This window comes from Bombina bombina, chromosome 2, assembly GCF_027579735.1.
Source record: "Bombina bombina isolate aBomBom1 chromosome 2, aBomBom1.pri, whole genome shotgun sequence".
In the NCBI taxonomy this organism is placed as follows: domain Eukaryota; kingdom Metazoa; phylum Chordata; class Amphibia; order Anura; family Bombinatoridae; genus Bombina; species Bombina bombina.
In genome coordinates, this window is record NC_069500.1 from 290,342,694 (window position 1) to 290,414,782 (window position 72,089).

Consider the following 72,089-nt stretch of genomic DNA (forward strand, 5'->3'; position numbering starts at 1 on the left):
TATGAAACTTTGTTCTCAGGTCTTGGAACGTTTTTATAGTGTGCAACAGTGGATCCAGAGCATCCCCCACCCTACCTAGTCCCCTCTCCTTCCATAGAATAAAAGGTGCGTGTTCATCCCCTGCTGGGAAATTTGCATTCCCTGATATAGGAATGAATTTTGGAGAAGGTTGTAAGTGCCCCAACCGTATATGAGCTTGCGACCAAACCGTAAGGGGATCTCTATATAGAAAGTTGTTTTTTTATATGTTTTGGGAGGTCTTTCAAGGGACAATACGGAAGATAAGCCAAAGCATATGGCGCTGTAACAGACTCCTCTAAAGATTTGTCATAAAAGTGTCTTGTATCTAATTGCCAGTCCATTACTATTCGCAGTAAAGCTGCCCAGTTGTAAAGCCAAATATTTGGAAGACCTAGTCCCCCATCTAAATAAGAGAGTTGGAGTTTTTGAGCTGCTATTCTCGATTTTTGCCCTCACCAAATAAACTGTCTAATAGCCCTCTCCATTCTCCTGATATCTCCTTTGGTCAGTAAGAAAGCTAGCATTAACATGGGATATAGGAGCTTTGGCCGGAGGGACATTTTAAAAATATTGATACGACCAGTGAGGCCAGAGGGGAGGCCTTTCCACCTGGTAAGTTGGGAGCATATTGAAGTGCACTGAGTTTCAATGTTAAGTTTATACAATGTATGGGGGTTTTTGTTCAAATTTATACCTAGATAGGAAAGTGAGTTGGGCACCGTGAGTTGGGCACCTCCACAAAGGGGTAGGTTGTATCATCAGAGCTATTTTTATGTAACCATAGCATTTATGACATAGAATTATTAGTCTTGTAGCCTGAAATTTTACCAAACACTTCCAGAGTGTCCATGATTATAGGAATATGTATTTTTGGGGAGTCTACAAACAAGAGCATGTCATCCGCGTATAAGGCCAATCTATGCGCGTTATTATTAATATTCACACCCGGAAAAGCCTGCTTCAGTTTCACCGCCAGGGGCTCTATAGCTAAATAAAAAATCAATGGGGATAAGGGACATCCCTGCCTGGTGCCCCTTTCCAGGGCAAAATCTGGTGAGAAACTACCATTGACTAATAAGCGGGCAATGGGGGATGAGTATAATTTACGCAAGGCTTGTAAATAGGGACCCTGGAAATTGAAGCGCTCTAAAGCGTTGAAAAGGTAGGGCCATGCCACTCGATCGAAAGCCTTTTCCGCATCGAGGGACAAAAGAAAAGCCTCCGATTTTTCGTCTACTGGATTAGTGTTCCCCCTCTCCCAGTAATGGTTTATAACCTGAAGTACTCTTCTGAGATTTGTTACAGAGGTTCGTTTATGCACAAAGCCTGTTTGATAAGAGTGAAGAAGAGAGGGCAATATGGTTTTTAATCTGTTTGCTAGGATTTTTGTGAATGCTTTATAATCCGCATTGAGGAGTGAAATTGGACGGTAAGACTCTGGAAGTGAGTGGTCCTTACCTGGTTTGGGGAGCAAAGTTATATGTGCAGAAGAAAAAGTATTAGAGGGCAAAATATCATCCCGCAGAAGACCATCATAAAGCCTACCTAGTATGGGTGACATTGGGGCAATAATATCCGATAAAATTCTATTGGGAGACCATCAGGTCCTGCTACCTTACCCAGTGCTAGTGATTTTATTGTGTGCTGAGTCTCTTCTAATGAGATGGGCGCATTGAGTGATTCCAACTGGTCCCCACTCAGCTGGGGGAGTGCTATCGTACTCCAAAACTACCCTGTATGACATTTGTATTTATTTTCTCATCATATACATTTTTTATCCTTTTATAACATCAGCACACTTTTTTATCCCTTCATTGGGATACGTTCATTCTGTTTGGTATACAGGTTTCTAAAATATGATGCAAAACATTGCGCCACCTCTGATGTTGTTTTATATGTACAAACCTTGTATTGTAAAGCAGCTGCCTCCCTCCTTGTCTCTTTTCTATTCACTAATGAGGCTAACAGTCTACCTGACCTATTCCCAAATCTATTAAATTTACTCACAGTTTTTAAGAGTCCAGATGCAGCTTTTTGTTTTAAGAAGGCTTCCAGTTCCTCTTTGATTAAGAGAACTGCATCATATGCTTCTCTAGACTTATTTAAACTATATGCTTGGTAAGACTTCTCAAGATCTTTCTGTAGCCGTTGTATTTTTTTTAAAATTTATGTTTCAGGTTTGCCACATATGAGATAATATGTCCTGTAAGGACTGCTTTAGCAGTATCCCAGAATAGTTGGGGTGTCTCTAAATGTTGTTGGTTATCTGTAAAGAAGTCGTTCCAGCAGTGGACTAGATATTTTTGAAAAGCCTCAGAGTGTAACAGGTAGGATGGGAATTGGAGTGTGTTTCTATTTGGTCTCGGTCTATGAAGCTGCAGTGTCAGCCCTACCGGAGCATGATCTGATAGTAAGATTGTATGTATTTTCTCCTGACTAACACAAGGAATCAAAGAGTCCGATACCAAAAACATGTCAATCCTGGAAAGTAAACCCGCAGTTTTGAATAGACAAGTAAAATCCCTTTCCATTGGATGTCTCCTTCTCCAAATGTCGCACACTTCTAGATCTATCTGTAATTTTTTAAATACTTTGTGTTCGAATTTACCTTTGTATCTTAGGAGCCTAGAATTAATACACTTGGGCTGTAGCCAAGACCTATCCAACTGAGGGTTTGGAGCCAGATTAAAATCTCCACCAATTATAAAATGAAAACTTACAAATTGAGTTAAAGCTTGTATTAACCTATCCTTAACCTTTGTTGTTGGGTGCATAAATATTACAAAGTATGTATATCGTGTTCTGCAGTTTAATTTTTACAATAAGAAACCTACCCTCATCATCCTTACAAGTTTGAAGAATATCTACTGTATGCCTTTTCCCAAATAAAATATCCAGCCCCCTACTAGAGCTTGTGTAAGATAAATATGATAGCGATCCCATCCATGTTCTTTTTAATTTATCATGTTCTACATCTGTCAAGTGCGTTTCCTGTAAGAACGCAATGTCTGAGTCCAGTCTCCTCAGATGAGACAATATCGAACTTCTTTTCACTGGGGAATTAATGCCCCCAACATTCCAAGAGGTTAGTTTAAGTGACAATTGTTATACCAGTGAGAGATAGAGCGACACAGCGGTGAAAAAAAAAAAGGGAACCCCTCCCCTCTCTCCCCACACCCCCGGCAGAGTCCTACTCCAGTAAGTCAGAATCCCATATATTCTGCAGTTGCTCACAAAAGCATGGATTTCATCTAGAAAGAAAGATTTGTTTCGCACACAGAGATATAACCCACTAGGACAAAAAAGACATTTCTCAGCAGTTACTGAACATATATTAGTTATATAGCTACCTAATAATAACATTCCATGAGACATCCAATAAACTTTCAAGGCAAGGCTAACACAAAACACTACATAAGTATAGACCAGGACTAAGTGAGTGTTTCTGTTCCAACCTGTGTGCCCATAAGAGTATTTTTGTGGCTTGTTATTAGTATGTCCTCTAGTAGCGTATGTCAAAGGTAAAGCCTCAGGAGTGTTCCCTACATATAAACTATAGTATGGTAGTTTCTGTCCTATTAAGTCGCTGGGCGTATAAAACAACTCCAAGACAGACGGATCACCTAAGGTAACTGAGCTGTGTAGTGTGTCCCAGCGTATGGCCACAAAGAAAAAGAAAATTACCAGGTATGTGATGCAACTATATATTAATTTAATTTCCCTAACTAATATCTCACTACTTATTGCAGGTTCATAGTTAGTTAGTCTTGGGGTCATAGAGCCTGTAACCCTGTATGAATATGTATGTGTGTTTCCGTATGTCGGTGTTATTACTCTAAACATCATATTATTAAGCAACAGGTACATGTTCAACATTTGTTTTGAAATATGCAATAACACTTGAGGCATATCCAAACTAAGAACAATAATAAAAACAAAAAGAGAAATTAAAATTAGAGCCAAAACATTATCTTGAGCAGACGATAGTGTAGTAACAGTTAGTGATGTGAATTCACTAAGGTGAGAGTCACAATTTATCAACTGTCTGCTGAACAATTGCTTGCAAAATGAGGTTAAGTTGGCCCGAGTCTCATTAGAATCATTGACAAAACATCTACCCTTCCCCATGGGCTGGCAATCTCTGCTTTCAACCCGTATGATCAGATCAAGCCAGAGTATCTCCAATGTTGTCAGCCATTGTAAAACCCAAATTACAATAAAGTGCATAGCCATAAGCATTTACTATCAAAGACATAATTACGTGTTGGCCAGAGCAGGTGTCCTTCAGCCAGGCCCCTGTTGTTTCTCCGATGCTAGATGCAGGAAATAATAAGGCCACTTGTCGTCCTTGCTGATAGAGACGTGAGCATATAGGGGTGAAATCTTTGCGTTGTTTAGAAACTTCAGAGGAGAAGTCCTGAAATAGCAGAAGTTTGCTGCCCTCATAAATTACTTCTTTCTGTAATCTGTATGCTCTAAGAATCCTCAGCTTCTCTTGAAAATTAAGGCACTTGAAGATGACTTGTCTCGGTTTTGTGCTACTGGTATCCAGATCACGTTCAGGGCCTACTCTGTGCGCCCTCTCTACATCTATGGGCAGGATATCTTGAGGGATACCAAAAAGTTTCGGGAATATTAGGGAGGTGAATGCCAGCAGATCCTTGCCTTTGACTTTTTCAGGAAGGCCTAGTATGCGCAAATTGTTGCGGCGGCTGCGGTTTTCAAGATGCTCCACTCACTCCTGCAGGATCTTATTATGGCGTAGTAATTGTTGTAATGTGTTACCATCCTCCGTCTGTCTTTCCTCCACCTCTAATATCCTGTTTTCTGGGGTAGTAAGGCGAGCCGAGTATTGCCTTACCTCGCTTGTCAGCGTGTCTAGGCCAGCCTGTAGAGTCTCCATCTTGGGCAGAAAAAAAGATTTTAAGTCCTTCATAAGCTGATTCTGATCTGTGCTTGAATTGGCATTTTCCTCAGAGTGTGGAGAAATTTCTGCGAGAACTTCAATTTGATGCTTTGATTTCTTGTCACCAGCCTTATTTTTATAACTCATACTGTGTGTTTGAGGATGTGCAATCTTTTGAAAATATTTTTCCACTTTCATGGATGTATGGTCAGAGATAAAAACTAATGTGAAAAGTCAATATGATGCTGCAGTTTTCCTGGGTAACTGTTGCTTTTATGTGTTTATTATCTTTTGGCAAAGAGCACAGATAAGCATGTCCATCTCGTCATACAAGGGCGGCACAAGATAGGTTACTGTTTGTGTACTCAGGTGTTGTGAATATGGTAATAAAAAAAATAGCTATACCAGCTATGATATTTCAAATGTCTCCCTTGGCTATTAGAAAGATTATTTTGAAGCAAGCCAGGATCAGGGCCTCCCCTCTCTTCCTGTCCCCACTCTCTCCCACAGAATCACTCTCAGTGGCGGGTAAATTACACAGAGTTGGGCAGTTAGTCCAGAAATATACCGTAGAGATCTTTATAAAAACAGCTGCGTAGTAAGGATTATACCTCAGTGCAGGGGGAAGGCTGGATGAAATATTGCAGATCTATCTCTAGCGGTTTAAACCCCTTACACGTGGGGGAAGTTTTAGCCTCAGGCCTGTATACTCACGGTCCCTAGATGAGCGTTTTCAATCTCTGAGAAACTCAGCCAGATGCGGCCCCAATGCGGTCCCAATTCACACTTCTTTCCGCCGTTATGTGCCAGGCCCTCTTACTCTGGCAAGATGGCGCCGGCAGAATAGCGCAGATAGTTACTTGTGAAATCCAGAGGCAAGGGCCGATGATAGTGCCCTTCACACCAAGATGAGCAGTCAGCTTGTTGTGGGAGAACAGCGTCCAACAAGCTCGTTATGTGGGGAGCAGATGGGGTCGTTTTTAACAACTTAAATTGCCTTAATTTTAGGGAGCTCTTTACGGCACCTTCATCCACTAGTCCCGCCTACCGGAAGTCAGGTAAGCATAATTTAAGTTTTTTGAAAGCCCAAGAAGAAGAAACAGCTAAACTAATTATAGTTATTATTAGAGTAGTAGCAGTAGCTTTCTGACGTACGTACAACACCCAAATTGTGTAACAAACGTTCTTTGGAAGGAGGAGGATTAGGACACAGAGATGGAACACCAATTTCCTGATTGATATTTCTATTAGAAACAACCTTAGGAAGGAAACCTAACTTAGTACGAAGAACCGCCTAACAACTTAATGTCTATGAAATGCAACGGCTCAAACTGAGCCAGCTGTAAATCTTTAAGAACAAGGTTAAGGCTCCAAGGAGGAGCAACAGACTTAAAGACAGGCCTGATTTTGACCAAGGCCTGACAAAAAGATTGCACATCTGGCACATCCGCCAAACGTTTATGTAGTAAAACAGATAAAGCAGAAATCTGACCCTTCAGGATACTGACAATCCCTTCTCCAGGCCTTCCTGAAGAAAATATAAAATTCTAGGAATTTTAATTCTACTCCAAGAGTAGCCCTTGGATTCACACCAATAAAGATATTTACACCATATCTTATGGTAAATCTTTTTAGTAACAGGCTTGTGATCCTGAATCATGGTCTCAATGACCAACTCAAAAAAACCACGCATAGACATAATTAAGCACTCAATCTCCAAGCACTCAGCTTCAGAGAAACGAGATTTGGATGAAGGAAGGGACCCTGAATCAGGAGGTCCTTCCACAGAGGTAGTCTCCAAGGTGGGAGAGATGACATCTCCACTAGGTCTGCAAAACAGATCCTGCAAGACCACACAGGGGCTATTAGAATCACTGACACCCTCTCCTGTTGATTGGTATAAGCCACAGAGCTTTTGTTGTCTGACTGGAACCTGATAAACTGGGCTGAGGACAACTGAGGCCAAGCCAATAGAGCATTGTAAATCACCCTCAACTCCAGGATGTTGATGGGAAGAGCAGACTCCTCCCGAGTCCAAAAGCCCTGAGCTTTTAACGAGTTCCAGACTGTTCCCCAGCCCAGCAGGATGGCATCCATGGTTATGATCACCCAGGAAGGTCTCCAAAAGCATGTGCCCTGTGACAGATGTTCCTGAGAAATCCACCATGGAAGAGAGTCCCTTGATGACTGATCTAACTCTATTCTCTGAGATAGATCCTCATGGTCGCCATTCCATTGTCTGAGCATGCACAACTGGAGGTCTCTTAAATGGAATTGAGCAAAAGGAATGATGTCTATGGAAGCCACCATCAGACCGATTACCTCTATACATTGAGCCACTGAAGGATGAGCAGAAGCCTGAAGAGAGAGGCAAGAGGACATGATTTTGTTTTTCCTGACCTGTCAGAAAAATTTTCATCAATAGAGAATCTATTATGGTCCCTAAGAACACTACTCTTGTATCGGGGGAAAGGGAGCTTCTTTCCAGATTCACATTCCATCTGTGGAAACAAAGAAAAGACAACAATATCTCTGTGTGAGATTTTGCTAGTTGAAAAGATGGTGCCTGAACCAATATGTCGTCCAGGTAGGTTGCCACAGCAATTCCACGAGAATGGATCACAGCCAAAAGAGCCCCCAGGACCTTTGAAAATTTTTTGGGAACCATGGCTAGACCAAATGGAAGGGCCACGAACTGGAAATGTTTGTCCAGAAAGGCATATCTCAGGAATCTGTGATGGTCCCTGTGAATAGGAACATGAAGGTATATGGTTGTCATGAAGTCTCATGAAGTGACCCTCTTGTACTAAAGGAAGAATGGAGCGTATAGTCTCCATCTTGAAGGATGGAACTTTGAGAAACTTGTTTAGACACTTCAAGTCTAAAATGGAACGGAAAGTTCCCTCTTTTTTGGGAAACAAAAATATGTTGGAGTAGAACCCGAGACCCTGTTCCTACACTGGAACTGGAACTATCACTCCCAGGAAAGATGAAAGATGTTGTATACATTTCAAGAACAGCTCTCTCTTTATCTGGTCTGCAGATAATCTTGAGAGAAGGAATCTGCCTCTGGGAGGAAAAGTCTTGAATTTCAATTTGTAACACTGGGATACTATGTCCACAGTCCAGGGATCTGGGACATCTTGTATCCAGGCTTGAGAGAACTGAGAAAGTCTGCCCCCCTCCTGATCTGATCCCGGATTGGAGACAAACACTGCACTGATTTGGAATCAGCTGCGGGTTTCTTTGATTGTTTCCCCTTGTTCAAAAACTGATTGGGTTTCCAAGAAGACTTGGATTGTTCCTGCTTGGAAGAAGGGGAAGGCTTTTCTCTGAAGTTACGAAAGGAACAAAAATTACTCTGACGTCCTTTAGGCCTATTCTTCTTATCTTGAGGTAGAAAAGACCCTTTTCCCCCTGTAATATCAGAGATAATTTCTGCCAAACCGGGTTCAAACAAGGTTTTCCCCTTGTAAGGAATCGCCAGAAGCTTGACTTTAGAGAAAACGTCCGCAGACCAGGATTTCAACCATAACGCCCTGCAGACTAGGACAGCAAAACTAGAAGTTTTAGCTCCTAGTCTAACAACCTGTAAAATGGCATCTGCAATAAAGGAATTGGCCAACTTAAGAGCTTTAAAGGGACACTGAACCCAATTTTTTTTATTTCATGATTCAGATAGAGCATGACATTTTAAGCAACTTTCTAATTTACTTCTATTATCAAATTTTCTTCATTCTCTTGGTATCTTTATTTGAAATGCAAGAATGTAAGTTTAGATACCGGCCCATTTTTGGTGAACAACCTGGGTTGTTCTTGCTGATTGGTGGATAAATTTATCCAATAAAAAAGTGCTGTCCAGAGTTCTGAGCCAAAAAAAGCTTAGATGCCTTCTTTTTCAAATAAAGATAGCAAGAGAACGAAGAAAATTGATAATAGGAGTAAATTTGAAAGTTGCTTAAAATTGCATGATCTATCTAATTACAAAAGAAAAAAATTGGGTTTAATCCTATCTTGAATTTCATCCAAGGAAGTCTCTACTTGAGAATCAGACAAGGCGTCAAACCAATAAGATGCGGCACTAGTCACAGTGGCAATACACATCGCAGGTTGACATTGGAGACCTTGATGAACATAAATCTTTTTTAAATAAGCCTCCATCTTCTTGTCCATTGGATCCTTAAAAGAGCAGCTATCCTCAATAGGAATAGTGGTTCTCTTAGCCAGAGTGGAAATGGCACCTTCAACTTTGGGTACAGTATAGTCTTAAATAGAGTCCTCGACAGAAAACATTTTCTTAAAAAAGGGAGTCGGGGAAAAAGACACCCCTGGTTTCTCCCATTACTGTGAGATACTCTCCCTAGCACGGTCCGGCACAGGAAAAACCTCTGAAGTGGAAGGTTCATCAAAGAAACTATTACGTTTACTAGATTTCTTAGGAGTGACAACGACGGGTATCAGAGCTAAAATCTCCTTTAACAATACATAAAGGTGTTCAAGCTTAAATCTGAAGGATACCACCTCAGTCTCAGAAGAAGGAATTATACTGTCCGAATCTGAGATTTCACCCTCAGAAAGTCCCCGATATATCTTCCTCATCAGACTTATGAGAAAGGGCAACTTGGGAAGCAGAGTTGGGGACAGACACCTTATTTTCTGAATTTCTAGATTTCCTCTTGTGTTTTCCCTGTAATCTGGGAATTGCAGCTAATTCCGCAGATACCACTGAAGATACCTGAGCAGCAATTTCTGCTTTTAAAAAAACTCCACTAGGAGTTATAGAGGAACCGCAGGGTAGTGCATGTGACGCCATTGAGGCTTGGGACGAAACAGGAGAAAGCTGAGGTATTATTTGAACAGCATCATCATGAGAGACATTAGGCTAAACAATGTTACCTTTATTTTGCAAGGTTTTCTTGACACATGAAGAACAAAATTGCATAGGAACTGCATCTAAACATAATAAGCATGAATTCATGAGAGCAGACTCTTGCTCCATATCAGACATGTTGTGAAACAGTAAATAAACATGTACAAATAAGTTTAAAAGATTTTAATCAATTAAAATAAGCCAAGTAAAAAATACACTTTACATTTTATCCCAAATTAGGATCGTTCCCCAGCTAAACTTGTGAGAAAAGTTAAGAAAAAACATTTAATAAACATCAAATAAACTTCTAAAACACCCTTCAGGCAACCCCACACCTCAATTACTGAGGTGCCTTACCGCTACCAATTAAGACCGGTACCTCAGAAACGTTATTAAGTAAAGCCGGTCATGTGACTGCAACTGCCAAGCTCAAATTACTGCTGGGAGACAGAGAGGCACTAAAAATAGCTTCCTGGTTCACTGAGTACCAGAAATATTCATATTTTCAAACCAGACAGTTTAAAATGTTACATCAGTTTATTTTAAAGCAAAGGGGAAATGAATTAGCTGCTGAAATAGAAAATGCAGCCTTACTTTCAGTTTAAACTTGTATTGCTTTATTAAGTAAATGTGTCAGAAAATAAAGCCTAATAAAAACATTTTACCCTTTTCTTTTTAAAAGAGTTTAAATATTAGTGTCACACATGCTACAGTGCCTGCTTCATGCTCCAGTGTAACCCATACAACAGGATTATCTATGTCCCAATAAAAAAGCAGTGTCTTTTAATTTAAGTGCATGATCTGCCTAACTGGAAGAAAAAGCACTTACCTGCTCCGCTGTCCGGCATGTAGACAGTTACAAGGTATGAGAAGACACAGCTCTTCACAGAGACCTTTGAAAAAAGAAAGAACAGAGTAGCCAACTCTGGCTTTCTAAACTAGGGCAGCGATTGTTAGAAAAACTCGGTAAGTACCTCTTTACAAGTTCCTAACAGCTTTAAAGCCACCACTACCTGGCTGCAAGGAATGACGTAGAATACGGCTATACCCCAAGACTTGTTTGTAGGTGAAATCAAAATTCTTCTTCAGACACCTAAACTTGACCTCCTCCATGCACCGAAGGCAAAGAGAATGACTGGGGGTTGTGGTTAAGGGAGTGATACTTAACAGTTTAACTGTGGTGCTCTTTGCCTCCTCCTGCTGACCTGGAGTGATATTTGCAACAGTAATTACTCAAGCAGTAGACTCACCATATCTTAGGAAAGAAACAATGGCTACTACTCTATACTCCTCTACCTTGACCTCTCTGCTGCCTTTGACACTGTTGACCATTCCATCATCCTACGGACTCTCAGCTCTCTTGGGCTCTGTGATACTGCCCTCTCCTGGATTCACTCTTATCTCTCTAACAGATCCTTCTCTGTCTCTTTTGCTGGTGACTCCTCCTCTCCATTTCCTCTGTCTGTTGGAGTACCTCAATGCTCTGTCCTGGGTCCTCTACTCTTCTCTGTTTACACTTCTTCACTGAGTAAATTTATCAATAGCTATGGCTTCAACTATCACCTCTATGCTGATGATACCCAGATCTACCTATCCACCCCTGCACTCTCTCCTTCTGTCAATTCTCAGATCAGCAACTGCTTATCTGAATTTCCTCCTGGATAGCCTCTCACCACCTAAATATAAACATGTCCAAGACCAAACTACTTCTACCCCCCCCCTCTCTGACTATACTCCAGTTTCTAATTTTTCTCACTGTTGGCGGCACAACTATCTCCCCATCACCCCAAGTCCGCTGCCTTGGAGTCACACTTGACTCAAATCTGCCCTTCATTCCCCACATCCAATTGCTCTCTTCATCCTGCCGCAACCACCTACGCAATATTTCCAAAATTCGTCTATTTCTGAGCCCTGAAACTACTAAACAGCTAATCCACTCCCTGGTAATTTCCAGACTTGACTACTGTAATAACCTACTAACTGGCATCCCTCTCTCCTGCCTCTCCCTATAAAGCCCTCACAAATGCTGCCCCACCCTACCTGTCCTCACTCATAAACAAATATATGACCTGCTCCTTGCCTCCAACACCATCACCTCCTCCAATGCTAGACTACAGGACTTTTCTTGTGCAGCAGCAACTAGACATGTGCGATTCGGTTCAGTTCGATTCGGAAATTCAGAAAATTCGGCAAATTAAAATAGTGCCGAATCTACCAAAAAAAAATAATTTCGGATTTATTCGGATTTATTCGGTAGATTTGGATGGCCATGGATTACACTAGTATTGTACAGTATATTAGGTTATATCACTCTGCTATGGGTTACACCTAATGTACAGTACATAATACTAGTCTAATCCCACCTAACACTTACCGAAATTCCGAATTTCCGAACCGAATCGAACCGAATCCAGCCGAATTTATTCGAATCCGAATGAATCCGAAACAAATCCGAACCGAATTTATTCAAATCCGAATGAATCCGAAACAAATCTGAACCGAATCGATTCAAATGTTTCCGAATTCGAATTGCTCCGAAACAAAATTCGAAAAAATCCGAATCGATCCAAACCTAATTTTTTCGCCATGCACATGTCTAGCAGCAACCCTCTGGAACGCACTTCCTCAAGCCATCAGACTTTCCCCTAACCTGTCCTCCTTTAAACACTCCCTAAAGACCTCTTTGTTTAGGGAAGCTTATCACATGACTCAGTAACAAATGAATTTCACTTACCTAACAGCTGCCCTCATCTATCTCCTCACTAATGTCATTCTGACCTTTGCAGCCCCACCTTCTGTTTCCCATCCTCCTACCCATCTAGATTGTAAGTTCCCATGGGAATAGGGACCTCAATTCCCCCTGTATTTGACTGTAAAATTTTGTCTTGTATTGTTTCTCCGTTGTACTTTTACCTTTGTACCCATGGGCAGCGCTGTGGTATCTGTTGACGCTTTATAAATAAAGAATAATAACTAGAATCTTGGTCTGTTTACATGATTTCTATTTCCAGGCTTTATATCTTTTTCCTTACTGGGTGTTTTTTTTATTTCTGGCTTGTTTTTCTATTATTTATATGGTGTCTGGGGGTTAAGTAGTTGTTTTTTCCTCAGGACTAGAGAATATTTGGAGTTCAGATTTCCCTTTCATCAGAATAGGGCTCAGAAATATTTTTCCTCCACCCAGTATCAGAATTCCTCTGGTTTCATCTTGGCATAATAGTATAATATTTGTGTTGCTTCAGTGTCTTTAACATTAATCTCTCTGCTTGCGAGACTACAAAGCTATTTACCAGATCTATTTATATGCTCTGGAGAATGCTGTCAGGGTCTGTTACCAATATTTTTCTGGAAAAGCATCAGCAGTTTTATTATCCTCTCCCCCTTCCAAGTCTTGTAGATTCAGTCCTTGATCTAGAACAGGGCTCGACAATCCTAAATATTCTTACTGGCTCCTAAATTTTAAACAGATTTGGCGACCCCTGATCTAGAGGCTCTGGTAGGGGGTTTTAAAAAGTTATTCCTTTTTCAGAAAGGAATCACAAAGACAAATGCGCCTCCTAGTGTAATACAGTTGGAGCAAGTGGAATAATAGACAACAACATTATAATGAACATGTTAATACCATCCCAAAAAACCCTCATGGTTATCAACAATATACATCACCTGTACCTACCCAGAATGGTCATCAACAATATACATCACCTGTACCTACCCAGAATAGATTTGAGATATTACAATCATATAACAGGGAACCTGACATGCAAGAGAGAAATAATAGACAGTTCAACTCCCCACACCCTTTGGAAGGGCCGTCTGTGTTGGCTAATTATGTGGAACACAACACACATCATCAAGGTTTTTTAGACGAACCCCCTCTGAAACTAGCGCCACTTTGGAGGAAAGATGCTCAGCATCAACCCCAAAGGCCCAACCAAGGGGTAAAAAGAGCACACGGCCAAGAGGGAGAAGAGGTAGAGGGGACTCCGCAAAAAAAGCAAAATTGGAGAAATTAAGTAAAGGCATATTTAATCTATTTAGTCATATATTGGATAATGATGAAATTAGAATCCTCGGGAAGGGACTATCATTCTGTCCCTCAAATTCTTATAATACCTTTAACTTATTTGTGGATATTAATAGATTCACACGTAAATTATCCTTACAGAAATACTTTGCGAAAACAATATTGAGAAACAAAGGTATTGAGGGTACACCTATTCTAACCGACTCAATGGCCGAGAGACACCCCCAATTGGTAGTTCATAATGATATAGACCACATAGTAGATCACCTCTATGATGGCTATATACATTCAGATAAATGTCCCCCTTCCTCCTTTATGCCACCTCGAGAGGAAGGTTCTTTTATAGATTTATTTCAGAATCTAGTATTAGAAGATTTAGCCCGCATTCCCAAGCATATTTTAGGTGACTCCAACATATGGCCTAATGAAAGAAGAGCCCTCCTGAATCTGTCCACTAATGATTCAATAGTTATACATCAGGCGGATAAGGGAGGGGGTATTGTCATACAGGATTATCAAGACTACATTAGAGAAGCAGATAGAATCATTAAAGATGTTCAGTACTATAGGCCTTTAGCTCAGGACCCCACATTGGTTTTCACTAAGAAATTAAATTCCATCATTCAATTTGGGTTTGAAGAAGGTATTCTATCTTTAAAAGAAAAACAATATTTAAGACCTAAAAATCCCAATATTCCGTATTTTTACCACCTCCCCAAAATACATAAGAATTTACAAACACCTCCAGGTAGGCCCATAATAGGGGGCATGGATAGTATTACAGACCATCTCTCAGCCTATGTAGATTTCTACTTGCAGAAATATGTGAAATAAATATTTATGGATTATATTCTAATATATCACACAAAATAAGAGTTAAATATGTATCTGATTATTTAAATGAAGATATTTATATGCCTCCAATACAGAAAGAATATATTTTGGCGCTAATTGACTTTATATTGAAACATAACTATTTTAAATATTTGGATAGCCATTATATACAGATTAAGGGCACTGCCATGGGGACCAGGTTCGCCCCCAGCTTCGCCAATTTAATCATGGGACGTTTTGAAGATTTATACATTTATTGTAGAAGCTGGGAGCAGAACCTGGTCTTCTATCGCAGATACATAGATTACCTTATCATTATATGGGGTGGGTCCATAGATTCAGCCAGAGACTTTGCCCATAAATTAAAAACCAACTATTTTGGTCTCACTTTCACTCATAAAATACACCCAGAAGAGATTGAATTCCTAGATAAAGTTCTCACTTGGAATGTGAATAATTCGGTTCAATCAAAAACCTTCTTCAAATCAGTGGATAGTAACAATTTTCTAGACTACCGAAGCAATCACTTAGATAGTTGGAAGAGGAACATCCCATTCAGCCAGTTTAGACGTATTAAGCGTAATTGTACTCTGCTAGAAACATATGATTATCAGTCCCTTACCCCAAATAATAGATTTATTGAGAAGGGTTATCCTTTGACGCTTATAGAAGAGGGGTACCTGAGAGCCAGAAGATTAGAGAGAGAGGATATTCTTAATCCTCCACCCAAAAATGGGTTGAATACTAATAATGACAACAAAAGGAAGACCACATCATTTATCACTAACTATAACGCTAATCATAAAGCTATGAAGAAAATATTAAATAAACACTGGTATCTTCTCAAAAAAGATCTGATTTTCAAGGGAATATTAGACGATACACCTAACAACTTTTAGGAGAGCCCCTACAATTAAACAAAAAATAGCCCCTAGCAAAATTATAATGTCTAAAAAAATGCCAAAAATAGGAAACCTAGCCAATAACAGATGTCAACAAAAAGGATCTTTTAGATGTAGAATATAAAGATGTAATATATGTAAATATGTGACACATGGGGTCACTAGTGTTACTTCCTCTACCTCAGGATATACATATCAACTTAAAGAGAGATTGGACTGCAGCTCCAACTTTGTAATATACCTACTCACTTGTATATGTGAGGCCCAATATTTGGGCAGAACGATTAGGAAAGTTAGAAGCAGATGGGATGAACACTAATATATATATATAAGGGGAAGCTCAAACAAAGTGTCTCCCGACATCATGCCCAGTGTCACCCTGGTTCTAACTGTCAGTTTCGGATAACTCCCCTGGAAAGGATTCATTACAAACAAGGTACCAATAGGTTTAAAAACCTATGCCAGAGGGAAACCTACTGGATTTATAAATTTCGTACTCTCTTCCCAGCGGGGCTAAACGAGAACATAGACATGTCCGCTTTCTGAATATTTGTTTAATTCTTTATGATTTTCTGCTAAACCTCATTTAAATGTACATCTTGTTAAGTGTATATCATGAAAGAACAGAGAACAAACAAATGATGCAGACAGAAAATGAGCAAGCGTGAGTGGAGACCGCTGTTACTATCGCAACATGCAGAGTTAGTTTGATTCTTGAAGGATAATATCACTATTGTACGTATATCACAGTCAAAATATCCAGGATATATTATGTAATATGAAGTCACTGCCAAGCAAGAAAGTAGAGCAGATAAAGATATTGTAGCTGGTAAGTGGTTAATCAAGCTGTATGTGTCAGGAAAACCAGGTCCTGCATAATTGGATGCTTGTATTAGTACTTAGGTATAATAAACCAGTCAGTCCACATAACCTAGTACACATGCATTCAGGCTGAAAAAATGCGGAACATATAATCCTCTTTCAAAGTAGGTCTTAAACATCAATCCCGTCGCTCACTTGTTAATAAGTGCTACAGATGCAGTGGCAAGCATGAAAAATGGATAAGTAAGTGCAGCAAGCAGGCATGTAATGAGTCAATGCGCTAGGGTAGGGTACAGATACTAGGCTGGGGAAATACTCATACAAAATAACAAGGCTCCCTTATAGTTAAACAACCTGTTATATGAGAAACGAGCCCCGAGCCATGATAAAGTACAGTTTGTAATTACTCACTACCCTTAGCGTGACCTCCGTCTGGAAAATCCTCTTGCGCGTCTCGGTCTAAGTCTCCGTAGTAGTGTTCCCGGCTCCAACTCTGCTCAGCTGGTCTCCACGCTGGCACGCTGCTCAACTCCTCCTCCGGTCATGACGTCACCCGGCTGGGCAGTCCATTGTCGCTGTGAACGGTGCGGTAGGATTGGAGACTCGAGTCCCAGTACTCCAAGTAAAGTTACAACAAATGAATCCAAAAATGTTCCAGCAGACAAGAGTGTTATGAAAGAATAAAAAATAAGCTTTATTAGGACCAATTAAAAACGATACAAAAATAGGCAGACTCCTATAAACAATTGGGAGTGTATATCATGTCACCATCTCTTTAACATGCAACATTTACTAGCAGAGGTCATATAATGTTTGAGGTTATAGTTAGGGATGGCCAGAATCCACACCTTTTATATCAGTTTATATATCACTTTGATCACTATAGATACAATTCACTGTTAGGTTTATTAGTTATATCACATAATATTATTACTTCCCAACACTTATTTAATTGTTATATTTATCAAATAATAATCACTTATATTAATTTATTTAGATTATGTTTAGCGAGGATATAATTTAGGTCCTTACATATAGTTTGTATTATTCGCATTTTATATCTCACATTACTTAGCTCTTTTTATAAAGTAGAGGAGAGAATTAGTTACTAGGTAGCATAGAATATACTTTTATAGGTAGTTGCTAATATATTATTTTCTCACATTAGTTTAGTGTATTCCCCTTATCACCATTTGTCATCTCGCCATCCACTTGATCATTAAATACCTTAATTTGTATCATGTTTATATACATTCATATCTCACAATTTTATATATTTTTATTGAATATCCCTTTTAGTATTTGTTCATATATTAGATAGATGTCTTCACACCTTCGATATATACATTTCTTTTAGATCCCTAGAAGTGTGTAGAGATAGATTTAGTCTCACTATTTACTTATTTATTTATCTTATTTAGCCATTTCCCTATATACAAGTGAATTATAGGTATCGCTATATTTTTTTACAACTTGTAGCGAGTATAGTCTGTATATTTGATATAGACGTGACTCTACCCATAAATAGTCTAGAGCGGTGACAGATTTTTAGTACTAACCACATGAGGACCCAGTAATTTGACGAATTCAACTCTCATTGGGCCATGGCCACGTTGCCATTAGCAACATACACGCAAATAATTTTAGGCCTAAACTAGACCGACATCGTAACAATAATATATGACTCGTTATGGGAAACAAAAATAAGGTACAGCATATTGGTATCATAATGAGACTTATTGCTCACATATAGTTATGTTCGAATGTATGAATCACCTGCTCTTTATCATATGAATATTATGATTCCCATATATATTTTTAAATAGTTTTGAATATTCACATAGGACTATTAGATTGAAACATATAAATGTTAACTAAATAAATAACTTCGATTCTACAAGTATAAGTTGAATAAAGTGAGTCCCACATATATAAAAAAGTATAATGGATGGGTCTCAGACAAGGAAAATTAACTCAAACGTAATGAATTTGACTTACTAGCGGCTCATTCCTAATACTTACACCCTTGATGTATCATGTTTATAAATATATTATTTGTGATACTACTTAGATGCATCAGTTATCAGATTAATAATACTATATGTGATGGTGACATGATATCCACTACAAGATATCTGAGAGGGATATAGCGATGTATATTATATATATCTTTTTATTATCATTTTTTTTATTGCTTTTTTTTATTGCTGCAAGTGTGCTTGTATATACTCAATGGTTTTACTATAATATGATGTTAGAGATTTGTATATAATTATGTGTTCACACACCTGAATAGGTGTGTCACTTTTTAGACGATAGGGATTGGATACAATGTGTATTTAAGCCAGTACTCTCTGTTTATGAACAGAAGCCTGATGAAACAGACAGCGGTCTGAGAAACGCGTTGCTTATTGTTCATTTTATATTAGTGTCATTTGTTTGACACTTTGTATTTTACTATACCATTAAATTGTGGTTTTTAAAACTTTTGAGAGTCTGAGCTTAATTGGTCCATATAGGACATTGGAGAGACCAGTAATCTTGTTGTTCCAGTGAGCTGGGACACTGTGAGTTCCCAGTCTGCCTCTATTAGCACAACGGAGTGCTGCTACATCTGTGAGTATCCATTTGGCATTCACATTATTCCACTTGCTCCAACTGTATTACACTAGGAGGTGCCTTTGTCTTTGTTATCCAGACCATCTATGTGACAAAGAGCTGACTCCAGTATTTCGATACATAATCAACATCATCTGTATCACATAGGAGGATCATTTCACACCAGAGTCCTATACAGATAAGATCCAATAGGACTTTTATTTTATTCTTTTATACTCACATATCATCATTTTTATTTGTCATTTATATATATATATATATATATATATATATATATATATATATATATATATATATATATATATATATATTGTGTGTATTTGTTTTTTTATTTTCTTGAATTCATTGTGCTCACTTTTTTACCATTATCAGATTTGGGCGAATATCAGCATAGGCCCAGTCCCACAACACATTAGTGCTTAATTCATTTATTTATTCATATATAGTGTTTTATTTTGTGGGCTATACCAGATATTATTTCATACTTTAGTTCTTGACTTTGCGCCCCATAGAATTACCATCTAGTTTTGGGTAATAGGTTCATCTTTTTCCCAGGGTGATTGTTAGGATTTTGTAGGAAGACCTTTGGTGTTTTTTTGTTTACTCCAATTTATTCCTGCAGTATTTGGTTTACAGATCTGGTCCTTGTGCCCAGTTTCTTTCCTTGGCTGCTTCTTTGCATCCAGAACTTCTATTTAGGTCTTTTTTTTCTATTTGGATTCTAGTTCTCTCAACTTAATGGCTTGGGGATAGAATCAGTTTTCTGTTCTTTTTTGCTAATCTTTCTGACTTTCTTGATTTAGTCAAAGCCTGACCTATAATTAAGCCTGCTATTTCCTAGTTCTTCTTTCTGGAAGTTTTTTGTTTCATTTAGCTATTACCACTGATAGACAAATTGCTGCTCTTTATTTCTTTTCTCCTTATCTAATTTAGGATCAGGTGATGTTTTCTGACTATTTAAGTTGGGATATTGTTGTTCCTTTCTTATGTCTTATTTCCATATAATTATTCTGAGTGACCTATTTATTTTGGTTTCTGTTAGAGCTTTGTAGTGTTAGTTTAGGCTTTTTATTTATATAGTTTTCTTGGATGCAGGTTTGCATCCACCCAGATGGTTTTCTGTTCTTTCTTTCTTTCTTTCTTTCTTTCTTTCTTTCTTTCTTTCTTTCTTTCTTTCTTTCTTTCTTTCTTTCTTTCTTTCTTTCTTTCTTTCTTTCTTTCTTTCTTTCTTTCTTTCTTTCTTTCTTTCTTTCTTTCTTTCTTTTCTTTCTTTCTTTCTTTCTTTCTTTCTTTCTTTCTTTCTTTCTTTCTTTCGTTCTTTCTTTCTTTCTCTAGACAGCTATTTGGTCTTCCTTGCATATAAAGTATCTCACAAAAGTGAGAACACCCCTCACATTTTTGTAAATATTTTTTTATATTTTTTCATGTGACAACACTTAAGAAATGACACTCTGCTACAATGTAAAATAGCATGTGTACAGCCTGTATAAATTTGCTGTCCCCTCAAAATAACTCTACACACAGCCATTAATGTCTAAACTGTTGCCAACCAAAGTGAGTACACCCCTTAGTGGAAATGTCCAAATTGGGCCGAATTAGCCATTTTTCCTCCCCAGTGTCATGTGACTTGTTAGTGTTACAAGGTCTCAGGTGTGAATGGGGAGCAGGTGTGTTAAATTTGGTGTTATCGCTCTCACACTCTCTCATACTGGTCACTGGAAGTTCAACATGGCACCTCATGGCAAAGAACTCTCTGAGGATCTGAAAAAAAGAATTTTTGCTCTACATAAAGATGGCCTAGGCTATAAGAAGATTGCCAAGACCAAGACCAGCAGTTTCACAGGACAGGTTCCACTCAGAACAGGCCTCGCCATGGTCAACCAAAGAAGTTGAGTGCACATGCTCAGCGTCATATCCAGAGGTTGTCTTTGGGAAATAGATGTATGAGTGCTGCCAGCATTGCTGCAGAGGTTGAAGGGGTGGGGGGTCAGCTTGTCAGTGCTCAGACCATACGCTGCACACTGCATCAAATTAGTCTGCGTCCGAGAAGGAAGCCTCTTCTAAAGATGATGCACAAGAAAGCCTGCAAACAGTTTGCTGAAGACAAGCAGACTAAGGACATGGATTACTGGAACCATGTCCTGTGGTCCGATGAGACCAAGATAAACTTATTTGGTTCAGATGGTGTCAAGCGTGTGTGGCGGCAACCAGGTGAGGAGTACAAAGACAAGTGGTGTGTCTTGCCTAAGTCAAGCATGGTGGTGGGAGTGTCATGGTCTGGGCCTGCATGAGTGCTGTCGGCACCGGGTAGGGAACCATGAATGCCAACATGTACTGTGACATACTGAAGCAGAGCATGATCCCCTTTGGAGACTGGGCCGCAGGGCAGTATTCCAACATGATAATGACCCCAAACACCCCCCCAAGACCACCACTGCCTTGCTAAAGGAGCTGAGGGTAAAAGTAATAGACTGGCCAAGCATGTCTCCAGACCTAAACCCTATTGAGTATCCTTAAATGGAAGGTGGGGGAGCGCAAGGTCTCTAACATCCACAAGCTCCGTGATGTTGTCATGGAGGAGTGGAAGAGGACTCCAGTGGCAACCTGTGAAGCTCTGGTGAACTCCATGCCCAAGAGGGTTAAAGGGACACTGAACCCATTTTTTTTCTTTCATGGTTCATATAGAGCATGCAATTTTCAGCAACTTTCTAATTTACTCATATTATCAATTTTTCTTCGTTCTCTTGCTATCTTTATTTGAAAAATAATGCATCTAAGCTTTTTTTTTGGTTCAGAACTCTGGATATCACTTTTTTATTGGTGGATGAATTTATCCCAGGTTTTTACCCAGGTTGTTCACCAAAAATGGGCCAGCATCTAAACTTACATTCTTGCATTTCAAATAAAGATTCCAAGAGAATGAAGAAAATTTGATAATAGGAGTAAATTAGAAAGTTGCTTAAAATGTCATGCTCTATCTGAATCACGAAAGAAAAAAATTGGGTTCACTGTCCCTTTAAGGCGGTGCTGGAAAATAATGGTGGCCACACAAAATATTGACACTTTGGACCCAATTTGGACTTTTTCACTTAGGGGTGTACTTACTTTTGTTGCCAATGGTTTAGACATTAATGGCTGTGTGTTGAGTTATTTTGAGGGGACAGCACATTTACACTGTTAAACAGGCTGTACACTCACAAATTTACATTGTAGCAAAGTATCATTTCTTCAGTGTTGACACATGAAAATATATAATAAAATATATACAAAATGTGAGGAGTGTACTCACTTTTGTAAAATACTGTATTTTCTACCATTTTTATGTTTTTACTTCTTCTGAGGTCGCCTTTGGTTAGGATGTCCTTCAGGCAGTTGTCTCACTTTATTTTCTTTATGTTGGTTATTTTTTCATTGCCTTTTTTAGGCTCTATTGGGGTTGTGGATTTAGTTTCTCAGTGAAAGACGATTTTTCTTAGATCCCTCCCTTTTCTGTTATTACTCATGGACTCCTCAGCTTAGCTATTAGTTACCAGGAGTAATGGATCATCTACCCTCACCATCTGTATGAAAGAAAACATAATATATGCTTACCTGATGATAAATTCATTTCTTTAATGGTGGTGAAAGTCGATGAGACTCCACCCTGTTATGATCTGGGTTCATTTTTCCCTGCTCCTTATTCCTTTTATTGGCTTTTATTGCTTTTTTTCTACCTCATTTAGTTTGGCTATATGTTAGACTAAGGAATCTGTGAGGTCGGAGGGGTTTTATAGAGTTCTTGAGTGTCATGATGCACTCATGAGGAGTAGTTGATACCTGGATTGGTTACCCAGCAGAGGTGGTATTGTGATCTCAGCATTGCCAGGTTAATTTGAACTGCTCTTTCTTTGTGCAACATCTGTGTTCAGGAATGCTGTTGTCTAAAGATGCCCCTCCTCCCCTGTTGGTGGTTGGTGGTTGGTACTTCCTGATACTGTGAGTTAAGGCTTACTATGTATGGTTGGAGGATCCTAAATTATAAAAAGGGCGGGGGCCTTGACAAGACAAAAAAGAAAGCTGAGTTTTTAGTTGTATGTAACAGAGAATTTAGTCAGAACCAGTCTGGGACCAGGAGTAGTAACATCACTAACTGCAGGTTATCCACATATCTCAAGGAACTTCGTAATAAATTTAGCTTTTGTGTTATGTTATGTCCCAGTTTATTTTAAAGAATTGAATCTTTGCATATAGGTTATTTTGAATGTTTTTATAATTTGGCACTGTGTAGCCTGTATTGGTATTTTAGTTAAACACATACGGCTAGATTTAGAGTTTTGTCAGTAAAGACCCGCGTAGCTAACGCAGCTTTTTTTCCTACCGCTGTTTTCAAACAACGCTGGTGTTTAGAGTTGTCTGAGGGGCTGCGTTAGGCTCAAAAAAGGGTGCGTTGAGCCTAATATAGCTCCACTTCAACTCTCAATACCAGCGTTGCTTACGGTAGTGGTAAGCTGGGAAAACGTGCTCGTGCACGATATCCCCATAGGAAACAATGGGGCTGAGCTGGCTGAAAAAAAACACCTGCAAAAAAGCAGCCTTCAGCTCCTAACGCAGCCCCATTGTTTCCTATGGGGAAACACTTTCTAAGTCTGCAACTAACACCCTAACATGAACCCCGAGTCTAAACACCCCTAACCTTATACTTATTAACCCCTAATCTGCCGCCCCCTGCATATTATTATTAACCCCTAATCTTCCGCTCCGGACACCGCCACAACCTACATTATCCCTATGAACCCCTAATCTGCTGCCCCTAACACTGCCGACCCCTATATTATATTTATTAACCCCTAATCTGCCCCCCCCCAACATCGCCTCTACCTAACTACACTTATTAACCCCTAATCTGCCGACCGGACCTCACCGCCACTATAATAAATGTATTAACCCCTAAACCGCCGCTCTCCCGCCTCACAAACACTAGAATAAATTGTATTAACCCCTAATCTGCCCTCCCTAACATCGCCGCCACCTACCTACAAATATTAACCCCTAATCTCCAGCCTGCACCGTCACCGCTACTATAATAAAGTTATTAACCCCTAAACATAACTCTAATTCTAACCCTAACACCCCCCTAACATAAATATAATTTTTATTAAACAAAATAAAATTCCTAAAATTCCTATTTAAAACTAAATACTTACCTATAAAATAAACCCTAATCTAGCTACAATATAATGAATAATTATATTGTAGCTATTTTAGGATTTATATTTATTTTACAGGCAACTTTGTATTTATTTTAACTAGGTACAATAGCTATTAAATAGTTATTAACTATTTAATAGCTACCTAGTTAAAATAATTACAAAATTACCTGTAAAATAAATCCTAACCTAAGTTACAATTAAACCTAACACTACACTATCATTAAATTAATTAAATAAATTACCTACAATTAAATACAATTAAATAAACTATTCTATAATACAAAAAAACCCCAATAAATTACAAAAAATAAAAAAATATTACAAGAATTTTAAACTAATTACACCTAATCTAAGCCCCCTAATAAAATAATAAAAAAAAATAATAATAAAAGTCCCTACCCTATTCTACATTACAAATTAATCAGCTCTTTTACCAGCCCTTAAAAGGGCTTTTTGGGGGGCATGTCCCAAAGTAATCAGCTCTTTTGCCTGTAAAAAAAATACAACCCCCCCAACATTAAAACCCACCACCCACATACCCCTACTCTAACCCACCCAAACCCCCCTTAAATAAACCTAACACTACCCCCCTGAAGATCTCCCTACCTTGAGTCATCTTCACCCAGCCGGGCCGAAGTCTTCATCTGATGGGGCAGAAGAGGACCTCCAGACCAGCAGACATCTTCATCCAAGCGGCATCTTCTATCCTCATCCATCCGACGAGGAGCGGCTCCATCTTCAAGACCTCCGGTGCGGAACATACTTCGTCACCGACGACTACCCGACGAATGAAGGTTCCTTTAAGTGATGTCATCCAAGATAAAGTCCCTCGAATTCCGATTGGCTGATAGGATTCTATCAGCCAATCGGAATTAAGGTAGGAAAAATCTGATTGGCTGATTCAATCAGCCAATCAGATTCAAGTTCAATCCGATTGGCTGATCCAATCAGCCAATCGGATTGAGCTGGCATTCTATTGGCTGTTCCAATCAGCCAATAGAATGCAAGCTCAATTTGATTGGCTGATTGGATCAGCCAATCGGATTGAACTTGAATCTGATTGGCTGATTGAATCAGCCAATCAGATTTTTCCTACCTTAATTCCGATTGGCTGATAGAATCATATCAGCCAATCGCAATTCGAGGGACGCCATCTTGGATGACATCACTTAAAGGAACCTTCATTCGTCGGGTAGTCGTCGGTGAAGAAGGATGTTCCGCGACGGAGGTCTTGAAGATGGAGCCGCTCCTCGTCGGATGGATGAAGATAGAAGATGCCGCTTGGATGAAGATGTCTGCCGGTCCGGATGTCCTCTTCTGCCCGGATAGGATTAAGACTTCTGCCGGTCTGGATGTCCTCTTCTGCCCCATCAGATGAAGACTTCGGCCCGGCTGGGTGAAGACAACTCAAGGTAGGGAGATCTTCAGGGGGGTAGTGTTAGGTTTATTTAAGGGGGGTTTGGGTGGGTTAGAGTAGGGGTATGTGGGTGGTGGGTTTTAATGTTGGGGGGGTTGTATTTATTTTTTTTACAGGCAAAAGAGCTGATTACTTTGGGACATGCCCCGCAAAAAGCCCTTTTAAGGGCTGGTAAAAGAGCTGGTTAATTTGTAATATAGAATAGGGTAGGGACTTTTATTATTTTGGGTTTTTTATTTTATTAGGGGGCTTAGATTAGGTGTAATTAGTTTAAAATTCTTGTAATATTTTTTTATTTTTTGTAATTTAGTGGGTTTTTTTTTTTGTATTATAGAATAGTTTATTTAATTGTAGGTAATTTATTTAATTAATTTAATGATAGTGTAGTGTTAGGTTTAATTGCAACTTAGGTTAGGATTTATTTTACAGGTAATTTTGTAATTATTTTAACTAGGTAGCTATTAAATAGTTAATAACTATTTAATAGCTATTGTACCTAGTTAAAATAAATACAAAGTTGCCTGTAAAATAAATATAAATCCTAAAATAGCTACAATATAATTATTCATTATATTGTAGCTAGATTAGGGTTTATTTTACAGGTAAGTATTTAGTTTTAAATAGGAAGACTTTAGTTAATAAGAGTTAATTTATTTCGTTAGATTACAATTATATTTAATTTAGGGGGGTGTTAGGGTTAGACTTAACTTTAGGGGTTAATACATTTATTATAGTAGCGGCAAGGTCCGGTCGGCAGATTAGGGGTTAATACTTGAAGTTAGGTGGCGGCGACATTGGGGGGGGGGGGCAGATTAGGGGTTAATACTATTTATTATAGTGTTTGCAAGGCGGGCGTGCAGCGGTTTAGGGATTAATACATTTATTATAGTGGCGGCAAGGTCCGGTTGGCAGATTAGGGGTTAATAAGTGTAGTTAGGTAGGCGACGTTGGGGGGGGGGCAGATTAGGGTTTAATAAATATAATATAGGGGTCGGCGATGTTAGGGGCAGCAGATTAGGGGTTCATAAGTATAACGTAGGTGGCGGCGATGTGCGTTCGGCAGATTAGGGGTTAAAAATATTTAGAGTGGCAGCGATGTGGAGGGACCTCGGTTTAGGGGTACATAGGTAGTTTATGGGTGTTAGTGTACTTTAGAGCACTGTAGTTAAGAGCTTTATATACCGGCGTTAGCTCATAAAGCTCTTAACTACAGCCTTTCCATGGGCGGTAGGAATCTTGTCAGTAGAGGGTCTACCGCTCACTTCAGCCAACTCTAAATACCAGCGTTAGGAAGATCCCATTGAAAAGATAGGATACGCAATTGGCGTAAGGGGATCTGCGGTATGGAAAAGTCGCGGCTTGAAAGTGAGCATTAGACCCTTTAATGCCTCACTCTAAATACCAGCGGGCGGCCAAAAGCAGCGTTAGGACCCTTAACGCTGCTTTTGACGGCTAACGCAGAACTCTAAATCTAGGCAATAGAAAATCTAATTCTGTCTTTGGGTTTTAATATCTGAATTCACTCTCTGAAGAGAGAAGGTTAAAGGCACCTTACCTAATTGTTAATTTTCTGTGAGATAGTTGAGGTTTCCAAGAGATCTTGGTGGTGGCACTGATTTGTTATAATTGGATTGGTGTGGACAGGATTTAGGGGTTAATTTGGTGTTCCTTTAAGGTCCTTTGTAGAGTTAAAGGTTTTAGGAAACCAGAGGCTTAGTGATTTTAACCCATTCATGCCCACACATCTCCCCATGTGGGACGAATGAAGTGAGTGGAAAGGCTTAATTGTCACATTGAGATTTGGGAATCTTTTCCTCCTCCTAGTGGTAGGGAAGAGTAATTCCCAGGAGTAATGGATTGTGGACTCTCACAACCATGAAAGTATTGAATTTATCAGGTAAGCATAAATGATGTTTTTTATAAATAATCTTTATTGAAAGACAATAAGAAAATACAACAATAAACAAGTTGTATCCATGCATATGTTGTTACAGAAGGATCAAAGGGTTACTACAAAAAAGACTGAAATTGCACTTGACAATATAATTTCCATCTCTAAAAATGATCTCAAGTATTACTTTACATATCAAAAGTGATTTGAAATGAAAGACACAGAAAACCAAATAGTATGATAAAAGCTTTTCTTGACAGACCATCTTAACTTGCATAGGAAAGGAATCCGGCTTCTAGAGAAGAAAATAAATCTAACTCATGGGAAATAATTACTGTGTCATTTCTCTTATAAACTTGGGAACAAAAGTTTATAAGAGAAATTACATATAAAATGAATATATAAGGCTTTTAATCAAGCAATGTAGGGAGAGTTCATAGCCCAGTGCTCCTAAATAGTCTGGAAATTGTCTTGTAGTGCTTTTGCTGGAAATTCATACATTCTAAACAGATGTTTAATTTAAAATCACAGGGAGCAGAGGCCTATACAAAAATATACGGTAGTGCAAATGCAAGTAATTAATGCAATATTATTGTTTAATAAAGCATTGTATAGGAAAGAGTTTATGTGTGTTTTTAAGTTAATTTAGAAATGTGATGGAAATATCAACCAGCATGAAACTATCTTCTAACTTCTCCATGCTCCCTATTAAAGTGGATGTTTGATTTATATTGCAGGTGTGAGATACCTGTACACAACAAATTTTTATTCTCCTTAATTCATACCCTTTTTACCCTTGTATGGTAATTGTATGTTTTATAAAGGGATATCCTATTAGTAGGGTCAAAAGAACCAATAACTTGATATGGATATAAAATAGTCCTCCTAAGCCTAAATCAAGTTTATCTAATAAAGATGAGAACAATTCAGTAATAGCTTCTACTTCCTCATAGCTGAAAACAGGATGCAGAAATATAAGTATGTTTGAAGGAAATTCTCTAATTAGATGTAAGTAATGTGCTTATGTGTATAGTCTCATATGTCTTTCTAATGACATGGTGAGTTCACGGATCATCTTAATTACTGTTGGGAATATCTCTCCTGACCAGCAGGAGGAGGCAAAGAGCACCACAGCAAAAGCTGTTAAATGCCACTCCCCCTACTCACAATCCCCAGTCATTCTCTTTGCTTGTATCAGTTGCAAGGAGGGGTAAACATAGGTGTCTGTTTCTTCAATCAAGAGTTTATTTTTTAAAGGGACACTGAACCCAAATTTTTTTCTTTTGTAATTCAGAAAGTGCATGCAATTTTAAGCAACTTTCTAATTTACTCCTATTATCAATTTTTCTTCGTTCTCTTGCTATCATTATTTGAAAAAGAAGGCATCTAAGCTTTTTTTTTGTTTCAGTACTCTGGACAGCACTTTTTTATTGATGGATGAATTTATCCACCAATCAGCAAGGACAACCCAGGTTGTTCACCAAAAATGGGCCGGCATCTAAACTTACATTCTTGTATTTCAAATAAAGATACCAAGAGAATGAAGAAAATTTGATAATAGGAGTAAATTAGAAAGTTGCTTAAAATTTCATGCTCTATATGAATCATGAAAGAAAATTTTTGGGTACAGTGTCCCTTTAAGCAGAGCAAGTTTGCTCTGGTTTTCTTTGGGGTTTAGCCATAGTCCATGTCAGTCTCTTCAGTAGAGCAAGTGGTGGCTTTTAAGCATTTGGGAACTTGTGGGGTATAATCCCCACCTGGGCCTCCCAAGTAATTTCATGCTGCCCTTGGTTGAAAGTTTGAGTTTACTCAGCCTTTTCTTTTTTCCACAGGTCCATGTGAGGTAGGAAACCCCTCTCATACCAAGTGAGCTGTCCTGCTGCCGGACAGATTTTTGAGGTAAGTGCCTAATTCTTTCTCTGTTTTTTATATAGGAGAATTTGGCACTTTGACAGTTAATTCTGTCTAAATATATAATCAGCCTTCTAGGTTAACAGTTTATTGTATGGCAGTTTTGCAGGCACTGCGGATGTTTGGCTCAGTTTATTATGTTTTCACTTTGGTGTACATGTTTTTTGTTTGTGTATTAATGGCTACCGGGAGGTTTGTTAGGCCATGCCCACAATAGGCGGGCTTATCTGAGATAGCAAGGACGTTTTTTGCGCCCTTTTAGCTGTTTCCTGTTGTTCCTGGATGTTGCAACTCTGTTGCATAGCTCCTCAGAGGTGGTTAAGCATTCTCTTCTGTGCGGCTGTATGGGGGTCCGGATAATTTTCTAACTTTGTTTCCGGCAGCAAGGAGGTCAGGTAGGCACCCCAGCAGAGCTTGCTGAGGTGTGGAGGTTGCCTGTTGTTTTTTTTTTGTGGGGCTGTTGCTCTGTTTATATTTAAGTTTCTGTCTGAATTTCAGAGACTACAACGTTTGCGTCTCTTTTTGCATTCATTTTGTGAAAAATTGTTGCTGCTATATTTATTGTGCAGTTTATTTAATGATTTTATAGTTTTAAAAAAAAAAAAAAGTCTGTTTAAAATTTAAAAGGGACAGTAACATTTTTTTGTTTCATTAAAATTCTGATTTGAACATAGAATTTTTTATTGATTAAGGTTTTTTCCTTTGGAATAAGATGGACCAAGAGGCCCTGCAAGCTGTTGCTTGTTCTCTATGTTTAAATACTAATATTGAGCCTCCTATCCCTTTTCATTCCTCTTGTATTGAGAGAACATTACATTACAAGGATAGACTTTTTGATTCTGAGCCTTCATTGCCTAGGGCGGATGTTGTTCCGGAGTCTCCTGTTCAGGCTGATCAGCAGCTTTCTCCTCATACATCACAAAATTCTGCAGTGCCCTGTGTTTCGTCTCAGGTTGTTTTTTTGTTGCAGGATATGGCTACCCATATATCCTCGGCAGTATCTGAGGCTTTGCCTGCTTTTCCTATGTTACAGGGGAAGCGCAAGGGGAAGTATAAGGTTTCTGATTCTGTTGCAATTGTGTCTAGTGTTTCTTCTAATAAGTCTGAGGCGGAAGATACTTCAGTAGCATCTGAGGGTGAGACCTCGGATTCTGAAAGTGTAAATCCTTCTTCTGAACCTGAGGTTGTTTCCTTTAGATTTAATCTGGAGCAGAATTTCGCTAATGAAACTTTCACTACCTAGGAAATATGGGGGACTTGCATTACCAGATATACAATTGTATAATCTGGTTTTCCTTGCCCGAATAGTGGTCGATTGGATTCTAAATAAAGATTACGTAACAAATAATGAACTTGAAAAAAATGTAAGTTTACCCTTTCTTCCCACAGCTTTAATACATTGCAACCCTAAATCAGTTCCCCAAGAAATTAAAAGATTTAAAACATGAATGTGTCCTTTGCAGGCATGGTGGAAGATGTGTAGGATATTATCTATTGAATGCAGTGTTTCTGATTATATGCCAATTAAAGGAAACCCTAAATTTCAAGCGTATCCTAGGTCTGAATAATATTTTTCAGATGATAGATTGGAATATACATTGTATTAAAACATTTGAGAGTTTGAAAAGAGAATTCAATCTTTGTAATAAAGAATTCTTTGCATATCTACAAATAAGACATTTGATCACCAAGATGGTAAATGAATGTGGTTGGAATTGGTCTTTGGGGAAATTGGAGAATTGGCTTATTTTAGCAAGAAACGGGTTTATGTCAATCTTGCCATATTATCAAATGCTGATCTCTAACAAGGGGGAGAAGAACTTAGAACATTTAGCATCTGCATGGAATTTAATGATATCTCAACATTGCACAAATGCAAATAAAATCCATGTCTCTATTTTAAAAGTATCACAAGTTACCTTATCTGCCACATGGAGAGAGTCCCATATTAAGCTATTATACAGGACCTATTATACTCCAAAGAAGGGGCTCAGATATGGGAACATTAACTTTGTAAATGTCCAAAATGCTCATTACCCTCGGCAGATTTTATTCACATGATATGGGAATGCCCCAGGATTAAAAACTTTTGGTTCAAGATAGAATACTGGATTAATCAAGTATTAAAAATCTCCCCCCTGAGATTAGATGTGGTTTGTATAATTTTCCTATGGGAAGCAACAAAAGATCTCCGGATGCACAATAAAATAGTTAATATGATTATCTTAGCGGGCAAAAAGCTGTTGAAGATACTAACACTCTCTTCTCTAATAAGCTACCCCAAAGGGTAAGTAGATCTCCTAGCTACTGACTGGAAGAAAACAAACAAACAAATACATAGGTAAGGGGTAGCGCTAACAAAGCATAGAGAATACTAGAAGGATATAGAGTGATATGTGCAAATCACCTGATGAAAAAAATAATTCTAAGTAATCAGTGTTAACAAGCAACAAATGTTGCCAACTCTGTGGTGTGTATCTAAGAAAACAGGGAAATATTGATGTGGAACGATTTATAATAATTGTGTGAGAAAATATATGTAACAGTGGTATTGTGACATTAAAAATAAAATGATATCAATGGATATAATAAGAAATGTTTATATACGCAAATAAGAATAATATACAATATACTAGTAGGATGCCGGCATCTAGTACAGTTAGTTAGACAATATAGTACAATTGATTAAACAATATAATGCATAACATAGATAAAAATAAGGATAAAAACGTCAAACTGATGATAAAGTGCTAAAGTTCATTTATGCTTATTTGAGCAAATGTCCGTAACTCTGCTAACAGTAATAACCACGGGTTAAATGTTTATCCTCCGTGTTAGTGTTTATGGTGTTACCGTGACTCCAGATGAAAACGGCCTCAGCAGGCAGGAGTATCTCACTAGCATTTAACGGACCAAGTGTAAGCAGCTAGGAGGTAACAGTTTGTAGACCGGGAAAGATAGCTTCCGATGTTAGAGATGTATTACAGGTAGATACTGGGACCGAGGTGTTTGCTGGCAGCTACGATGCAAGTTCTGGCTGTACCTCTAGTTCCTACTACCTGTTCCGGTGTTGAAGGTCAAATTCCAAATCGTGTGTAGTCCGAAATTGGAAATATTTAGTTAAAATGTCTTTAGACAAATGTTTGAGTAAATAGATCCTGGGTAAGGAATTACGCATATGGAGACCACTTTGAAAATATTAAGTGGCTCGATGCACCTCACCTACTATTACAGTTTTGTCTAAAAGTCGGGTAAGAATGAGCAAGTCTACGCGTTTCAGCCCTGTAGGCCTTTATCAAGATGCTCATTTCAATCAGATCATAGTTTAAATATCCTGTCGTTTTACCTTATAGGTTGATATATGACTCCCATTGGGTGTGTTTAGCAAGGAGTCAGCTGTTGTTGGTAATGTATTGTTGTTGGTAATGTATTAAAACCAATAAAACATCGCTTGTATTAATATATAAAAATGAATTAAATATGCAAACATTAACTAAATTTACAACTGGGTGTTTATTTCTTATGCAACAATTTACGGAATATATCAGACAAATACTAAGAGGTCCTGTATTTGGCTACATTGACTGTAGAATAGTGATACAATAAGGTGTTTGTTTCTGGCGCAACTAAATTGTGGTGTATGTCAGAAAAATACTAAGAGGTCTTGCACTTGACTACCATAACTCTAAGATTTTTTCTTTTTTTTCTTTTGTTTTTTTAGTCCTCGTTTTTGTTTTTGTCCTGTTTTGTTTGGGTTAATTGGTTTTGTGTACAGGAAGGGGAAAGGAAAAATATGTATCCATTTTCAGGTTGTTTATTTAGGGGACATGATATAAAAAGATAGATTAAATTTAAGACATATTGTTACCAATTTCTTTCATGTAATTGGCAAGAGTCCATGAGCTAGTGACATATGAGATATACAAACCTACCAGGAGGGACAAAGTTTCCCAAACCTCAAAATGCCTATAAATACACTCCTCACCACACTCACAATTCAGTTTTACAAACTTTGCCTCCTATGGAGGGATGTGAAGGGAGTATCAACTATTGAATTTTATGGTTTTCCTCGCGGGAAATCTTTTCATAGGTTCTCTGTTATCGGTCTTAGAAATTCATCTCCTACTCCCTTTTAAGATCTCATATTCCATTACCTCTACTGATAAACGTTTCAGTACTGGTTTGGCTATCTGCTGTATGTGGATGGGTGTCTTTCGGTAAGTATGTTTTTATTTCTTAGAGACACACTCAGCTATGGTTTGGCACTTTATGTTTTAATCTAAAGTTCTAAATATATGTATTGTACTTATATTTGCCATGAGACAGGTTTATGCATATTTCCTTTTGCAGACTATCAGTTTCAAAATTGGGAAAAACATATTTAGGAAGTTATTTTTTCTTACCTGGGGTATAGTCTTTTCTTCAAAATTGACTGTTTTCATTAATTTTCGCGGGCAAAATTTAGGCTCACAAGGCCGCAAAATGCCGATATTTATTGCGTCATTCTTGGCACGAGAATTGTTCTGGCACGAAGGTACGTTCGGTGACGGAAATTCGCCATTTCTGGTGTCTTAGTTGATGCCAGGTTTCCTTGCACAGGGTTGTGTCTGCAATGACGTGAGTTGCGTCATTTCCGGATATAGTTTGCGCCAAAACAATTTGTTTTGCGTTGCGCGTCATACTTGGCGCAAAATAATTGTATTATTTAAACCCCACTTCCTATATGCCTCTTGCCTTTTTCTATGCTCAGAGGGCTATGCTGTTTGCATTTTTTCCCATTCCTGAAACTGCCATATAAGGAAATTGATAATCTTACTTTATTTGTTGTTTTTTCTCTTACATTTGCGAGATGTCTGAATCTGACCCTGTCTCAGAAACCACTGTTGGATCCATGCTGCAATTTTCTACCAAAGATAAGTGTATCTGTTGTAAGTTAGCGGAGATTATGGCCCCAATTTATCAAGGTCTATCGGACCTGATCCGACAGTGCGGATCAGGTCCGACAGACCTTGCTGAATATGGCGAGCAATACACTCGCCGTATTCAGCATTGCACCAGCAGCTCACAAGGAATATGCTGGCCTATTAAGGTCAATAGACGTATAGAACCCTATTAAACACAATATAACATTTATTGTTTACAAATAAGTCATGGATCCATGCTTAACATAAAATATATAAAACCATATTATAGGTAGAAAACAATATTATAGATAAAAACAATATTAAAAAAGTACAAAGAATATCCAGTACAAATGTACAGTACAGAATGTGATAGGATTGTTCAAGCCTTGTTATATAAAACAACACAATGTAGCACATGGTGAAAAAGTCAGTAAAATAATACCATTTATCGATAAAAAACAGTTGATAAACAACAGTTTATCGTGATTCCAAAAGTCTATAGGTCACCTGGGTTATTTCATTCAATAAATACAGGATTACCACCATTGTTTCTAAAAAAAAAATCTGTTTTATTTTTTACACTAATTTTGTATTTTATTTTATTTTCTTTTTTCAATTTTTTTTGACACATTTTTTTACATATCATATTCAACACCACTTACACACGCCATTTAAGGTTATACACATTACACATATCTGACACCTTTTGCATATATTTTCATATATTTTTTATTCATATATTTTTATTTTACATATTTTTTCACATATATTTTTTCACATCCTTTCACTTTGTGGCCATTTTTTTTCTTGAATCACTTATTTGGATTCTATCACCCTCCAGGTGACCTATAGACTTTTGGAATCACAATAAACTGTTCTTTATCAACTGTTTTTTATCGATAAATGGTATTATTTTACTGACTTTTTCACCATTTGCTACATTGTGTTGTTTTATATAACAAGGCTTGAACAATCCTATCACATTCTGTACTGTACATTTGTACTGGATATTCTTTGTACTTTTTTAATATTGTTTTTATCTATAATATTGTTTTTTTACCTATAATATTGTTTTATATATTTTATGTTAAGCATGGATCCATGACTTATTTGTGAACAATAAATGTTATATTGTGTTTAATAGGGTTCTATACGTCTATTGACCTTATTAGGCCAGCATATTCCTTTGCCTATCCACACATAAGGCGCTCCTTTAGCATATTTGTATTTAGATTTTTTTTCCCAATAGAGTTAGCTAGGGACCCTTAGTGTTTAGGAGCTATAGGATTTGTACTTGAGTCCAGCGCTGAGAGATAACCTCCTTTTTTATCTTAAATATTATTAACCCCCAATCTGCCGGCCCTAACATCGATGCCACCTACCTACATTTATTAACCCCTAATCTGCCGCCCCCAATGTCGCCGCCACTATAATAAACATATTAACCCCTAAACCGCCGCACTCCCGCCTCACAAACATTAGTTAAATTTTATTAACCCCTAATCTGCCATCCCTAACATCGCCGCCACCTACCTACATTTATTAACCCCTAATCTGCCGCCTCCAACTTCGCCGCCACTATATTAAAGTTATTAACCCCTAAACCTAAGTCTAACCCTAAACCTAACACCCCCTAACTTAAATATAATTTAAATAAATCTAAATAAATATTCATATCATTAACTAAATTATTCCTATTTAAAACTAAATACTTACCTGTAAAATAAACCCTAAGATAGCTACAATATAACTAATAGTTACATTGTAGCCAGGTTAGAATTTATTTTTATTTTACAGGCAAGTTTGTATTTATTTTAACTAGGTAGAATAGTTATTAAATAGCTATTAACTATTTAATAACTACCTAGCTAAAATAAATACAAAAGTACCTGTAAATAAAACCTAACCTAAATTACACTAACACCTACCACTACACTATAATTAAAAAAAAACTAAATTAACAGCAATTAAATTAAATTAGCTAAAGTACAAAAAAACCAAAACACTAAATTACAGAAAATAATAAACAAATTACAGAAATTTAAACTAATTACACCTAATCTAATAGCCCTATTAAAATAAAAAAGACCCCCCAAGTAAAAAAAAACCCTAGCCTAAACTAAACTACCAATAGCCATTAAAAGGGCCTTTTGTGGGGCATTGCCCCAAAGTAATCAGCTCTTTTACCTGTAAAAAAATACAAACAACCCCCCCAACAGTAAAACCCACCACCCACACAATCAACCCCCCAAATAAAATACTATCTAAAAAAACCTAAGCTCCCCATTGCCCTGAAAAGGGCATTTGGATGGGCATTGCCCTTAAAAGGGCATTTAGCTCTTTTGCCACCCAAACCCTAATCTAAAAAATAAAACCCACCCAATACACCCTTAAAAAAACCTAACACTAACCCCCTGAAGATCGTCTTACCGGGAGACGTCTTCATCCAAGCCGGGCGAAGTGGTCCTCCAGACGGGCAGAAGTCTTCATCCAGACGGCATCTTCTATATTCATCCATCCGGCGCGGAGCGGGTCCATCTTCAAGACATCCGACGAGGAGCATCCTCTTCATCCGACGACTAAAACAGAATGAAGGTACCTTTAAGTGACGTCATCCAAGATGGCGTCCCTTAGCTTCCGATTGACTGATAGAATTCTATCAGCCAATCGGAATTAAGGTAGAAAAAATCCTATAGGATTGAAGTTCAATCCTATTGGCTGATCCAATCAGCCAATAGGATTGAGCTTGCATTCTATTGGCTGTTCCAATCAGCCAATAGAATGCGAGCTCAATCCTATTGGTTGATTATTTTAATAGGGCTATTAGATTAGGTGTAATTAGTTTACATTTTTGTAATTTGTTTATTATTTTCTGCACTTTAGTGTTTGTTTGTTTTTTGTACTTTAGCTAATTTAATTTAATTGATTTAATTGTTGTTAAATTAAATAATTTATTTAATTATAGTGTAGTGTTAGGGGTTAGTGTAACTTAGGTTAGGTTTTATTTTACAGGTACTTTTGTATTTATTTTAGCTAGGTAGTATTCTACCTAGTTAAAATAAATACAAACTTGCCTGTAAAATAAAAATAAAACCTAAGCTAGATACAATGTAACTATTAGTTATATTGTAGCTAGCTTAGGGTTTATTTTACAGGTAAGTATTTAGTTTTAAATAGGAATAATTTAGTTAATGATATTAATATTTATTTATATTTATTTAAATTATATTTAAGTTAGGGGGTGTTAGGTTTAGGGTTAGACTTAGGTTTAGGGGTTAATAACTTTAATATGGGGGCCGCAGATTAGGGGTTAATAAATATAATGTAGGTGTCGGCGATGTTGGGGGCTGCAGATTAGGGGTTCATAAATATAATGTAGGTGGCGGCGGTGTCCGGAGCGGCAGATTAGGGGTTAAAATTTTTATTTTAGTATTTGCGATGCGGGAGGGCCTTGGTTAAGGGGTTAATAGGTAGTTTATGGGTGTTAGTGTACTTTTTAGCACTTTAGTTATGAATTTTATGTTACGGCGTTGTACCATAAAACTCATAACTACTGACTCTTAAATGCGTTAGTACTCTTGACAGGGTAGGGTGTACCGCTCACTTTTTGGCCTCCCAGGACAGACTCGTAATATCAGTGCTATGGAAGTCCCATAGAAAAAAGACTTTACGAAGTTTACGTAAGTCGTTTTGCGGTAAGGCCAAAGAAGTGTGCGGTGCCCCTAAACCTGCAAGACTTGTAATAGCAGCGGGCGTAAAAAAGCAGCGTTGGGACCTCTTAACGCTGCTTTTTTACCCTAACGCACAACTCGTAATCTAGCCAAATGTATCCTAGAACAGATTGACACTAATCTGAATGATGAACGTGACATAGGGAAGTTTTTTCTGAAATGGTCAGTTTTCATTAAAAGTCTTTCTCCCAACGAGGTTGATCATTTGATCTACCCATTTAGGAATTCAGAATGAATATTGTTGGGTCTGTGGTAACCTTTCGTCTCCATTCATCCATCTTACCCCTTCTCTTTTGTTTTGTGTTGTGCCCCATGGCAGAACATGCGGTGATCGGAGATGTCATTGCAGAAAATGCAGCAGGTCTGCAGGAAGAACAGGGCATATGCAGGAATACAGCTCTCTCCAAACAGCAATGAGCTCTTGGCTGCACTGTGTAGATTTTCCTTGTGTAGGTTGAAGAGAACAGCCAAATACAGAGTAGCATTGCAAATCAGAAGTGCATTTATTGTTAACTGGCTCTCAGGAATTGTTTTCAATTTCTCCCCCAGTCTGCAAAGCTGTGACTTCTGAATGTAAGATGTTCTTGTGAACAATTCACCATTTTTTTTTTGCTACATATCTACCTTGTGATGTTGACATTTTTTTTTGTCTGCAGCTAATTTGCAATGCAATTTTCAACTGCAGCACTAGATTATAAAACTTAAAAAAAAAATGCATTACTCTAGTTAATCAACACACTGCAATTGAGATTTAGTGTAACTACCTAATTAAAACTGAATTTTATTTTAAAATCACCTGCAGAATTTTTTTTTACTTAAATAATTTTATCACAGAAAGTAAAGAAAAGTTGTGTTGTTTTGTCTTGTTTAAAAAGGTAAAAAATCAATCAACAGATTTCTGGATTATGTAACATTACAGGAATTGGTATATATTTGCTGTTTGTTTCACTTGGTATTAGCTGTTGATTAACAAAGTAACATGTTTATTACGGTTTATTATCTGGTACCACGCCCTGCAAGGCGGGTTCATATGTGATTTTTTTTTATCTGATTCACCCGGTGTGGCAGGAAAACATATGTAGTGTTTTATTTGTTTTTGATATCTTTTTTTTTCTCTATTGGATTGCATGCTCTATCTGAATCACGAAAAAAAAAGATTTGGGTTCAGTGTCCCTTTAATAATGTCCTCTACTTATACAATCTCTAGAGCAAGCATGTGCTGGACTATCTGCCTGCCCTTCTCCCTGGTCTCTGGGGAGGGACCCTGAAAATGTTAAGTAGTCCAAGAAACGAAATCCAAATTTCTGTGTCTAGTGTAATTAGTGATTGGATGTTCCACTCCTACTAACAGATTTCTCCATTCCTCAAAAGATAATTTTGTGGCCAGGAGTTCCCTGACAAACAAATCATAGTTCACTGCAGCAGGAGAACAGATGAAGAATGACAGGTAAGATAAAAACACTCCAAAACATGTTGAAGCATTCAATAACAGCAAGTAAGGCTTAGCCGGATCAGAAAAATTAGGAGTTGAAGTAAAAAGTCTTTTAAAGGTCACAAAAACATGCTGAGCTTTATTGCTCATAAAAATAGTATCTGCTGGCAAAAGAGTGCTGTTCTCTCCATGCTTCCAATGATCTCACTGGCAACTTATCAAGTCAAAAAGAAAATTTATGCTTACCTGATAAATTTCTTTTTTGACATGATGAGTCCACGGATCATCTTAATTACTAATGGGATATTCACCTCCTGGTCAGCAGGAGGCGGCAAAGAGCACCACAGTCAAGCTGTTAAATAGCTCCTCCCTTCCCTCCCACTCCAGTCATTCGACCGAAGTTAAGGAAAGAAAGGAAAAGCCAAGGTGCAGAGGTGTCTGAAGTTTATAATACGCAACAACCTGTCTTAGAAGAACAGGGCGGGCCGTGTCTCAAAAAAGAAATACATTTATCAGGTAAGCATAAATTTTCTTTTCTTTTTTATGACACGATGAGTCCACGGATCATCTTAATTACTTATGGGATTCAATACCCAAGCTAGAGTACACAGATGATACGGGAGGGACAAGACAGGGAACCTAAACGGAAGGCACCACTGCTTGAAGAACCTTTCTCCCAAAAACGGCCTCAGCAGAGGCAAAAGTGTCAAATTTGTAAAACCTTGAAAATTTGTGAAGATAGGACCAAGTTGCAGTCTTGCAAATCTGTTCCACAGAAGCTTCATTTTTGAATGCCCATGAGGAAGCAACAGCCCTCGTGGAATGAGCCGTAATCCTCTCGGGATGCTGCTGTCCAGCAGACTCATATGCAAAACGTATGATACTCTTCAGCCAAAAAGACAGAGTAGTAGCCGTAGCTTACTGTCCCTTACGTTTTCCTGAGAAAATCTCAAACAAAGACTGATGAAAGTCCTTAGTCGCCTGCAAATAAAACTTTAAAGCACATCCAAATTGTGCAGAAGTCAATCTTTCTGAGAAGAAGGATAAGGACACAAAGTAGGAACAACAATCTTCTGATTAATGTTCCGATCAGAAACAACCTTAGGAAGAAATCCTAATTTAGTAAGTAAAACTACCTTATCTAAAAGGAAAATAAGGTAGGGAGACTCATACTGCAATGCCGAGAGGACACTCTACGAGCAGAAGAAATAGCAACAAGAAATTAAACTTTCCAAGATAACAACTTAATATCTAAGGAATGCATAGGCTCAAACGGAGCCCCTTGAAGAACCTTGAAAACTAAATTAAGACTCCATGGAGGAGTAACTGTTTTAAACACAGGCCTGATACTGACCAAGGCCTGACAAAATGATTGTACATCTGGAACCTCCACCAGACGTTTGTGTAACAAAATAGATAAGGCAGAGATTTGACCCTTTAGGGAACTCGTCAATAAACCCTTCTCCAAACCCTCTTGGAGAAAAGACAAAATTCTAGGAATCCTAAATCTACACCATGAGTAGCCCTTGGATTCACACCAATAAAGGTATTTACGCCAAATCTTATGGTAAATCCTACTAGTTACAGGCTTACGAGCCTGAATCATGGTCTCTATGACCGAGTCAGAGAACCCCCGCTTGGATAAAAATAAGCGTTCAATCTCCAAACAGTAAGCTTCAGAGAAACTAGATTTGGGTGAAGAAAAGGCTCCTGAATTAGAAGGTCCTTCCTCAACGGAAGTCTCCAAGGGGGCAGAGATGCCATCTCTACCAGATCTGCATACCAAATCTTGCGAGGCCAAGCCGGAGCTATGAGGATCACAGATGCCCTCTCCTGCCTGATTTGAGCAATGACCCAAGGAAGAAGAGCAAACGGAGGAAACAGGTATGTTAGACTGAAGGGCCAATGGACCGCCAGAGCATCTATCAGCTCTGCCTGGGGGTCCCTGGACTTCAATCCATATCCCAGAAGCTTGGCATTCTGTTGGGATGCCATGAGATCCAACTCTGGCTGACTCCACTTGAGAATCAGGTTGGAGAACACTTCCGGATGGAGTTCCCACTCCCCTGGATGAAAGATCTGCCTGCTCAGGAAATCCGCCTCCCAGACCCCTGGGATGTGGATCGCCGACAGACAGCAAGAGTAGGCTTCCGCCCACTGGAATACTTTGGTTACCTCGGTCATCGCTAAGGAACTCCTCGTTCCTCCCTGATGATTGATGTAAGCCACTGAAGATATGTTGTCCGACTGGAACCTGATAAACCGGACCGAGGCTAACTGGGGCCTGGCCAAAAAAGCATTGAAGATTGCTCTCAGTTCCAGAATGTTTATAGAAAGAACAGACTCTGACTGAGTCCAAACTCCCTGAGCTTTAGGGAGTCCCAGACTGGCTCCCCACCCTAGAAAGCTGGCAACTGTTGTCACGATCACCCACGATGGTCTGCGAAAGCAAGTTCCCTGGGAGAGATTATCCAGAGACAATCACCATTGAAGAGAATCCCTTGTCTCCTGCTCCAGTAGTATTCGAGGGGACAAGTCCGCATAATCTCCATTCCATTGCCTGAGCATGTTTAACTGCAGAGGTCTGAGGTGAAACTGAGCAAACGGGAAGATGTCCATTGCCGCCACCATCAGCCCAATTACCTCCATTCACTGAGCCACGGACGGTCGAGGAGTGGACTGAAGGACTAGACAAGTATCAATAATCTTTGATTTCCTGACTTCTGTCAGAAAAATTTACATAGACAAGGAATCTATTATGGTTCCTAAGAAAGTTACCCTTGTATTTGGGACTAAGGAACTCTTTTCCAAATTCTACCTTCCACCCGTGAGATCGCAGGAAGATGGCGCCTGGACTAGACAGTCGTCCAGCTAGGGCGCCCCAGCAATGCCCTGTAACCGAAGCACCGCTAACAACAAACCCAGAACTTTTGAGAAAATTCTGGAAGCTGTGGCAAGACCAAAGGACAAAGCCACAAATTGGAGGTGTTTGTCTGGAAAGGCAAACCGTAGAACCTGTGACTGTCCCTATGAATGTGAACATGCAAATACACATCCTTTAAATTCACCATTGTCATAAATTGACCTCCTTGGACCCAAAGGAGAATGGAATGAATAGTTTGCATCTAGAAGGACAGTACTCTTAGGAACTTGATCAAACTCTTGAGATCTAAAATAGGACTGAAGGTTCCCTCCTCTTTTGGGAACCACAACTAGATTAGAATAAAGTCCCAGACCCCGTTCCTGAAATGGAACAGGAACTATCACTCTCAGGTTGTAGAGGTCTTCTACACAGAGGAAGGACACCCTTACCTCTTATCTGGCTCCAGATAATCTTGAAGCCAAAACCTCCCTTCAGCTGAGAGGCAAAAGTAGAAGGATTCCCATGAAATCTCGAAAGGAACGAAAAAAGTAAACTTAACCATAGTGCGAATCAATATGGTAAGACTGAAATCTTTGCTCCCCGCTAAAAACCTGAGGGTTAGCATCTGTAAGATGAGAGATGGGGGACTTAAGGGCCTTTATCTTATCCTGGGCTTCTTCGAGGGGAGTGTCTGTCTGAACGAAACCAGACAACGTATAAACCAGTATGCTGCCGCATAAGTGACAGTAGCACTACAAACCATAGGTTGCCATCTTTTGAACAACCCCTCTAATCTCTTATCTCTAGGATCCTTAAATGAACAACTATTCTCTATGGGAATAGTAGGTCTCCCGGTTAACGTGGAAATTGTCTCTTCCACCTTGGTTACCGCCTGACGAGACTCATTGAAAAAGCTTGTTATGGGTAAACATCTCTCCAAATATAGGAAATGGGGAAAAAAAGAGGTACTCGGTCTCTCCCATTCCTTAACTGTTACTTCATAAGATTAACAACAACCATCATTGTTGTCGTCTTGAGTAGTTAAACCCTCATAAGAAACAGACGGAGGTGTACTAGCTTAAACCTGAAAAATACTATTTCAGTATCAGTAGGAGGAATTATACTGTCAGAAACTGAGATTTTATCCTCAGATGCTACCGAAGTATCCTGTAACCACCATGGCAGAAACCTTGCTCACTGAATGTTTAATTTTCCTCTTGCACTCTCCCTGCAGCATGGGAAAAGCCGACAACGCACCTGAGACCATCTAATACAAAAGGGAAGCAATGTCTTGCAAGTTGACTCCAGGAGGAGTCGAGGAGGAAGCGCAGGGCACTGGTTGAATGGACGCTAAGTTTTTAGGACACTTGAGGAGAAAGCTGCAGAATATATAGGACATTGTCATGATGCATCTTGTTTTATAACAGCATCTGAGACAAAGTTTGCTCTGAACAAGAGGTTTATTTCTGAACTGTGAAAACCTCCATACATGAGGAACAGAAAAACTGTATTATCATTCACATTTTCAATTAAATAAAATTGAATATCCTAACTAGAGTTACTGTGTCTTTAAATGTTAAGAGTGACTTCTTAATTCAGCTTTACATATAGAACATTAACATTAGATATGTTAAAAATAACATGTTGATGTTAAATCAGCAGGGCCCTATGCTATTGCTAATATAATAACTTCCCTCATAATTGAATAGATTTCAGTGAGATTTATCCTATACTACAATCAGACGTTACAAATAGGGAGGTTAGCAGTTAGCCCCCTTGGTCTATATAGATAGGAGCATATCCATTACACCTTAGATGTGTTTGATCCCACAGTTAGTATAGGGATAAGAGGTACAAGGGACTTTTGCATTTACTAACAAACACACACACACAACCTTGCTGCAACACTAGTGTACTGAGGTCTCTGCCCCTCTCATACCAAGTTGCACACAAATCAGCGGGAAGTATCCTATAGACGCTAACATACGATTAGTGACACTTATTCCCTACCAGTTTTACTGTTTATCTCTCAGGTAATCCCTTTTAACATCTATACTCACAAAACTCCCATTAGCAGGAGGGAGATTTTTCTCATTTGAAGTAATACAATAATAGTTTTCATACATTCGTGGTAGAAAAGATGTATTTTGTGACTGGGTTTATCACTCTAATGCTCTCTAATATATTCTCTTATGACACTTCTACAATATGATGTCTATTCTTAATTGCTCATTCTTCTCTCCTTATATACTCTTAAGGCCCAAGAGAGGTCATGTTCAACCCTAGCTCCCCTTTCTTAATTTTTAACCTGTGGCCTAGTTTGGTCAAAGAGTTATATCCTATGTGGATGGGGGATTACTCCCTATTCACAATGATATAGCTAATCTATTCTGTGCCACTCCTTGTGGGAACAAATCTTATGCAGATCTCAACGTTTAGGATTAATATACATGGCGATGCACAATCTGACTCTCTCTATTAACCCTAACTTGCCTATATTAACTAACCATTTCTATCCCAGGCAATAATTTCGATTACTACATACTGACGTTTTCAACATAGTTGATATATGTCTCTTGCCTTTGGTTATTTTCTAGTAACATATAGACTAAGTCAGATAAGAATATTAACTAGCCTAGGTAGGAGAAGTTTGGAAGCTATTGTTTAACCTTGTTCCTGCTAGCATGCTTATTCAAAGATCTCCTTATCATATTACTTTGAACTAGATAGATATATTCAGACCACAGGTATATCCTTATATTATACTCATTGTTATTTTTGTTGGGAAATAAGCTCTATATATCTTTGCTAATATATATGTCTTTATATTTATCGAATGTCTATCATTGTCTAGTTAGAGAGTTCTGTATACTTTATGCTATATATTTCACTCAGCCACAGCCTACCATATTTCCTTGGTTTAGGAGCGATTGCTTTAAATCCTACCCCTCCTTTGGTTTGTTCATAGGTAAGATCTGAGAATGGCCTTAGATATCCTAGGAGGAATGGACTTTACATAACCATTTTACTGTGGTCCACTATAGTTTCACTTATATTTAGACTATTAGACCCTGTTACTTGACACGCCCCCCCCCATTCCCTTCCATTTATCACTCTAGAGCGGCTCTTGCCCGCTGCTTTCCCTACCCACAACCACTACTAAGGCCCACAAGTGGCCATACAAAAGCCAATTTCCCTCACTACCCCTCATTAGACTTTTCAGGTCCAAAAGTGACCACTAGAGCAAAGCAGGGAATCATTACTATTATAAATAAGAAAAATGAGGTTCCATCTTCAGACACTTGCATTATATAACCACTACCATAGATGGCCACTTCTTATATATACGCACTATGTAACCTTACCAAATGATACTAATACTCTCCTTCCCGCAGTGTCGATAAGTAGCACAACTAGTTGCTGGAAGGACATCCAAATAACTTAAAAGGTGCTCTGATCTTTTATGTTAAGTATACTTACCATTGTGTTGACAATTGTTTTCCTCTGTGGTAATTATTAACTCCTAACTGACCTGTATTATTCATATCTGTGGTAGTGCTGTTTTCTTGGTTTGACCCGTAATTACAATCATGTATATGTACATTGATGTCTGTTAAGTTACTATTGTCATTGTTTCCAAAAACCTCAATAAAAAAATTATTTAAAAATAAATAAAAAATAACATGTTGAAGGGCCTCCTGGACCATCTGAATACCCAATTGATCAATAAAAAATTGGATGTTACTGTATTTTTAAGTGTTAAAATAACTGCTTTATTTTTACAGCAAATAAGTCTGAAACATGTCTTATTACTGACTTCAGACAATCCCATATCTTCTGTCCCCTATGTCTCCAAGCAGTCTCTTGTCACCGGATGGGGGGGGTAACATATCCGGACTCCTTAATAACAGGAATAATACAGAGGGTGAAGTCTCTCTGCTGCGTGACATAACACAGCAGAGGAGATACACCATCGCTCTCCGTTGGATCGGATAAGGCTAAGGAGAAAAGGCGGGCAAACAAGTCGCATAGTTAGTTCCGCCCATCGTGGGCGTATCCAGATAACCTCCCGGGCAGCTAAACATTGTAAAGCAAGAGCCGTCTGCATAAATAACAACCTTATGGCAGTTATAGCGCTAAACCTCCCGGTCAGCTAGACTATGAAAACAAAGCCGTCGGGAGTAGGAATTGCCCCAAAACATGTACAACTTAAGGCTAGCAAAATAGACCATTGACAAGGCTAACCTCCCAGTCGGCTGCTGATCATAATAAAGCTGTAGGGAGTTGTTATTATAAACCAAACAAGCATATTAGAGCCACTTCTCCACGTCCCCAGAGGCTGCAGTAGCTGCCCTATGACCTTTCACTACTAGAGATAATGTCATCTTGTGTCCAAGAATGTAGTAAAGTGACAATTTTTCTGTGAACATATCCCCAGAAAATAAAACTTAGCACTTACCTTAAAAATATGCCCAGCAGTAAGGCAGCTGACGCGGCTTCCGAGGTCCTCTCCCTCACATTGGCCTGTGGAAACAAAAAGTACTGAGTCTATTTTCCCCTCAGACTTTCACAAACAGGGCAGCATACAATTTATGGGGCAGTGAGATTATGCCCCACAAGTTCCCATTGCTCTAAAGCCACCAAAGCTCTACTGAAGAGACTGATATGGACTACGGCTACACCCTAGGACAAAGCAGCACAATCTTGCACTACTTTAAAAATATTAAACTCTTGATTGAAGAATCACCTCACTTTACCACATCCTATCACTAACATAGGCAAAGAGAATGACTGGGGTGGAAGGGAAGGGAGGAGCTATTTAACAGCTTGGCTGTGGTGCTCTTTGCCGCCTCCTGCTGACCAGAAGGTGAATATCCCATTAGTAATTAAGATGATCGGTGGACTCATCGGGGCCTATTTATCAAAGATCTTGCTGACCTGATCCGACAGTGCGGATCAGGTCTGCAAGACCTCGCTGAATGCGGAGAGCAATACGCTCTCCGTATTCAGCATTGCACCAGCAGCTCACAAAAGCTGCTGGTGCAACTCCGCCCCCTGCAGACTCGCAGCCAATGGGCTGCCAGCAGGGGGTGTCAATCAACCCGATCATACTCGATCGGGTTGAATTCCGGCGATTCCTGTCCGCCAGAGCAGGCGGACAGCGTTATGGAGCAGCGGTCTTTAGACTGCTGCTCCATAACTTGTGTTTCTGGCGAGTCTGAAGACTCTCCAGAGACACGGGCCCACAAGCTCCGTTCGGAGCTTGATAAATGGGCCCCATCGTGTCATAAAAAAGAAATTCTCTTACCAGCTTTGTTCTATAGGTGGGCTGACTCACACCATTGAGGATCCACAATGTTAGAGGCATATAATCAATTTAAACAATTATATGACTTCATCAACCTTTAGATGTCAATGTTGCTCACTCCTGCCTTTTGGCAACTCTTGGTGCATGTGTACAATGCCTCTATCTTCAACATGGCACCCCAGCCTTTACCTTTACATGAAGGCTCTGAGGCAGGGATGGGGAACCTTGGCACTCCTGATGTTTCAGAACTACATTACCCATAATGCTTAGGTACTCTGAAGTCCAGTTGAGCATGATGGGAATTGTAGTTCTGAAACATCTGGAGGGCCAAGTTTCCACATCCCTGCTCTAAGGCTTATGTTAGCAGCTATTTAAATCATTCCAATTCATAGTTCTCCATCAAATATCAAAGATCAATATATACAGTTCAGAACCAATTTTCCTCACGTGGTCTTTGTATATGTAGTGGCTGTTCTTTGGAATTTTTCCATCTATTGTCAGGAAATCTATAGTCATGCACAAGATTAAAGGACCAGTTCACTGACTGTAACCCAAAAATAGTTATGATGGCTATCTAAGTAAACACACAAAGAACTTTTATTAAAAATAAAATGTACATTTTCAAATAATATTTATTTTTCCTCTAAAAGTTCAATTTCCTTGGTTATGCAGCTCGGTGCTGGTCTGCCCTAATAGAAGGCAGAGCTAACATAAGCAGTGATCATGTCCCTCTGACACTTGAAATAGCTTATTCAAATTCCTGAGGGGACAGCACAAGCATGATAGTTCATTCAGGGAGAGTGCTGTTACCTTTGAGCGTGTACTGTTAAAAGCGCTAGTTAGTCCTAGAGTGTGTGCATGCTTTTTGCCCAGCAATGTATTATAAAAATAGTTTTACAAATTGCCAGCTCCAGATAGTGGGCATGGCACCTCAGATGCAGCGTGCACCCCCCATGTAGTACCTTAAGTGTAGCGTGTGTGCATCCCCCTAAATTTAGTCAATCCTGCTAAATACTATTGCTAATATTATTATTGCTATTGAAATCAATAGAAAGGTTCGAGCATGTGCTGTAACAGACAAGGGCGTGAGACCGAGACTCCATATAGAAAACTCCTATATATTAGTATAGAAATTTTCAATATAATTACTCATATAAAGAAGCCAGATTATAAGAATACGTCCACACTCACATACATAATCACTTATGATCATTCATTTAAAAATATTTTAAACTGTCCCTTTAAACAAGATTTTCAGCACACTATTTTCATTGCTCCATTCTGACCTCAAGCACCTTGGATAGCAGATTTCATTACTCTTTCTTGCAGCTCCTTCATCCACTTTTATATGAATCTGGATCTTTCATTTAGCTGGTAATGCCACAATGGCCTTGATTTTCTATTACTAACTCTGGCACAGTCTCTCTGCATTGGTTATTTGCACCATGAATAGTGCAAACAAACTACTAGGCTCTGTTTTTATACCCATTCATTTTTGTATATTTTTATCTTTCCTTGGTTCCTCTCCAGGCACAATATGATTATCAGAATTCCAATTCCAATAACTGCTAATAATAATAATAATAATAATCTACTTTTTTTTTTATTCCTGACTATGTTGAACTTTTTACATTTCAATCATTCTGTAGTGTAATACAGGGTATTTGGGAGACAGTTTAAGTTAAGTTAAGTTTATTTCCATTAAATTTAAGGTGAAATTAGAAATTAGCTTCTTTTTTGTTCTTCAGTTTGAGCCTAATCTTTGTCATGAACCAAATGTTTTTAAGTTTTAAATATGTATAAAATATCATTAATAAATGTAATATATAACCCTTCATGTTGATAGGGAGAATAATAAGAATACATGTGTAATGATTAAGGCTGTAACAACAGAAATGTGTTAGACTACACATGTTTATGTTTTTAATAGCAATAAAAGGGCTAGAGTACAAGTGGAGAGCAACAATATTAGCTCTATTAAATGCCAACAGCTCATTAAGTCAATAGCACTTTTATTATACTCTCTTTTTACTACTTAAAAGTAATGTATTAGTGCTTGAATAAAAGTCTAGTGTGCACTAACATCTGAATGTCGGATATAGTACTATAAAAAATACTTCTATAGGGGGGCGCTGAAAAACTAATGTTGGCTATTGCTCAAGCTCTAAGCCAAAGGTGGAGTTCTCCTCTTTTAAACTTTGATTTTAAATTGCAATCTATATTTAACCCCTTTACGACCAGCACCGTACCCTGTACAACCTTGGTTGTTATGCCCAGTCTTGGGCTTCTCTCTGCTGCGATCTCGCTCAAAAGTGCGAGATCACACTATTTTTGCATGTCCCACAAGTGGGGCACTGTAGAAATAGATTTGCAGAGTTACCGATGCAGAGAGGGCAACTCTGTGGCCCTCTCTGCATCGGACAGCAGTGGTGCCAATCGTTGGTGGGTGGAAGGGTAAGGAGGAAGGCGGGTGGGCGGACCATTGCTGTAGGAGGAGGGAGGAGGGCCTGAGTCATTCAGGGGTGAAGGAGAGAGGTAGAGGCAATGAGGGATCTGGGAGGGGGAGAGTAGTAGGGTATTAAGGGGGGGCAGCTACACTACAGAAAAAAAGCTTATTTTAATTTTTTTGTACAAAATTTGCCTAATTTGCAGAAAACTGGGTACTAGCAGACAGCTGCCAGTACCTAAAATGGCGGCAAATAGGTAGAGGGGGGAGGGTTAGAGAGCTGGTTGGGGGCTAAGGGTGGATCTAACACTGCAAAATATTTCTTAAAAAAAAAAAAAAAAGCCTTTTATTTTAGTACTGGCAGACTTTCTGTAAATTTCTGTAATTAAGATGGCGGTGACAATTGTGAGGTGGGGGTGGGAAGAGCGCTGTTTGATAGGGGTCAGGGAGGGATCAGGGGGTGTGATGTGTCAGGTGGCAGGCTGAGCTCTACACTAAAGCTAAAATTAACCCTACAAGCTACCTAATTACATAATACAAGTGTGGTGCGCAGCGGGCCTTCTAATTACCAAAAAGCAATGCCAAAGCCATTTATGTCTGCTATTTATGAATGAAGGGGATCCCAGAGAAGCATTTACAACCATTTGTGCCATAATTGTAACTAATTTCAGTGAGAAAACTAAAATTTTGAAAAAATTAACAATTTTTTTAATTTGATTGCATTTAGCAGTGAAATGGTGGCATGAAATATACCAAAATGCCTAGATCAATACTTTGGGTTATCTACTAAAAAACATATATATAGTTTTGATAGGTAAATATAAAAAAGGCTCTATTTCTGTTTAAATGTAGTGATGGCAAAAATGCTAAAAATGCTCTGGTCTTTGGGGGAAGTTTTTGTCTAAAATGCCCTGTCCTTAAGGGGTTATACCAATGCACACATACAGGAATATCCCACTTTACGGCGATTTACTAATACGGCGGTGTCACAAATCCGGAAGTCGTTTCTCAGCGTGCCACTTTAACATTGACCGTGAGTCAGGAGATTGCACAAAATTGCATGCGGTCTCACTTATTACAGTGTGCGCTGGCAAGACTGTTGGGGTTTCTAGAACTGTGCAGTATTGTACTGTACAGGATAATTTGGTAAGTGCATTAGTACTGTACACACAAGTTCTTTACAAGCACTATTTGTTTGGCCATTAAAGGTACAGGTACCAGCATATGTAGTGTTACTGTATATATACTGTACAGTATATTATTGTTATAATACCTTTGTGCTTACCTTGAATAGTACAGGTAAGCATTTCATATGCCTCTTTCATCTCATATGCCTATACCATACCATAAAACATAACCTACTTTTGTACTGTACAGTACTGTATGGCATGGTGTCAGATCTCCACATAAAATAAGGATGTGGTATACAGTACATTAGAGTACATTAGGTTATGTTTTATGGTATGGTATAGGTATATAAGATGAAGGAGGCATATGAGATTCTTACCTGTACTATTCAAGGTAAGCACAAAGGTAAAGCCAATCATTGCAGTAGGAGCAGACAACCTTTGTTTTTTTCATATTTTCAAAATTCACTCCCAGTATCATCTCTGTTTTATATCTTATTCTTTGTTGTTTTATTTCTACATTTCTACAATGGCCCTGGCTCCGGGTGATGACAAAAAAAGAGGGTTCGTAAGCCTCTTACATTGAATCAAAAGTTGGAAATGATAAAGATGAGTGAGCAAGGCATGTCCAACTGCGATATAGGCCGCAAGTTAGGTTTGGCTCGCCAAACAATTAGCACAGGGGTGAACTCTAAAGAAAAATACTTAAAAGAAGTCAAAAGTGCTACTCCAGTGCACACAAAAGTGATTCACAAGAGAGACGACCTTATTGCTGAAATGGAGAAGCTGCTAGTGGTTTGGATAGAAGATAAAACCAGCCACAATGTGCCTTTAAGTCAATCCATTATACAAAGCAAGGCACTATCCTTGTTTAATGCAATGAAGGCTGAAAGAGGTGAGAGTGCTAAAGATGAACATTTTGAAGCTAGCAGAGGTTGGTTTAACAGGTTTAAGGAATGAAGTCATCTGCACAACAATAAAGTGCAAGGGGAAGCAGCTAGTTCCGATGTTGAATCTGCAGAGGCTTTTTCAGAAGAGCTGGCTAAAATTATAGAAGATGGTGGTTACATGACCACGCATCTAGGACATTCATTGCAAAGGAGGAAAAGTTAATGCCAGGATTCAAAGCTGCAAAGGATCAACTAACAATGCTTTTAGGTACTAATGCAGCTGGTGATTTTAAGCTGAAGCCTATGATGATCTACCATTCTGAGAATCCTAAGGCTCTGAAAAACTATGCTAAATCTGCAAGTCTATTTACAACATGGTTTACAGATTAATTTAAACCCACAGTTGAAGCCTACTGCAAGGGGGAAAAAATCATTTTATAATTGTAATGCTTACTGACAATGCACCTTCTAACCCACAAGCTTTAATGGAAATCTACAATGAAATTCAAGTTGTTTTCTTGCCTGCAAACACCACATCTTTTCTTCAGCATATGGATCAGGGAGTGATTGCAACCTTCAAAGCATATTATTTGAAGAAAACATTTACTGCTGCTTTAACTGCCTTAGATAGCGATGCATCTGATGGTGTTATACAGAACAAACATTAAAAGTCTTCTGGAAAGGATTTACAATTCTAGATGCTATTAAAGCAATTAAAGATTCCTGAAATAAAGTTTCAGAATCAGCATTGAGATGTGTGCGGAAAAAGCTAAACCCCACCTTTATGGATGATGCTCCCGGCTTTGAGACTTCAGTAGAGGAAGTCTATGCTAGCGTTGTGGACATGGCTAGACAACTGGAACTAGAAGTGGAGCCTGAAGATGTTACAGAATTATTTGCATCTCATGACCAGCCATTGACAGATGAAGATTTGATTATGATTGAAGAGCAAAGAAGACTGTTTCTTGAAACAGATGGTTCTACTGAGAAAGACCCAGTTTGCATTAGGGAAATGCCAACAAAAGAATTGGAGGAATATGTTAGTTTAATTGAAATGGGATTGGCCGGTTTGGAGCAGATTGATGGGAATTTTGAATGAAGTTCTTCAGTTTGTGTCAAACCGAATTGCATGTTATAAAGAAATACTTTGAGAAAGGAAGCGTCAGTCCATGAAGCAAACCTCTTTGCTTTTATATTTTAATAAAGTCCTACAGCCATCATCATCACGTTCAACATCAAGACCTAATGAATCTTTGTCAAGTTCTCCACCTTCAAAACAGATGTACATTGAAGACTCAGATGATGAATCATAAGCAAAGGTAAACAATAGAGCACATACTACTGTATTGTACTGCATGTTGTACTGTACAGTACCTGTATACAGTATATGTATCCCTTTCTACTGTCTGCATAACTGAATACAGTACCGTGTTGTGCTAGTGTTAAACTAAACTTAGCACTATTGCACACTTATATATGTTAGTTACTTCAAACATGTTTTTAAGCTTTTCAACACACTGGCAAGTGAAAAATGCCTTGACTCACTTTAAGGCAATTTTCACTTTACAGCGGGGCTCCAGTCCCTAACCCGCTGTATGAGCGAGGTATACCTGCATACATAGATACACTACATTTTCCAGTGCTACTTTGTAAGGGACAGTAAAAAAAAAAGTCAAAATTAAACATTCATGATTCAGATAGAGCTTGCAATTATAAACAACTTTCCAATTTACTATTATTATCATCAAATTTGCTTTATTCTCTTGATATCCTTTGTTGAAGAATTAAGCTAGGTAAGCATGCACGTTTCTTAGCTGTCTATGGCATCAGTATTTGCAATATTGTATAACACTGCAATAAACAATGTTGCAAACACTGCTGCCAGATAGCTATAAACACATGCACGCTCCTGAGGTCACCTTTGATTCCTATTTAAGAATGGATACCAAGAGAACTAAACAAAATTGATAATGGAAGTAAATTGGAAAGTTGTTTAAAAATTCATACTCTATCCAGTCAATTTTAGTTTTATTTTGACTTTACTGTCCCTTTTTTAACTCACCACTTGTAATATAAGTGATAATAGCACACCCTACACCATCCATACAATTTATAGGGCACACTAAATAAATGTCAGTTGCATTAAGATTTTCTGAGAAATCTTATTTAAAGGGATAATGAACCCAAATTTTTTCTTTCGTGATTCAGATAGAGCATGCAATTTTAAGCAACTTTCTAATTTACTCCTATTATCAATTTTTCTTTGTTCTCTTGCTATCTTTATTTGAAAAAGAAAGTCCAGAACCCTGGACAGCACTTGTTTATTGGTGGATGAATTTATCCACCAATCAGCAAGAACAACCCAGGTTGTTCACCAAAAAAGGGCCGGCATCTAAACTTACATTCTTGCTTTTCAAGATTAAAATTGCATGCTCTTTCTAAATCACAAAAGAAAAAATTTGGGTTCAGTGTCCGTTTAATGTCTGCTTGTAATACTAGATTGGGCGTTATGTTTGCGCTCCACTTGTAATCTAACCCATAGTTTGTTAATTTCAAAATTTCTAAGAAATATAACTTTGTATTAGACGTTCCATCATCTTTGAATTTGAGTAAGCTTGTTTACACATTGCAAATAAGCAGATCAGAACAAACTCGCATAAACTACGTATACATTCTACTAATGTAGGAGTTGTTTTTAATTTCCTTCTGATTTGTGTAGGTAGATTTTGTAATAGGTTAGAACTAAAACTTCACTACATTTACTGCAAATGATGTGCTTAAACTTATGTGTCATGAGGAACACTAGAACAATACATTTAAAAAAAATGCCTGTTTACATTTATCTTATTTTTGAGAAAAGAATATACTGCCTGTTAACTATCAATATACGTTTTATAGACAGTTGAGTTTGTATAGAAGTTTGAACACCTACTAAAAGCAAAATATGCATAATTTATTTATTATACACCTTAGATTTATCGTATCTCTGACAGAGGAAAGGAATTTTTGAAGAAGCCTTGTTTCAAAATAAAAAGATAATACTAAATCCCTCTGGAAAGAATGTACATTCCATTGAATCCAAATGCCTGATCTCTGGTGATGCAGTAATCTGATACAAAGACAGTTGTCCTCTCAACCCTGCAATAGTTAATGCTTTTTTAGTGTTATTTCATTTCCTTTTTTTAGCATGCAATGTTTATATAAAAAAGCAACAGCAACTTGTATGAACACCCAATGTAATACTGTAATTGCAAATTTTCATGTACTGAAGATGCTATTTTCTACAGTTTTGTATTATTTTTCTTGCTGATTATTTTTTTTTGGCTTGGTTTTATTTGTGGAAAAAAACAGAAAAGAGGAAACCTTGAAGCCAAATCCCCTTATTGCAGAAAACTTATCTGTTCATCCAAACTCTAAAACAACTCTGTATTGACTTGGGGGGATGTTAAAACAGAATTATTGCATTATATAATAATGACAAATTAGCAGTAGGAGGTTTTAGTTAATATTTAAAGTGATGGTAAACGTTACATGTTTTAAAATCAGGTCTGGAATCTAAGCAATATTTTACAGGGACTTTAAAGGGACATTCCAGTCAAAATTTAAATGCACATTGATGAATTACATCTTTGAATAAAAACATATTTGCATTATACAAATCTTCTAGTAAAAGTTATCACTGTGTTAATGTTTACATTTTTCTCTGTATGTGCATGTGAAGAATAGCTAGATATCCACAGTGCAACAGCATTTTAAATACTGCAGCTACCCAGAGCACCAGTGGGGCTTGTATCATATCAGAAATTAACAAACTGAGTCATTACCAGATGGTACAAGCACCTTAGGCTCACTAATTAAATGCTGTGTTTGAAATACTGGTGCACGGTGCATACTTAAATACTCTTTTGAAACAGCTCTAGCTTTTATTATAAGCATTTTTGCTGATACATGTATATTACAAAAATGCTTCTATTCAAGACTGAAATGCATCCATGTGGTTTCCAATTATGGCTGGAAAGTCCCTTTAATTGATCACTTCTAATGATGATGCACTGTAACTTATTTTTTAATCTAGCTGTGGCATTCTAATTCCCCCGTGCACTGGCTGTCCACTTCAATACCCATATATTTTATGAGCTAACGGTTTGAACTGTTCTTCAATCAGGGCTCTAGCTGTACAGCACTTTTTTGTAGCTAGAATATCCAAAATTCGTCAGTATTCATTTGTTTCCTTACATTTTTTTTGTGGGGGGGTTAATATTTACCTTTTATGCACTGGAGAGTCGCGCTAAACCTATCCTCTTCTTGCCAGAGCCCGGACGCATTAACCGCTGGCAAGAAGAGGATCCGGTTAGCGCAGAAAAGGTAAGTATAAAGCTACAGGTGAGTTTTTTCACCTGTAGCTTTAAACATTTACATTCGTTTTGACAAAAACAAAATTCAGTATTTTTTTAGTTTTAAATTAAATGAATATATTGAATAGTGCAGCCAACAAATATTGAGGTTAACAAATTTCCCCTAATATTCGCTAGAAAAATGAAAATGTCTTGGCTACACAAGTATACTAACTACTGCTATAAATGTAACAAGGGCAGTCACTCGGAATACATCTGTGCAAAACCTGCAGGTATCCCAAGTTGTATTTAGGGAGGGACTTTTCTGAATCACTGAAAAACTGATGATTAAAAATATAATAAAATGAACAGAAACAAACAAGTTTGACACACTGTACTCCATGTACAAAGCAGCGAGAGCTGCTCCAGAGCCCTTGCGGGGCAAGTTCACATATGCGAGCCTGCTTCCCGCAATGTAAGAAGCAACGGTCATTAGACCGCTGCTTCTTACACTCTCCGTCACCTCTGAGGTGGCAAGGGAAAATCACAGAGAGCTCGCTCGCTCTTGGGGATTGACAGCCTCTTCAGTCACGCGAATGAAGGGGCGGTCATTACACACTCCGACGAGTGTGTAATGATACATAAGGGCCAGTGGACGAACAGATCCACTGCCCATATGTAGCGAAGGCGGGCGGACAGCTTCGCAAGTTGAGAAGCTGTCCGTCCGCCTCTTAGTACATGGAGCTCACTGTGGCTGTGTCACAGCCTGACATAAGTATTGTTAAATACCCTTACACAAAAAGCTATTGGTTAAAACTAAGGTGTCAATGACAGTCTATCTGGATGGCATTTTTGGCTCCTTTTTTTACCAAAAAGACTACTTTTTGATTTGGCACAAACACAATATCACATAATTAGATGATTTTTGCACTCGCTAATGGGTTTTCAGATCCTCAAAAAAAGCCCTATTTTCCCTATGGAGCCAAAAAGAATTTGGCAATCACAATACATTTTCGTTTTGTTTCGTTTAACAGCTTTTCCAGATCAGTTTTGACTTAAAGTGAATGTCAAGTTTGATGAATCAGTGCCCGGTTTTTAAAAATCCTATTAAAAAAAGGGGCACTTTCATTCATCAAACTTTACATTTCACTCCTTTTGTTAAAATACTTACCTTTTAATCTTTAAAGCCACTCCAGCGCTTCCCCCGCCCGTCTCAAGCCTCTTCATATGTCAAAAATGATGAATCCGGCTTCCTCAAATCACGACGTTGCCTCCGGCAATGATTCCCCTGGGGGGAAGTCGTGATTGGAGGATTCCATATTCGTCATTGCTGACATATGAAGTGACGAGCGGCAGGAGGTGGAATAGCTAGAGCAGCTTTCAAGATTAAAAGGTAAGTATTTTAACAAAACGAGTGAAATGTAAAGTTTGAGGAATGAAAGTGCCCCTGTTTTTAATAGGGTTTTTAAAAAACAGGCACTGATTCATCAAACTTGACATTCACTTTATCAGATTTGGCATCTTTCGGCACTTGATAAGTCTTTAGATGGGTTTTTCGGATATCTTTTTCATGGCTATTTTAAAACAGTCTGGCCTAGATTTGGAGTTCGGCGGTAGCCGTCAAAACCAGCGTTAGAGGCTCCTAACGCTGGTTTTGGCCGCCCGCTGGTATTTGGAGTCAGTGATTAAAGGGTCTAACGCTCACTTTACAGCCGCGACTTTTCCATACCGCAGATCCCCCTACGCCATTTGCGTATCCTATATTTTCAATGGGATCTTTCTAACGCTGGTATTTAGAGTCGTTTCTGAAGTGAGCGTTAGAGCTCTAACGACAAGATTCCAGCCGCCTGAAAATAGCAGGAGTTAAGAGCTTTCTGGCTAACGCCGGTTCATAAAGCTCTTAACTACTGTACCCTAAAGTACACTAACACCCATAAACTACCTATGTACCCCTAAACCGAGCTCCCCCCACATCGCCGCCACTCGATTAAAATTTTTAACCCCTAATCTGCCGACCGCCACCTACGTTATACTTATGTACCCCTAATCTGCTGCCCCTAACCCCGCCGACCCCTGTATTATATTTATTAAACCCTAACTTGCCCCCCACAACGTCGCCGCCAGCTACTTAAAATAATTAACCCCTAATCTTCCGACCGCAAATCGCCGCCACCTACGTTATCCCTATGTACCCCTAATCTGCTGCCCCTAACATCGCCGACCCCTATATTATATTTATTAACCCCTAATCTGCCCCCCTCAACGTCGCCGACACCTGCCTACACTTATTAACCCCTAATCTGCCGAGCGGACCTGAGCGCTACAATAATAAAGTTATTAACCCCTAATCCGCCTCACTAACCCTATCATAAATAGTATTAACCCCTAATCTGCCCTCCCTAACATCGCCGACACCTAACTTCAATTATTAACCCCTAATCTGCCGACCGGAGCTCACCGCTATTCTAATAAATGTATTAACCCCTAAAGCTAAGTCTAACCCTAACACTAACACCCCCCTAAGTTAAATATAATATTTATCTAACGAAATAAATTAACTCTTATTAAATAACTTATTTCTATTTAAAGCTAAATACTTACCTGTAAAATAAATCCTAATATAGCTACAATATAAATTATAATTATATTATAGCTATTTTAGGATTAATATTTATTTTACAGGCAACTTTGTAATTATTTTAACCAGGTACAATAGCTATTAAATAGTTAAGAACTATTTAATAGTTACCTAGTTAAAATAATAACAAATTTACCTGTAAAATAAATCCTAACCTAAGTTATAATTAAACCTAACACTACCCTATCAATAAAATAATTAAATAAACTACCTACAATTACCTACAATTAACCTAACACTACACTATCAATAAATTAATTAAACACAATTCCTACAAATAAATACAATTAAATAAACTAGCTAAAGTACAAAAAATAAAAAAGAACTAAGTTACAGAAAATAAAAAAATATTTACAAACATAAGAAAAATATTACAACAATTTTAAACTAATTACACCTACTCTAAGCCCCCTAATAAAATAACAAAGCCCCCCAAAATAAAAAATTCCCTACCCTATTCTAAATTAAAAAAGTTACAAGCTCTTTTACCTTACCAGCCCTGAACAGGGCCCTTTGCGGGGCATGCCCCAAGAATTTCAGCTCTTTTGCCTGTAAAAAAAAACATACAATACCCCCCCCCCAACATTACAACCCACCACCCACATACCCCTAATCTAACCCAAACCCCCCTTAAATAAACCTAACACTAAGCCCCTGAAGATCTTCCTACCTTGTCTTCACCATCCAGGTATCACCGATCCGTCCTGGCTCCAAGATCTTCATCCAACCCAAGCGGGGGTTGGCGATCCATAATCCGGTCCAGAAGAGGCTCCAAAGTCTTCCTCCTATCCGGCAAGAAGAGGACATCCGGACCGGCAAACATCTTCTCCAAGCGGCATCTTCGATCTTCTTCCATCCGGAGCGAAGCGGCAGGATCCTGAAGACATCCAGCGCGGAACATCCATCCGGACCGACGACTGAACGACGAATGACTGTTCCTTTAAGGGACGTCATCCAAGATGGCGTCCCTCGAATTCCGATTGGCTGATAGGATTCTATCAGCCAATCGGAATTAAGGTAGGAATTTTCTGATTGGCTGATGGAATCAGCCAATCAGAATCAAGTTCAATCCGATTGGCTGATCCAATCAGCCAATCAGATTGAGCTCGCATTCTATTGGCTGTTCCGATCAGCCAATAGAATGCGAGCTCAATCTGATTGGCTGATTGGATCGGCCAATCGGATTGAACTAGATTCTGATTGGCTGATTCCATCAGCCAATCAGAAAATTCCTACCTTAATTCCGATTGGCTGATAGAATCCTATCAGCCAATCGGAATTCGAGGGACGCCATCTTGGATGACGTCCCTTAAAGGAACAGTCATTCGTCGTTCAGTCGTCGGTCCGGATGGATGTTCCGCGCTGGATGTCTTCAGGATCCTGCCGCTTCGCTCCGGATGGAAGAAGATCGAAGATGCCACTTGGAGAAGATGTTTGCCGGTCCGGATGTCCTCTTCTTGCCGGATAGGAGGAAGACTTTGGAGCCTCTTCTGGACCGGATTATGGATCGCCAACCCCCGCTTGGGTTGGATGAAGATCTTGGAGCCAGGACGGATCGGTGATACCTGGATGGTGAAGACAAGGTAGGAAGATCTTCAGGGGCTTAGTGTTAGGTTTATTTAAGGGGGGTTTGGGTTAGATTAGGGGTATGTGGGTGGTGGGTTGTAATGTTGGGGGGGGGTATTGTATGTTTTTTTTTACAGGCAAAAGAGCTGAAATTCTTGGGGCATGCCCCGCAAAGGGCCCTTTTAAGGGCTGGTAAGGTAAAAGAGCTTGTAACTTTTTTAATTTAGAATAGGGTAGGGAATTTTTTATTTTGGGGGGCTTTGTTATTTTATTAGGGGGCTTAGAGTAGGTGTAATTAGTTTAAAATTGTTGTAATATTTTTCTTATGTTTGTAAATATTTTTTTATTTTCTGTAACTTAGTTCTTTTTTATTTTTTGTACTTTAGCTAGTTTATTTAATTGTATTTATTTGTAGGAATTGTGTTTAATTAATTTATTGATAGTGTAGTGTTAGGTTAATTGTAGGTAATTGTAGGTAGTTTATTTAATTATTTTATTGATAGGGTAGTGTTAGGTTTAATTATAACTTAGGTTAGGATTTATTTTACAGGTAAATTTGTTATTATTTTAACTAGGTAACTATTAAATAGTTCTTAACTATTTAATAGCTATTGTACCTGGTTAAAATAATTACAAAGTTGCCTGTAAAATAAATATTAATCCTAAAATAGCTCTAATATAATTATAATTTATATTGTAGCTATATTAGGATTTATTTTACAGGTAAGTATTTAGCTTTAAATAGGAATAATTTATTTAATAAGAGTTAATTTATTTCGTTAGATAAATATTATATTTAACTTAGGGGGGTGTTAGTGTTAGGGTTAGACTTAGCTTTAGGGGTTAATCCATTTATTAGAATAGCGGTGAGCTCCGATCGGAAGATTAGGGGTTAATAATTGAAGTTAGGTGTCGTCAATGTTAGGGAGGGCAGATTAGGGGTTAATACTATTTATGATAGGGTTAGTGAGGCGGATTAGGGGTTAATAACTTTATTATAGTAGCGCTCAGGTCCGCTCGGCAGATTAGGGGTTAATAAGTGTAGGCAGGTGTCGGCGACGTTGTGGGGGGCAGGTTAGGGGTTAATAAATATAATATAGGGGTCGGCGGTGTTAGGGGTAGCAGATTAGGGGTACATAGGGATAACGTAGGTGGCGGCGGTTTACGGAGCGGCAGATTAGGGGTTTAAAAAAATATGCAGGGGTCAGCGATAGCGGGGGCGGCAGATTAGGGGTTAATAAGTGTAAGGTTAGGGGTGTTTAGACTCGGGGTACATGTTAGGGTGTTAGGTGCAGACGTAGGAAGTGTTTCCCCATAGGAAACAATGGGGCTGCGTTAGGAGCTGAACGCTGCTTTTTTGCAGGTGTTAGGTTTTTTTTCAGCTCAAACAGTCCCATTGTTTCCTATGGGGGAATCGTGCACGAGCACGTTTTTGAGGCCGGCCGCGTCCGTAAGCAACTCTGGTATCGAGAGTTGTATTTGCGGTAAAAATGCTCTACGCTCCTTTTTTGGAGCATAACGCAGCATTTGTTTGAACTCTCGATACCAGAGTTAATTTTATGGTGCGGCCAGAAAAAAGCCCGCGGAGCGTTAACAGCCCTTTTACCGCCGAACTCCAAATCTAGGCCTCTATTTGCTTGTGCATATGTTAAACACTCTGAAATGGCCATTGGAGATATTCTAGACAATTGTTAACATACATAGTATTGATTCATTAATGCTTCGTTCATTCATATTGAAGCAGATGTATACAGTGAACAGACCATACATTTACATATGTATAGGGACATGTGATGACTATGTGATGATATGTACAGCTATAGGGATCTGCAGGAAAACTAATTTCAGGACACCATCATCTACAAATGGCATTTTTATTATATTTAATTTTTAATATTTGATTGTAAATCTCAATCGCACTGTGGTGATTGTCATTTTAACAATACTGGCATTATTAAAATCATGTTTTCACAGGAGATCGCTTAGTCGCAGCTTTTATAGTTACATAGTTACAATCTATTTCCATCTGCACAACTACTAACACATCTAAATGCATCTTTTAGGTTGTCAGGATGGGACAACTTGGCACTGTTTTTCTATCACTATATGGTAGCTTAGCAGCTTTCACACAGATTGTTTTAAACAAGATTTATTTCTTTTTTGTTAATGGCCTCTTCTGTTCCCATTTTGGTGTGAACTGTCAATAAAATGGTTATTGTGAGTTTCTATGCAAAACACTTAGAATATCTTTTTTTTAACTTCTTTGAAACTGTAAATTGGGACCTTGCTGCTTTGTATCTTTCTAAGAGACCATTAAACAAGATTGTGCATTTGTGAACATCTTTTTATAGGGGGCGAGCCTCCGTCCAAACTCGCTCACAACATACATTATTGAACTCACAGTCACAAATGCTCGTTCCAAATTACAAGTTCAATAATGTATGCAAGTTTTAACAAATTATACAATATTTATATGCCACTATAAAAGTAAAAACAGAATTTATACTTACCGATAAATTTATTTATTTTGGGATAATAAGAGTCCATAGGTCTCCATAACATGTGGAATATATTGTGGCCACTAGGAGGAGGACAAGAACCCTCACAAGAGCTTTAATCCCTTCCACCTCCTCTCCCCACTTAGTTTACGTATAGCCGAGCTGAGCAGAGAGACAGAAAAGGTAGGAAAGACAGAAAAGCAGGGTTAAGCTGTGCAAATAAGAACTGTCACACATATAGCAAAAACCCTGGTGGGTCCTATGGACTCTACTCATCCTGAAATATTTTTTTTTATTGGTAAGTATAAATTCTGTTTTCTTTCATAAGATGATGAGAGTCCATAGGCGTCCATAACATGGGGTACAATACCCAAGCTGAGAGTCCATATTAAGGATGGGTGGGACAAAATGATGGCAGTTCCCATTTGCCAGACACTGCGGTCTGATGGACTGTTTTTTTCTTTTCAAAATCAGCTTCAGAAGCTATGAAAATTATAGAAGCCGGTTCCTCTTTGATTCTGGCAATGACTCTTGGAAGAAGAAGAAATAGATAGGCCAGACGTAAGTTCCAAAAGCAGACTAGAGCATATATCATGTGAGCTCTTAGATCTCTTGACCTGGCAGAAAAACAGAAGTTAGCCATTCAATTTGGACACCATAAGATCTATTACTGGAGGATCCCACCTCAGGAATAATTGAACATGTCCTGATGAAGAGACCATTCCCCTGGATAGATGTACTGACAAATTAGATAATCTGTTTCCCATTTGTTCACTACCAGAATATGAATGGCCGATAGGGTGCAGTAGTTTTCCTATACCCAAGACAGAATGTGAGATACCTCTTGCATAGCTAAGGGACTTCGAGTCCCTTCCTGATGATTGATGTACACCACGGCAGTGAAGTTGTCTGACTGAAATCAAATAAAATTTTCCTTTTTGAGAAGGGACCAAGATTGAAGGGCCCGAAGAATTGCACAAAGTTCTAGGATGTTGATAGGTAACCTGGCCTCCAGAGGCGATCATACTCCCTGCATCCTTCGAGACTCCCAAACAGCGCCCTAACCAAACTTGAAGGGTTAAATAGGGACTTTCCCTCCACCATGAGAGAGATTGTTTGACTGAAAAACTGAGCTCTTTCTGCTGTTCCAAATGAAAACAATCCTTTGATCACTGTTGAAGTATGGACAAATGGATATTACAAAGATAAAATCAAGCAATGGGTCCACTTTAAATCTAAACATGGAATCAGCCTCTGGCTCATTTATAGGATCAAGATCCTTAGAGATTTCACCTTCAGAACCCTCAGGATGTGATGCTCTTTTTGTTTGTGATTGGATCTGTTTTTACAGAGTCAAGGAATAGTATGATATAACAATGTAATAATTTGTAGTCAGCCACCGACACCAATATAATGCTTCATATAAGAGTATCAGTACAAAGCAATTTTATCTATTAACACTTGCAGGGAATAAGGGGTTTAGTGATGGTTGGGCACAGTCCCCTACGCCATATAGTGTTAAATGGTACATAACAATTGTTATATAAAGATTGAGTAGAAGGATACACAAAAGTAAATGAATCCTCAGAATTAGTGAAATAGTGCGGCTTAGTGGTTGCCCTGTTAATTAATGAATACTAACCAGTTAGTATTAGAGGTGCATATATGACATGTCCGTAAAAGATACACAGTGCTATAGGTTGGTGAGACCGGACTTATGTTTACCAGCAGATCTGCAGTTGTGGCGAGGTAACAGTCACTGGTGCCGGGTAAGTGTTTGGAGTCATTCCGTTGCTGAAGGAGAGATGCCGGAATTGAAGACAGCGTTGCAGGCTGGTTGTTTAGTGAAAGCTGTGTTCCACGCAGGGGTGTGTCAGTTGGAACAGCGGCTAAGGAATAAGGTTTGTAGAGACAGTATCAGCGAGCACTGGATATTCCTGAAGGATCAGGTACAAAAGTATGAATGAGCAATGCGGCATTAACAAGTGATGCTGGAATCCGTACAGCAAGATTAGCTTGCAAACAATTTGTGTGCGTCTATCTTCTGGTTGTAGGGCTTAGGAGCAAGTGTTACTGTAGTGATGTAACACTTAACATTACCAAGCGATAAGGAAATGCCGGAGGCGTGATTTATACCGAGAGGGAAAAAAGAGGACCATGCCCCTAGTTAAAGGAATAGTAAGTAGCATGACACAGGAGGAGACTCAGCTGAGTCAGGGTTTGTAAGCTTAGTGGTAACTGAGCCTGGGGAATAGGACCCTGTGTATTACAGGTGCTGTGAGGTAAATCTCCTGATTTTTGCTCACGCTTACTTGGTTTGGGGATAGCCTCTAAAAACTCTGTCATAGTCTTTTGAAGACTTGTTTTAAACTCTGGAGAAAAGTCAGTGGAATTCCCCATAGCCACAAAAACAGACATGGACAATAAATGTCTGTTATGTGTCATACTGACAGGATTATGGGTTGAGAATTGGAGATGTGGGACACAACTATTACATAACTGGCTCATTTGGTCCTCTGGAACAGTTTTGCATAATGAACAGAGATAAGGGACTGCAGGAAGTTCTTGGACTGCAGTATGTTCCTTAGGGGTCTCTTCTAATGGGTCAGTCATATTAGTTGGGGGTACAGAAATTACTCCAAAATAATAAGCAAAACTGCAAGTAATTGGAAATAAAGATATATTCCAATGCTTTAAATATACAGTGTATTAACCCAAAATACAACAAATAGCCTAAAAGAAACACATTAAAACCCCAGAAGAGGCTAATTAAATTCCCTATGACATTTTTTTTTATTACCCACTCCCTCAGCAGCTCTTATGAGGGTACTCATCCACCTCCTGGGCATAGAAAGTGTTAAAACTAGGCCCAGATAGGGGGGGGGCATGTCTGAACATGGTCGCATTTTCCCTGAGCTCCTACTGATCATTTTAAATCCGCTGGTGAAAAGAGAGATCCTACAGCACAAAACTATAACCATCTGTCTAAAAAGGCAGAATGCCTAACAGCACTTGAAGTTTAGAAAAATTTGCACTGTATTTGTGAAGTTTGAGCCCGGCATCGGGCGCAGGAGGCCTATAGCGGCGACTCATACATAGGCAACGCCACCCCCCTTGAGCAATTGAGGATATTTGCCCTAATCGGATACTCATTACTTAAGCCCAAAATATACACTCCTCTTCCAAACTAAATTAGCCAATTAGTGCTTGAATAAGAGAAGATATAATTTAAAATGATTCCACTACTACCCAGAAAAAATGGCTGCCGTGCAGGAAATAGGCCTGCAAATATGTTATGACTGCAACATGGAAAAACTGGATTGCTGTTTTCAGACCTTGATTGTAAGAGCCCCATGGGATTTTTTCATGCATGCTTATCAAAAGCAACATCAGCTTAATCACTCTATCGCAGCCATCAAGGTGGATTCTATTCTAGATGTACTGGGGGTTGCCGACCCTCCAATGGTGCTTACACGCACAATAAAGGCTCTTACCTTCTACTTTGTAAATTGCATGGCAGGAATCAAAAAAGGAGGGCTACTTTTGCTACATTAATGCTGCTGCTACAGCAGCCAAGAAGTGGTCCGAAACCGGTTTGAGGCCCAGCGTTATTGAAACGGAGCCGACTACAACCAATGTAGCTCAGGAGTTACCACCATCAGAAAGGATTATAATTGGAGCTGTACCTGCATGGGAGATCGGGGGGACTCCTGCGCTGTCTTAAATACTAAGAAGATCTTCGATCCATCTAGCTTTCATAAACCAAATATCCCTGTGCAACTATTAAACTGGCTGGGCCCTTTTGATACACTTCAATCTAAAAAGCTGATAGTGGATGGCTGGTCAGGAACTTCAACATCACTAACTCGGCACCACTTCCAAGTCTTTGGTGGCCAGGACTGGGACTATGTTCACACTTCTGCAGGCTATGTCTGGTAACAGAACTCTAGGGTTTATTAGTCCCCAAGGGAGAGATCTGAATATGCCTTGATTTGTTTAGCCATGTTTCACCTATTGTTAAAAAACACTTGTTTTTAATCTTATATTTAGCAATGTTATAATTATAAGGTTAGATTATAAATCAACACTATTAATAATACAGATAATGTGTCACAGAGGTTCCTTTAATGTCTTCTTACTAAATCAACCTACTTCCTGCAGTTGATGGCTGGAGCCGGGGAGGGGGTTAAAAATATGTTTGCAAAGCTACAGGCAGGGTCGGTTCCAGAATGAATGAAATGGGGGGGGGGGCATTTTTTTTCACGAGCAGACCTACATATTCTGTAGGAAAGTGTAGCTTCTGGCTGGCTTATCCCCGACTATTAACATTTTGAGAATATGTGCTAAATCACTAGGTAAAAGAATGAAGTATAAATCCTTTGCAGTGCACTAAAACAGAGCCATTAAACTTGATTCACCCCTCATTCTCAAATCTCAATAATATCCCCTAAACAGCCATGCAACCCAAACCCCCAATGCTTTTTTCTCTCAAATAATGCTGATCTATTAGAGAGCCCATCCAGTGCAAGTAATTATACTGCAGAGGATACTGTCAGATATACCAGCAAACCCTCAGGTGGAGGCTAAGGGACAGGGTCCACCCATGCTTCACTCTGAGTGAAGATGGGAAGAGTGGTATTGGGTCTCAAGTCAGGTCTGAGCTCCAAATAAATGATTAGATAAAAATAATAAAAAATCTTGCTTGCAGAGCACTCTCTCTTAACCTTTCATCTCGGAGGCCAAGAACAAACTGATTGGGGAGAGGAGGTGGAGGGATTAAAGCTCTTATTATGGACACCTTTTAGACACCTATCATCTTACAAAAGAAACAGGCTTTCCATTACCTCAACTAACATTTTAATTATGCCATGTGATAAAATATCTCAATGAATTAGAACATGAAAATTCCCATGCCCGTATTGTGAACCCTGACTTTACGGGTATATGAAGTCAAAATACCACATACCTGGTTCTCATGAAGAAACCTCATAAACTTTTTGTGTGACCATTTATTGAAGCTGCTTGCTAGTTTTACAATTTGGTCGTACTTTACAACCTGCAATATCAGTAAAACCACTTGCATTCAAGTAACTACTGCCAGCCTCAATTGACCTTATCATAGTTCTGAATTCTATATTCATCTCCCTCTTTCTACAGGAAACTAAATTACATCCTTTAGCAACTATTTCTTAGCCAGTTAAATAGGTAGATACTTTCTAAAAATATCATATACTCGTTTTAAACTGATTACTATATTTTAAGGTTTCTTTGCTCTGTTATTGCTATTAACTCTTCATACATTACCTAGCAGCATATGCATAACAATGTTGCTTAATTGTTGATTAAACCATTAAAATGATTACAACAATTTCTCTAGTGTTTTGCTATGCCAATCCAAATGCTTAGAGTGACTGGTCTTGGCATGAAGTCATTTGCCACATTGATTAAATTCTAACATTTAAATTATCTAACTGCATAATCATGTAGTGTCTCAAGTGCTCTATTATGTGGTATGGTAGATGACAATCCTAGAAATATCAATTGTTAAAGGGACATGAAACCCAAAATGTGTCTTTCATGATTCAGCTAGAGACTACAATTTTAAACAACATTCCAATTTACTTCTAATATCTAATTTGGTTCATACTTTAGATATCCTTTGTTGAAGAAATAGCAATGACCATGGGTGAGCCAGTCACATGAGGCATCTATGTGCAGCCACCAATCAGCAGCCATTTTATATATGCTTTTCAAGAAAGGATATTAAGAGAATTAAGCAAATTAGAAAATAGAAGTAAATTGGAAAGTTGTTTAAATTTGTATTCTCTTTCTGAATCATGAAAGAAAAAAATTGGGTTTCATGCCCCCTTTAACTAACTGGGATGCTTTGCTCATCTAGCATCTTGTATTGAAATTAATACATTTTTAGGTCGATTTAACAAGCAGCGGCTGCTGCATCCACACCCCATTGTTTCTGGTCTGCCAGAAACGCAATTTCCTTAACATCTCCGCCACTTTTTAGGTGGCGAACTGATCAATCATCATGATCCGATCGAGATGACTGACGGCCCCTGCTAGCGGCCGATTGGCAGAAATGAGCAGGGGGCGGCATTGCACGAGCATTTCACTAGAAATCATGCCCGCTCGACCTATGGTAAATCTACCCCTTAGTGTCCAATAAGCACTTCTGGTTGTGACAGTGATTGTAACCAGTTGGACACATTCTCAAATAATAAGCCACTATTGACCTCCCATTAACCTCCATTAGTTACTAGTGAACTTTTGAGAGGTGATTTTTAGAAACAAGTAATCAAATGTTTCCAAGTCTATGACAACATCCTAAAGGACTCTTAAATGTGCATGAAACCCACAAATGTTTCTTTCATATTTCTCAATCACTTTAAGCTGTTTTTAATACAAGAGGTAGGATCACAAGGCAGTATACATTATTGTTTTGTAAACCATCTAAATTAACATATAAGAGTTTGTATATTCATGTAAAAAGAATATAAACATTTCTATGGTAGCATTAATTTTTTTTAACTTTTTTATGAAAACTATAAGTATTTAATTTCAGATGAAAACCATACATTTTTGTATCGTTTAACCAAAAGAACCAAAATGATGTAGAGAATATTAGTTAAAATGTAATTTACAAATTGCCTGGTTAATGAACAATTAAAGCAACATTGTTATGCATATGCTAATAGGTAATGGATGCAGAGTTAATAATAATGACATACATTAACTTAAAATATAGTAATCAGTTTAAAACAAGTATGTGGATTTACTTCTATTTAATTTGATTTGTTCTCTTGAAATCTTTTCTTGAAAAACATACCTGGCTAGGCTCAGAAGCAGCAATCCACCACTGGGGGCTAGATGTTGATAAGTGGGTGCTCCAAAGTAGTGTATTGCTGTTCCTTCAGCAAAGGATACCAAGAGAATGAAGCAGATTTGATCACATAAATACTTTTGAAAGTTGTTTAAAATTGTATGTGCTATCTGAATCATGAAATAAACTTTAGGTTTCAAGCCTCTTTAAAGGGACATGAAACCCAAATAATGTCTTTCATGATTCAGTTAGAGCCTACAATTTAAGACAACTTTCCAATGTACTTCTAGGGGCCGATTTTTCAAAGCTTCAACTGTGAATGCGCTGGAAGTCTGCGTCAAATTAGAGTTGATCCTCCGTAGTTATCACAGCATCAATGTTGAAATGTTCGACATAATATATGCTCCTGCGAGATCAATCAGATGCAAATCGTTGCTTGCATTATTCGAGCGTAATACTGATCATCCGCATTTACATTCAACTCTATTCGAGCGTATTACTGATTATCCGCCTTCACATTCAACTCTATTTGACCCTCTCACCAATTTATCAAACATTCAAAATTTACGTTTTCGTCTATTCCGACACGCGTACCTATCCTTTAAACCACCACCTCTGAGGCTGCGAATGCTATAGAAATCAATGGGAGTCTGAAAAGGTTTTGTTGTATGCTGTTTCTTATCGCAAACAGTTAACAATGAACATGCAGAAAATTTCTAAATTTGCAATACTTTTATGACGTGGAAGGAGGATATTAATGAACCATCTGAATCATAAAGTATTATAAAAATGTTTCATGTCCCTTTAACCATTTGTTATAACAAAATATATTAAGATCTGCCCTTATTACTAAATAAAATCAAGTAGGGAAATATTACACTACTTATGGGTTATGTTTCATCTCTCTGTCGTAAAGTTCATTACAAAGCAAGGGGACAAATTATTTATACATGAATGAAAGAAAGGAACACAGTCCCTCACCTTTTAGACACAGAAGGAGGAGATTAATAAACCAGCAACAAGCTGCACAAGTAGATGTGCACAAAGACGCATAAGAGAGCCAAGAGTATTTCTCCCAAGAACTTTTCTATATCCTTTGAATGAAAGAATGAACTCCTTTCATTAGTAGATGCTGTCAAACATATAGGGATAAAAGAGGACAAAAGAGATATTACCTAAAATATTTAGATTACCAAAGAGTATAAATTAATTTGTTAATAATTTTCTTTATGTCATTTTTAACGCATGGAACAACTACTCTATAGTTGAAAGAACTCTCGCAACATTTCTGCTCCTTCTTTCACGCAATACTCCAATTTCTAATAACCACCAAATAAGTCAATTATCAACCATGTTTTATTTGGAAATGCATAATCACTTGATTAATTAAATAAACAAATCAAAAGTTAACATACATTTTCTACTCTCTATAACATCTATAACAAATCGAATTGGTCAATACTGGTGGATTTGGTGTTGCAGCAGTAGTTACTGCTAGAGACAACAAAAAAAGGATTATAACATTCATGAGATGATGGGACGCACGTACCGCATATCTGGGATAAATATGATGTGGGGAATATGCATAAGGCGATATAGTGACCTTCGATGACGCAAAAACCAGTGTTATAAGGATATCAAATCAATTGTCGAAAATTGTAAGTGACATTTTTTAGATTGTGTATTATAATTGCTAAGACATACAATGGCTGCCACTTTCACATCATCAACAATTGGTTGTCCGATGAAAATAACCATAAAAGATCAGACGATTTATAATCAGAAAATACATAATTAGTCAACATTTGTAAGAGTATTATAACCAAACAAAATGATGTTTGATTCAATATAATCTTAAACAGAAAGGCATAGTCTGCATAAATGTAAACTGGAATGATTCAGATAAAGCAGCAATTATAATCACCTCTATAATCTTTTCCGATTATCATTGTTTGATTCCTGCTCTTGAACTGTTTTAGAATTTAAACGTTTAATCTAAAAGGCCAGCCCATGATTTTAACAACTGTGTAGTATTGGTCTTGTAATATAGACTCCAATCAGGAAACAATACACAGGTGTAGCACAAAAACTGGGCCAGCACTTGAAATTGC

The 72,089-nt window shown here is 38.4% G+C and overlaps 1 pseudogene; it reads left to right on the forward strand.

Moving 5' to 3' along the window:
• Positions 1–5,166: 5,166 nt before the first annotated feature.
• On the forward strand, positions 5,167–53,420 carry LOC128646926 (tigger transposable element-derived protein 1-like; annotated as a pseudogene).
• Positions 53,421–72,089: the final 18,669 nt, after the last annotated feature.